The sequence below is a fragment of the Natrix helvetica genome (assembly GCF_964273705.1).
Source record: "Natrix helvetica genome assembly, chromosome: 3".
In the NCBI taxonomy this organism is placed as follows: domain Eukaryota; kingdom Metazoa; phylum Chordata; class Lepidosauria; order Squamata; family Natricidae; genus Natrix; species Natrix helvetica.
In genome coordinates this window covers 47057000-47121809 of record NC_138549.1, presented here as the reverse complement: position 1 = coordinate 47121809, position 64810 = coordinate 47057000, and the positions used below count along the sequence as shown (strand labels likewise).

The 64810-nt window shown below is 42.2% G+C and overlaps 1 protein-coding gene across 1 annotated transcript; it reads left to right on the top strand.

Annotated features, from left to right (window-relative positions):
- The first annotated feature begins 18433 nt into the window (after positions 1 to 18433).
- ASB9 (ankyrin repeat and SOCS box containing 9) lies at positions 18434 to 41995 on the top strand. Its single transcript, XM_081947339.1, has 7 exons — positions 18434 to 18761; positions 23459 to 23538; positions 34541 to 34648; positions 35261 to 35411; positions 38542 to 38676; positions 40646 to 40837; positions 41847 to 41995. Exons 1-7 carry the CDS (start codon positions 18668 to 18670, stop codon positions 41969 to 41971), a joined length of 885 nt encoding a protein of 294 aa, XP_081803465.1. The 5' UTR covers positions 18434 to 18667; the 3' UTR covers positions 41972 to 41995.
- The last annotated feature ends 22815 nt before the right edge of the window (positions 41996 to 64810 follow it).

Genomic DNA, 64810 nt, shown 5'->3' with positions numbered 1-64810 from the left:
CACAAACAATTGCCGCTCTAGGATGCTGCACTCACTCTCCTTAACAGGCCAGGCATTCCAGAGTTATGCTGGAACACACACACACAGACACACACACACACTCCAGGGGTGTCTTCCCCACCCCCAGATCAAACATAATTTCTAATGTTGGATTTTCACCCTTACCAGAGAGAGCTCCCTTGTGGAGTACTGTGAAGCCATTTTATGGCAGTACAGTAGAATCCATTGAAAGGCACAACATGCTGCAGCTTAACATAACATACACCCCAAGGGGTGTCAGGGCTGTCTTACCCCTACAGTATTTTTCTCCAGAAAGTAACATTTTACTACGTTTTAATCTGTTGTATTTTAATACGGACTGTACACCGCCCCGAGTCCCTTTCGGGAGAGGGGGCGGTATATAAACGCTAATAATAAAAATAAATAAATAAATAAATAAATAAATAAATAAATAAATAAATAAATAAATAAATAAATAAATAAATAAATAAACTCATCTGTGTACCAAGTTGGTTGAAATTGCTCGAGGTGTTCCAGAGTTATATATACATAGATACATATACACTTTTTTAATAGCACTTTTTTGGCAATGCTGCACACATCTTCAAAGGAGCAGGGTTTTGATTACAACACTACAACCGTCACCTTGTCTGTTGACCCCACCTATGTATGTCACCGAAAAAGAATTAAACTACTACTAAAGTATGATTGGTCATCATAGTGCATTTTTGGTATAGGTTTTGAAGAATATTTGACTTTACCAGCATGGGGATCTATGGCTCTTCCTGTACAGCTGACCCCGTAATTTCTGTTAGTCATAGCCAAAGAGCCAATAGGGAGATTGCTGGATATTATACTTCAATAACATCAGGAAGGCAGGTTTTCCTATTCCTGGCTTATATAAGCAATTTCCTTTGTTTTCTATGCATGGAAATAACTGCAGGAAGAGTTTAACTGTTCTGGTTGTATTTTTTTCTTTCTTTTTTCATTTCATACCAGGGAAACGTCCACTTTATATTCTATCCTGAAAAAGTTAGCTATAATCAATAATAATAGAGCAATTAACATGCTGTTAGTGTTCAACAGCATTACATATTTTAAGAATGGCAACAGAAATTTTCAACATCTTACTGAATTACACAATCTTATAATTGTGTAGATGCACATTTAAGTTGTAAATATAGTTTTTACATATCTTGGACCATAAGTGAAACCAGTGCCTATTTTAAAAAACCATGCTAAATATATGCCAGTAGGAAAAAAGCATTTTTGAGTAACAACAAAACTGTACATTAATTTGCATTGCAATCACACTCCAGAGTGAGATATTGATTATTTTGGAGCAGCCCTTTTTAGTACCCATAAAAACAATAACAAAGTATTGATCTATCAAATCAAATCCTTATCACAGGTAAAACCAGCAGAAACATTTTGTGGATTAAAATAATGAGAATTTAAAAATGCAGAGGTATTTTATATAGAGTTCATCTATATTTATATCAGCCATTCTAATATCCAGAGATCTTGTGTAACTTACAGTATTTAAATATTTAGTTTCTATTACATTTTTCAAAATTCCTATACATAATTATAATTCCAGTTACTTTCTCTGTGGCTTACCAGACCTCAGTGTATGCATCAGCTTCTTAAATGAATCTACATTTGGATCTGTTGGAAGAAATGTCCATCTGGATTCAGTTCCAAGTGGGGAGAAAGAAACTGGAAACATTCAGTTATAATAATAATACTTTATTTACAGTCACAGACCAAAGCACGACCACTACAAAAGAGGCACAGCAGCCAGTCACCAAAAGCCCAACTAAGAGAGGTTACAGCTCTCTCCTCTAATGGTCACAGCTCTCAAGAAAAACCTGGAAACCTGAGAGGTGATGTACGAGGAGACATCCCCAAGGCAATACACAAACAAATCACAGCCATCAGGTCTAGAAGGGACTATTTCAGGAAGAGACAGCAACTTAGATCTGTCCGCGCTATACATAGGGCAAGATAGAAGGACATGCTCCGCTGTTTCAACCTCGGCTCTGTCACAAGGGCACAGCCGCTCGTTAATCGGGAGCCTCTTGAAACGACCATCCAGAAGTGCTGAGGGCAAGACATTGAAGCGAGCTAGGGAAAAAGCTCTTCTATACTTGGGAATGGTTAGGGTATAAAAATAGGAAGCCATCCTCAATCCATAGTTATTAAGTTGGTTGAGAGTCAGGGGGGAGCAAGTTTTGTTGGCTCTGGCTCCTAGATATTGTAAATCAATGTCCACAAGCCGTTGGACTATCCTAAATTGGGCGTCCTTGAGGTCGTAGTTTCCCAAGGCATCCTCCATGAAACCTAGCAGATGAAGTTTCTTCAGCAGCTCTTTCTCCCAGCGAGAAATATGGGAGTCCGCGAACACCAGGGAGAGGTAGCTGCCAGGAACTGCCAGAAAGAGCACCCGAAACCACCATTTAAAGGTGTTAATCCAGGCCATACATTCCACTGATCGAATGCCCAGTTCCAGGTATATCAGGGCAAAACCAACACAAGGGGGAAGACCCAGAAGTTTTCTAAGAAAAGCAGCCTGGGTTCTTTCAATACAATCCTTGAAGCCCCATATCTATATGGGAATACCATAAAGAGCTTGGGCCAACGTTCTGGCCTTGTAAATACGTAGGGCATAAGGAATGAACTGGCCGCCCCAGGTATAAAAGAATCTTAAAATCTGCTGGTGACTACAGGAGGCAGAGTTCAGCACCTGGGTTCGGTGTCTAGTCCAGGCACTGGTGTTCTGAAATTGAATACCTAAATACTTAAAATGTAAAACCTGCTTAACAGCATTGCCACTGATATCCCAGTTATACAATTTCTGGGCTCTAGTAAACATTAATACTTTTGATTTATTATAATTAATAACCAAATGGTTTTCAACACAGTAAGACCCAAATGCAGAAAGTAATCTTTTCAGTCCTGGCCTTGTCAATAAAAGGAGAACCGCATCATCAGCATAAAGAAAAAATGGGATCTTTGTAGTTGTCAGCTTCGGGGCGTGGGACTCAATATGTCCGATGTATCCGGCTAGGTCAGATAAAAATATATTAAACAGAAGAGGAGCCAGAACACATCCCTGCCTTACTCCATTCTTAATCGGGATAGGATTAGAAAGTTCTCCCTGCAGACCACACCTGACCTGGCTGGAGATCTGATTGTACAAGGACCTAATTAAGAACAGCAAACGTTTGTCAATAGAACTTTTAAGCAGTTTTGACCACAACAAACCCCTAGGGACTGAGTCAAATGCTGACTTTAGGTCAATGAAAGCAGTGAAGAGTTTGCCACCTGGTATAGTAGTATATTTGTTGACCAGGTGCGCTAGGGCAAAGCAGTGATCCAGTGTGGCACAGCCCGCTTTAAACCCAATTTGTTCAGCACCAATGATATTGGATTCCTCAACCCAAGTGAGGAGTCTGCGATGGAGATATTTGGCATACAGTTTCCCAATAATGGAGAGCAGGCTTATGGGGTGATAGTCAGCTGGGTTGTTTCTATTTCCTCATTTAAAAACTGGCACAATAATTGCTAAGCTCCAGGAGGAAGGTACCCTGCCAGAGGAATTAATATATGTAAAGAGTCTTGCCAAAAGAGGAATCCACCATTCAGGGTTGGATTTTAGCAGATCAGGGGGAATAGCATCAGGGCCAGGAGCTTTGTCTGACTTGAGTTCGGAGATAAACTCGGTGATCTCAGCATGGGTCACAGGTTGCCAGTCAGGGGTTACAGGAGACAGCTGTGGGTCAGGCACGGTTGAACTTGCTGACGCCTGGTAAATTGCCAAGAAATGGTTTTCCCAGTCTCTGTTAGAGATGCAGGATAGAGGGAGTTCCTGATGGCCCAGCAAAGAGCTGGCAGCAGTTTGCCAAAATAATCAGGTGTCCTTCTGCTGGATAGAGAGGAGAAGTACATCCCACTTCTCTCTCTCTTTAGCTTTCGTTTTTTGGACAATTAATCCTTTGTACTCCCGCTTCAGGCAGTAGTAGTCCTCTGGTGGGCGTTTGTCCCCTCAGTTGCGGTAGAGCAGGTAAACCCGTTTAATCTGGTTCCTAAGCATCAAGCAATCTTTGCCAAACCAAGTATTACTTCGTGATTGATATAGACCACTCGTCCCACAGATGGCTCCAAGCTCCCTATAGACACTGTTAATTAGTGATTCAAAGGCCAAGACTATCTCCGAGCCACTGCTTGCTAGTACCTGATTATACAAGTTGAGACACTCCGGAGATGATAAAAAGGAGTGAAACTTTCTTTCAATACTGGGAGACCATTTGATCCTCCTTGTGTACGAGGCCACATAGGGATCTAATATCTGAGGGCCCCTAGGGAGATGTATATTTGAAAAAAGCTCAATGATTGTAACCAGGGGGTAGTGGTCGCTCTGCATAAGGCAGTCCACATAAAAAGCACGGACTGCCTCTCTTAAGGGTCGAGATACCAGTACAAAATCAATAACACTACTCCCACGTAAGGAACTAAAAGTAAATTCACCAGCCAGATCACCTAGGGTACTCCCATTAAGAATGATCTTGTTGTGTTGGGCTGCTAGAAGGGCTAACTGGATGCCAGCAAAATTTGTTAATTCATCCTTAGAATGTCTGGCTGAAGTCAGATGACCTATGGCCTGGAGGGTTTCTTAGGGGTAGAGTTTGTTCCCATGTTCCTGTTCCTGTGGAAGAAATGTATCCTATTGGTTGTCAGACTCTCAGGGGGCTATGTGGGGTCATAGCTAACTTTGTAGGCTGTCTGTGTCCCAGGCAATGAAGGGGCTTTAGCCAATTCCTATTATGGCTGAGGGCTAATCCTACCTTAGTTGGATCTTGGATAAGGGTATTTCCTTATTTATTTATTTATTTATTTATTTATTTATTTATTTATTTATTTATTTATTTATTTTATTGAACTTATTAGTCGCCCCCTCTCCCCACAGGGACTCGGGGCGACGTACAGAGCAATAATCAAGATAGCACCATATATCGTACAGAGGAGGTAAAAATAAGTCCATAAATAAGCATACTTACAAAATTTAAAACCCCAAAAATATTAAACTCTAAAAACTTTAAAAAACAAAATTTCCCGTTATAAAATGACCTGGGGTGGCAAGATTGTAACGTTATGCCAGGCCGGCTTGACAAAACAGGTAGGTCTTCAGCTTCATACGGAAGGAGCGAAGGTCGGTTGTTGTCCGGATGTCTGGGGGGAGGTCATTCCAAAGGGTAGGGCCCACCACAGAGAAGGCCCTACTCCTGGGCATCGCCCTCTGGCACTCTCTAGAGGACGGCACCCAGAGTAGCCCCTCTCTGTGTGAGCGAATGGGTCGCAGGGATGTATGGGGCAGGACGCGATCCCGCAGGTAACTGGGCCCTGTGCCATGGAGCGCTATGAAGATGGTAACCAGTACCTTGAAGCGCACCCGGTAGGCCACAGGAAGCCAGTGCAGCTCGCGCAGGATAGGTGTTATATGGGAGAATCTCAATCTCCCCATAATAACCCGCGCGGCTGCATTCTGGACCAACTGCAGTCTCCGGGCGCACCTCAAGGGGAGCCCCATGTAGAGAGCGTTACAGTAGTCCAGGCGGGACGTCACCAGCGCGTGAGTGACTGTGCGCAAGGCCTCCCGGTCCAAAAGGGGCCGCAACTGGCGCACCAGGCGAACCTGGTGGAACGCCCCCCTAGCCACGGCCGCCACGTGATCTTCTAAGGTCAGCCGATCATCAAGGAGGACGCCCAAGTTGCGCGCCCCTTCCACCGGGGCTAATTGCTCATCCCCGATGGTCAGCGATGGAGTATGCTGATTGAATCGGGAAGCCGGGAACCACAGCCACTCTGTCTTGGAGGGGTTGAGCCTGAGCCTGTTGTCATCCATCCAGACCCGTACGGCTTCCAGACACCGGGCCATCACTTCGACAGCCTCGTTGGGGTGGTTTGGGGTGGAAATGTACAACTGAGTATCATCAGCGTACAGATGGTAACTCACCCCAAAACCACGGATGATCTCGCCCAGCGGCCTCATATATATGTTGAACAGGAGAGGCGAGAGGATCGACCCCTGAGGGACCCCACAAATGAGGGGCCTTGCGGTCGACCTCTGCTCCCCCGTCAACACACATTGCGTCCGGCCAGAGAGGTAGGAGCGGAATCACCGTAGCACGGTGCCTCCAACCCCCAACCCCTCCAGCCGGCGCAATAGGATACCATGGTCGATGGTATCGAAGGCCGCCGAGAGATCTAATAGGACAAGGATGGAGGAACAACCCCCATCCTTTGCCCTCCAGAGATCATCCACCAACGCGACCAAGGCCGTCTCCGTGCTGTGACCGGGTCGGAAGCCGGACTGGCGCGGGTCTAGATAATCAGCTTCCTCCAGGTGGCGCGGAAACTGCTGAGCCACCACACTCTCAACAACCTTCGCTAAAAAAGGAAGGTTGGAGACAGGACGATAATTTGCTAGCTCCTTTGGGTCCAGAGAAGGCTTCTTGAGCAGGGGCCTGACCACCGCCTCTTTCAAGGCGGCCGGCATCAGGCCCTCCCCCAACGAAGCGTTCACCAGTCCCAGTAGCCAGCCTCGTGAGCCCTCCCAGGAGGCCAGCACCAACCAGGAGGGACACGGGTCCAGTAAACATGTGGTGGCCCGCAGTCGCCCGCGCAACCTGTCCAAATCTTCGATGACAACAGGGTCAAACTCCTCCCAGCATGGTCTCTCAAGACTAGTCTCGGACGTCCCCACTGGAGCACTGGAGTGGGTCCAACCTCTCCGGATATGATCGATTTTATCCTGCAGGAACTCTCCAAATTCCTCTGCCCTGCCCTGCAATGGGGGGTCCCGCTGCTCCTGTGACAGAAGGGAGCGGGTCACCCGAAACAGGGCGGCATGGCGGTTCTCTGCGGATGCTATAAGAGTGGCACAATACTGACGTTTGGCCACTCTTATTGCCACAAGGTAGGTCCTTATGTAGGCTCTTACCTGTGTTCGGTCAGCTTCGGAGCGGGAGGATCTCCACTTACTCTCCAGGCGTCTCCTAAGGCGTTTCATCGCCCTTAGCTCCCCGTTAAACCAGGGGGCCCGGGTCGATCGTGGCCGTCGGAGAGGCCGCAGAGGCGCCACCCGGTCCAAGGCACCGGCAGCCGCACTATTCCATGCGGCTACCAGGTCCTCAGCCCGGGGGCGGGACAGGTCAGCAGGAAGTGGCCCAAGCTCCGCCTGGAACCTATCCGGTTCCATCAGGCGCCTGGGGCGGAACCATCTGGGATAATCTGGTTCCGCCTCCCCACGGTGGGGAGTAGCGCCAGGGAAGTCCAGCTGGAGAAGTGAGTGATCTGACCATGACAGGGGCGTGATGACTAAATGCCCTCTTCCCAGATCACTCGTCCACTGGTCGGAGACAAACACAAGATCCAGAATGTGGCCTCGCTCGTGAGTGGGGTCCTGAATTACTTGAGTCAGACCCATGGCTGTCATGGAAGCCATGAATTCCCGGGCCACCTCGGATGCCTTTCCCGTTGACGGCAGGTTGAAATCCCCCATCACTAGTAGTTTGGGGGTCTCAACCGCCATCTCCGCGATCCGCTCGAGGAGCTCGGGCAGGGCCGTTGATGTATGGCGGGGAGCCAGGTATACTATCAACAGGCCCAACTGACTCCCTGGGCCCCACTTTACGCCCAGAGACTCACAACCAGATGTCTGCGACACAGTGAATTCTCTCGGTGCCAGGTCGTCCCGGATGATAATTGCTACTCCCCCACCCCTACCTTGGGCCCGTGGCTGGTGGAATACACGGTAACCTGGAGGGCACATTTCCCTGAGGGGCAACCCCCCCTCTGGGCCCAACCAGGTTTCCGCTATTCCTGCGAGGTCCGGCTCCCCCTCTGTGATCAAGTCACTGATGAGGGGGGCCTTGTTAACCACGGACCTCGCGTTACATAACATCAGCCTAAGGCCCAGGCTCTGCTGATCCTGTCCAATTCTTATGAATAGAATTAGCCATCTCTTTATCTCTTAAGTGCTGATATCTGCTATGGGCTATTGAGGAGGGTGGGAATTATTAAGAGTAAGTTGCTTCTGGCCTCAAAAAAACCCATGTTTCTCCTTTTCTCATCCAGGGAAATATAATATTCTGCCTTTTTAATATTTCTTAGAATATTTCATTCTTTTAGGAGATGGGTGGGTGCTAAATTTCTATAGATCTGAACAGCATTTCTGATTTTGTATTAACTCATTAACATGTTAATTTGCTTAAAAAAGCACAATTAGAGAAGTAAAATTACATAATCAATATTTGCAGTGATTTGGCCTTAATATTATGCACAGCGTGCAGTTCATGACAATTTTCAAATAACACTTGAACAAAATGAGTCATTTAGCACATTTTTAATGATATGGGCTATACCTTTTCCAGCTTTAAAGAAGAGGTTAACATATAAATATTTAAACTAGTACAGGCAGACTGCATGAAGTAAAATGCAGATTCACAGGAAACTACTATGATTATCTTCCATAAAGATAAATGGTGCAAATTTTTCCAAGTCTGATTCTAATGCTACTGAAGGTTCTTCTCTTCTCCTGTCACTAGAGAAGAATATTACTTGTGAAATATTCTATGTAATTTCTACTAAAAATACTTTTCTATGTAGAGCAGAAAACTCTAAAACAAGATGAAATTACTGATTGCTGTGTTAGGGATCTGTAAGTTAATAGGGATCTGTTTTTTTAAAAAAACTACTAGAACAGAAAACACTTTGTTAACCTATTTCAAACCCTACTATCTGGACTTCATTTGGATTCTGGTTTGTTTTTTTTAATCTGAAGCCCATGAGTTCTAGTCACTTTTTCTCAGACCTAGGAAGGAGGCAAATCATTTCTGAAAATACTTGCCAAAAATCTTCAGGGACTTGTTTAGGGAATCTCTGAATCGGACACAATTGAACAATAGGAAAAAAAGAAACAAACACACCGTAATAATATACCTATAATTTAGTATGTTTTCCCATTCCAATAATTGGTTTATAGCATTGCTTTTCAATATGTTGTATTAATAAAAGTTTTCATTCAAATAAGTATCAGTGATGTATTTCAGGAAAGGGGAATCTAACAACAAAAAGAGGAATAAATGAAATTCAGATTAATATTCTGTAATTTTGAAACCAACTTTTTTTATACTTTGGGAACCAAATGTTTCAAATTTAAGTATTATATCCCCATTTAAGTTACTAAAATTGCTGGGAGAGGCCCAAATAAACATTGGAAATGTGGTAAAGAAAAAGGCATGTATCATAGTCCTGTGAAATTGTACAAAGATTCTGGACGAAAGTGATTAGAGACATTAACGGCATGGATATTGGAAAATTTAGCTGTAGTTGGAAGATATGTTTACTGCCATTATTTAGTGAGACAGCTCACTAAAGTATAACTATTCAATTCATGGCGGTTGCTGTAAGGTTGACTGTAACACAATACTGTAAAAATACAGAGCCTCCATCATTAGATCTCTGGTATAAAAAATTATGAAAGAATGCTGTTTTGGAAAAATTGAGGTATAAAAGATGGGACATGCACTAGAAAAGTTACATTTAATTTTAATTAGAAGTTATCCTTTTCACAAAACATAATAAAATAGTTTTGTTTATCCCAGTGTAGGAAGTTATCACCCAGCCCTCTCCCAGAAAAATGAAATATCCTAGGAAATATTGATAAGGCAGAATATTATATTTTCCTGGATGTGAAAAAGGGAGAAACACATTTTAAACACTAAATTCCTGCAGCTTCCTGCCCATCCCCACTTTGTCAATGGGCCATTAAGAAGGCCAAGCTAGTCCACTTTACATAATAAAGAGTTCTCCTCTTCAGCTGTGATGGGATTAAGGCAGGATAATAAGCCTTTACTCAACTGACCACATGGCATCTGAACTCAGTCAAACCTGGATTCAAAACAGCCTAGAGGGTTGCCCTTGCATGGGCCCATGGGAGTCTGGCAACCAATCAGAATACATTTCTTACACAGGAACAGGAAACAGAGAGGTGGGGCAGAACAGATTATAAAAATCCCTGCAAGCCCTTCTTCAGCCCTTCTTCTTGTCTGCTCTTCTCCTTCTCTTCCCTTCTCTTCTTCTCCACCAACATTGAAGCATGTGATCACCTTTTCTGTTCAGGGCTCAAGCCATGTGGTCCTGTCCACCATTAAAACCATCTTTCCAAGCAGCCTCCATGTCTCCAGTGTCTTTTTCCCCACTTGGAGCCGAACCCAGAAGGACATTTCTTCCAACACCAGTACATACACAATTTTTGTTGGACTTTTGATTAGATCTTTTTAATGTTTGTTTATTCTGCTGTGATATTTTAAATTTTTAGCTGCTGTTTTTACTCTCTGTAATTGTTTTACTATATATTTTATGATCTATTGCCAAGTCATATGTCCCTCACTCTGTTATCTGTGATTTGATTTGTTTTCTAAGCAAAATAAATTTTAAATAATAAAATAAAAGTTCTTTCGTTCAATTGTAACATCTAATTGCTTGCTGAACCAATTCTGTCTAAAAATATAAACCATTCCAATGTAAGAAATAAGAACCTTTATGCACGTTCAGTAACCTAACTGCCATTAGGCAGACATTTGGAAAGATACATAAGAAATCAACAGGCACAGCCTTTTCTAAGTACTGATGTAAGTTCTCTTTCTTTACAAGTTCCAGTGTTATCATCTCAAAACAGGGAGAGAGGAAATGCTTCTGTGTCACATGGTTATTGTACAGTTTCTATAGATCCGTTTTCCTTTCCCTGCATGATTAAAAGAATCGACTGATCACGACAATAATACTACATAGTACTTACCCAGATTTAAGCATTTGAGCTACAGTCTTTCTTTCTCGTTGTTACTTCTGAGCAATGGGTAAGAACCCATGGGGTTTCTTCAGCTATAAAGTTTCTTTCAAGTGACCTTTCCACTGATCCTTAAGCAGTTTGTACTTTTTCAAAACTACATCTTTTCACAGTTCTGTAGAACTTAATCTTACTTTGTAGCTTTATGAAACTTTACTGTGTCACAGTGGGCTTACCACCATCAGTAGAAACAGTCCTTACTTTATTATGTATGACCAGTTGAAAAGAAAATGTATTCTAGCAAATAAATTAGTAGCCAAAATTAGTAGCCAAAATCAGCAGCTTCAAAATCAGAAAGTCATTGATAAACTTGAATCGGCAGCCTGTCTATAAATATGGGTAAGCATTATTTATTGATTATATTTTTATTTATTTACTTATTTTTCACATTTCTGTCCATCTACCTCTAAGAGGGACTCTGGGCAATGTATAAATAAAATGTTAAAATGTAAAACAGTTATATATAAAAGATAAAACTTTTAAAAGGATCCAGGGTGGAGAACAATGGCCCCTTTATGACCTGTGGACTTCAACTCCCAGAGTTCCTGAGCCATACTTCTGGAGGGAGAATATTCCACAGGGTGGGCAAATGGCAAAGAAGCTCTCTTATTGGACCCTACCAGTCAGAGTTCTTTCAATATACAGTAGCTTCCCAGCCTGACCAGGTGGGGTGGGCTGATATAATGGGAAGATTAGGTTGTATAGGTAGCCTGCCCAAGGCAATATATCCTTTTCTATATATAATTCAAGGTGTTGAACAAATTTATCTCCCACACCTAATTTCTCACAATGACAACCCAATGAGGTGAGGTCAGGGAGAAAGAGCGTAAGTGGCCCAAGTGATCCAGTCTATGGCTTTAAGCGGGTTGCAATGAACCACCCACTGAGACTCTGTGATATCAAGTCTCTTTCCATGCAAATCCTATTTGATGTATTTATTTATTTAACAATATTTATAACCTGTTCCAATACAAACAAAATGTGGGCAGGATTCAGATATAAAGAATGAAACAATCATCAGTATTAAACGGATTCACAATCACAATTACTACCATAATCACTCCATGCACATGCTAGTTTTTTTTCCTTTTTTCATTTCTGTTATAATTTTGCACCAGTGAGGTTAAAACCAATTTTGTTGTATTTAAGTACAATGACAATAAAGATTACACTTATACTTAATTCATTATTAATATGGAGGAGATATTTCCAGAGCAGGCAAAACTTCATAGAACTGAGGAAAGACATTGCAATTTCCAGTGATAAGGACAGAGACGTATTTGCAGATACGTTGTCTACACATGGGCAGTTTTCAATCACTAGGGAAAAAAGGGCAGGTGTAGTGGTGGGATGCTTGCTACCAAAGTTGTATGCCTACTAATTTTAGTATTTTAAGTCTTATAAAAACGAGTTGGTTTACAAAATGCTTGAGTGTCTCTGTTCGCTTTCTCTGAGTTAAAAATTCTTCAATCAATATACTGTGTTCCTTTCCTGCCTCCCATCTTTTCCTATTTCATACCCAATTTCAATTTGATACAGGTAGTCCTGGTTTAATTACCATAATTGGGTCTGAAATTTACATTGCTAAATCATGCAGTCATCAGGTGAAACCTCATATGAAAGCATGCTTACTGATGGCAGTTTCAGTAGTCCTGGTTCAGATTATTAGGCCAAGAGCACTCTATTAATAGGCAAGGACCTCACACTTCTCCTGCCCTGTTGTACTTGCCTCTGTTTCAACTCCCCCTCATCTCCCCCAATTTCTGTACTTTTGGCTGCCTGGCGCTCCCCACCATGCCACTTGGCTACCCTGTCCCCCCAGGTGACCTTCACCAATGTCTTCCTCAAAAGGCATGTCCAGCCTGTCCCTTTGTGAGGCAGCTGCTGGCCATGCAAGGCCTTCCTGTGTGACCTTCCCAGCCTTTGTCAGCAGGGAGATATTAGCAGCAGTATGTCAGCAGTCTTTATCAGCATCAGGAAAAAAAGATGGAGAAGGTCAGGAAACACTATGACTCTTCACATACTGGTTAGATTTCTTCATTGAAGCCCATACCTAGTGAACGTGACTGATCTAGGAGAAAAAACTAACAGGATCAAGCTTAGTTAATAATGGATTAGAGAATAAACTGAGCTGAATTCTTAATGGAAATACTAACAAGATTGTGGTCTGGCATGTACATGAAACTAAAGATATATATATATATATCTTGGGAAAAGAATCCGTCCATGTTCATTTTAAATTTATATTACTTGTACATTGTCTTTTAAAAGAACCTCCGGTTCCTGACTTGCTAAGCCAATTTCAAAACATGGTGTACATGGCTTCCGTTTTCATCAGCCACAATTTGAATAAAAATCTCAAATTCAGGCATAACAAGTGAGAATCAACTACATAAGAAAAAAGAATTCTTTCTATATGCTTGATTCTTTTCGAACTTGACCAGTCTCTATATTTTATGCTTATTCGTGGTTTATGATACATGTGAACATATCCTGTAAATCAGATCTGCTGACTGGAAATTATAATTCACAATACAGTCTTTTGAGGAGCTTTATTATGGCTGTCCAGGACAGGGACAAGCACATTTTAAAGCTGAGAGAGATGGTGACTAAGAATGCAATTAATAAGTTAAAAGTAAATAAGTTATCACATTTTCAAGGCAGAATTTATTTGTTTAATCACTTTATTGGAAGAAAAATCCAACTGATTCAGTTCCAAAATGGGAGAAAGGCACTGGAAACAAAATGGAGGCTGATTGAAAAGAAAGTAGAGTTGAGAATGGCTAGGTTTTTATACCTTCTGTGGGCCTTGTATTTGAGCTTCCTGTTCCTGTGCAAGAACATGTCCTTTAATAATCTACTGGCTGTTATCAGATTCCTGTGGGGTCATATAGAGGTTATGTAGGGGTCATAGCTGGCTCTATAGGCAAAAGAGGTGTTTGTCTGAGTTAATCTGGTCAACCTCTGACTTATTATTTATCTGAGCTCCCAGGTTTTTGTGACTTTGAAGTTTGGACTGCTCTGGGGGTGGTGCAACAGTGGTGGGTTCCGCGCAGTACACCCTGGTATGGGCATACTGGTGGCAGTTGGGAGCAGCAGCCACCGTACTGGAACGGTGTTTTAGAGGAATGTTCCTTACCTGTATTTAAACCAACCGGGCCATTTGCGCATGCGAGTGCAGCATACAGAACCTGTGTGACCTCCGCCGAGCAGCTGGAGCATCACAGGGCGGTGGGTGCACATGTGTATGCAGTGCATGTGCCCGAGGTGGACGTCCAGCCCCATCGCAGCATACCGGTTGCGACAGGATTCGGAACCCACCACTGTGGTGCAATGAAGGGGCTTGTGTTCTGAAAGGGTGTTGGGCAATTCCTATTGTGGCTAATGGCTTTCATCCTGTGTTGGATCTTGGGCGAGGGATTGCTTTCTAACCCTACCATTCTGCCAAAGAGTTTCAAAATATCCTGAATGAATTACCAAATCTGCATTTCTAAAAGCTGGCCTCCTCAGTTTCTACTTGGGGGCAGGGAGACTGGGGTTAGTTTCTGTCTCCCTCCATTTCTCATTTGGGGAAATAGAATATCCTGCCTTGTTAATATTTCTCAAAATGTTTCATTCTTCTAGGAGGGTGGGGAGGCTTCCCAGAATTTTATTACATTTTTGAGACCACATGATTCCAGATGACTCTGGGAATAGAGCAATTTAGAATATTGGAGAGGGAACCATATAAAACAGGCAGAAAGAACTGTGCAAGTCCAAAGAAAAACATACATTAAAACAAAACACAATGAAGAGAAGAGAGGCACTCCCATACAGCAAGGCCTGGGAGAACTGCCAAATCTTTAATTGAAGATACTGTTATTCATTCTGATTTTTTCCACTCTGAACAAGGCCATTGTATTCATTATCATCATCTTTTGCTCTTTTTCCCTCCCCAACTAATTCAGTTAACATACTCCTTTTGCATTTCCAAAGTTGCATTGTATAGATTAAGCTCATCCAACTTTTTTAAAAAAGTGAAGCACACTTTGATTGTTGATAAAGAGATTGAGAATACATAAATTAATTGTTACCTTGATTTTATTTATCTGTTAGTATGCTGTTTCCTACGTTCAAATAGGTTTACATAAAATTAAGCACCATTAAAAAAAACAAAATATTTTTCAAAAGTACAGTTGTTAGTAGCAACTCTTAATTAGTTGTGTGTGTAAAATATAATTGAGAGCTGCAGTGATTTTATATGCAGAGGATTAATAAAATAAACTATTTGCTGTCATCTAATACATTTTAACATTTAATTAGCAAACTTCGAATATGGTCTGTGTATTATGTGTATATGAATATAACCACAGGATTTTTTTCTACAAACACCTTCCCCATTTAATTAGGAGTGTCATAGCTGCTCTTCTCACTTTTATCTATTTTAAATATAATTTAAATAAGGCTCTTGATATCAGTAGAATAAAATCATCTTAAAACTCTCTCTGCATATTTTAAAGAAATTATTGTGACACACAGTTGCAATTTATATGTTAATGTATTCTATGGCCAATCACATGCCTTGGAGAAGTCCACAGAAAGAATCTTCTCATATTTGCCAGCAACTAATACCACATATTCACTCTGCCTCTGGACCTACAGGAAGTGCATGGCTATTTTATAGCTCTTAGTATACTTACACATTTGTTTCATCCATGAATTTGTCTTATCCTCATTGAAACCCAAATAAATAGGGGACCAATATCTTCTAGTAGGAAATTCATGAAAATCACCCCAGCATTGACTGTTTGTTCTAGTATGGATACTTATTTTAGTAACAGTGAAAACTTCTCATCCATAGCTACTCATAAGTTACATGTGTGGTTCTTTGGGACTGCATCAGGAAAGATTACCTTTCCTCTCTCTGTACTTTGCTATTCTGTGTGATTGCGCGGCTGACTGCCACGCGGCGACGACCTCGTCTGCTTTTGGGACCCTCGCAAGGGTGCGCCTGAGTTAGGCGGGTCTAGCTCTACTAAGAATACTCAGACACCATGGTGTGTTGGAACGCACTAACCAGCTCAGCGAGATGAAAGACCTCGACCGGCCGATTGAGGCGGTATTTATTGAGGCATACAAAAGGTTTCTGTTTTACAGCGTATTATTGCATGATTGGTTAAAATACTTGTTGCTGGGCAAGCTTGTTAACTTGTTACAGAAAGTTGTTACAGAGCAGAACCTTGAGCAGGCTTTGTGCAGGCTCAGCAAGAATGTGATATCTTTAATGCAGCTAGCAACTTTAAACATAATCGCTACAATTCTGTGTTGAAAAAAGCCGCCTTTTTTCTTGTTTATGCTAATTGTGGTTGTATGAGAGTATTTCACTTACTCGCCTCTTCAGATTGTCTGAATTTTCTTGAACACAGGGCTACCAGATCTGAGCTGAGAAAATCTGGACAATTTTCAGAGGGAAACAAAGAAACTAGGCACTATCTCTTTACTGCCATTTCACAATCTTTTGTCTGGTAGCACTAATTGTACAATAGAATGCTTTCTTATTTATTCCTTTAGCATATGCTGATTTTCTTATTTTCTTGTATTATTTTAAGATTGCATTTGTTATTAGGCAATTTCTCTATGCATGGCAGTGAAAAAGAAGAGGCTGGAAATGAAAATAAAGTATGGTCTGTATTTTCTAGTGTAGGAAGTTATCACCTAGCCCTCTCCCAGAAAAATGAAATATCCTAGGAAATATTGAAAAGGCAGAATATTATATTTTCCTGGATGTGAAAAAGGGAGAAACACATTTTAAACACTAAATTCCTGCAGCTTCCTGCCCATCCCCACTTTGTCAATGGGCCATTAAGAAGGCCAAGCTAGTCCACTTTACATAATAAAGAGTTCAGCTCCAGGGGGATGGGTGTAGAGTTCTGGCAGTGACAATGAAGGCATGATAATATAAGCCTTTATTCAACTGACCACATGGCAGCTGAACTCAATCAAACCTGAATTCAAAACAGCCTAGAGGGTTGCCCCTGCATGGGCCCATGTGAGTCTGACAACCAATCAGAATACATTTCTTACACAGGAACAGGAAACAGATAGGTGGGGCCGAACAGGTTATAAAAAGCCTAGCAAGCCCCTCCATCTTCCCTTCTCTTCCCTTCTCTTCTTCTCCACCAACATTGAAGCATGTGATCACCTTTTCTGTTCAGGGCTCAAGCCATGTGGTCCTGTCCACCATTAAAACCATCTTTCCAAGCAGCCCCCATGTCTCCAGTGTCTTTTTCCCCACTTGGAGCCGAACCCAGAAGGACATTTCTTCCTACACTAGTTTGGAGAAAATGCATGAATGTTTTGGGGATCTTGTCTCATATCAATCAACCTCTCAACAAGTCAACCAGGTAATCTAAGGTTATGTTTTCTTGTCATGGTTAAGAAATTGCCAGAGGTGTCTCCAAAATGCTCCACCAACTTAGTAAGACTACTAAACACTATTTGCTTCTTTTAGATACTATACTGTATATACTGTACTGATTACATAATGAATAAAATGGATAGATGTTTGGCTGAAGGGCAATATTACATGATCTATATAGACACATCACACTATATTCTTTAGGAACAGGCAACATTATTCAGAGTGCAGAAAAGGAGTTGGAAATATTAAGCTGTATAAATTAAAGACCTGCAATAAGAAAAAAGGCAACAACATTAAAAACTAACTTACATCTCTATATCTTGCCATTTCCCCCCAACCTTGCAAATTACCCTTGCATTGTCCATTCATCCCTTCATACATGAATTTTTGTTCTTTAAGCAATGTTACAATTAGCATGTGAATGGATGCATTGGTTCTAGTGGCATTTTTTCTGTCCTTATATTCCAATTAATTGAGAAATCTTTGTGAATATTCTGGATTTCTATTTTTTAATTAATTAAACTTTTTTGCACAAAATATAGGCTTCTCTACTCTGCCAACTTCCAAATGCATTTGCACTACAACTCCCATTAGCTTCCAATGGCACCCCTCCCCCAAAGAAGTGGGTAGGCATGGTGAGACTTTAGCCCAAATAACAACTAGAGGATGACAGGATCAGGAAAACTGTCAGAGGAATCATAACATTGAAAATTTAGTTTTTCAAATATAAGGCTTTAATATCGACTCCCTAATAGTGTCCATTTCTTTGTGAAAAAGGATAGTTTGCCATTTCTGTATTTGCTCATGTTATTTTTGAATGTCAGTGCTTCTATGTCTGAAAATAACATAATGTATGCTTTGTGATGAAAGCAGAATAGATGGTACTAAAATGTCTCTCTTTCCCTTCTTCTCCCCTTCCCCCCCTCCTTTCCCCTTTTTCTGTTACAAATTCCCTGAGGGCAGACTTAGCTGAACAAGTTAAACTAGTTCTTTCTGTCTTGTTTTGTTGGCAACTGAGAAGTTACTTTCTTATAAAAACAGAAGGGAGGCGTGCTGATTGGACATGGTACTAGAAAGGATATGACATCAGCCATATTCCTCACTTTGTTCTGTGTGTCTTAAATCTTCTTGTACTTTTTTATTCAGTCAATGAAGAGGTGTTCTGGAAATGTCTACATGTTTTGGTCACTGTTGACAGTAGCTGCAGAAATCCCTTAATAAATAACTCATGGAACTTGAATCTGGCTTGTTTTTGTTTTTGGTTGGTTGGTTTGTTTGTTTTAAAAGAGGCAAGTTGGAATTTGAACTCTCATGATCTCAACTGTGAAGTGGAATAACTGTAATCCAGTATTGCAATGGATGTGGAAGAAGAAATTAACGGGTTTTGCCTATTTCGAAGTTCAGGAAGGGTCATTCATTCACGTTATCTACTTAATCCACTGATGGGTGGTAAGTAAACACTCTGTTATCTGCAGTTTCATAGCCGAAGTGAAAAAGCCAGAGAAGTTGTGAGTTGGCAGTTAGCAGAATTTAATTCTTTAGAATAAATGTCTTTTCAGCAGAGAAAATAATCATTAAAAAGGATCAAATGCAGAAAATACAGAAGAGTATGCAACAAGATTTGCTAACATAGATATATATTTTTTAAGGCTAAGGATTTAGAAATGTAAATTGCATTATCTGTTTGACTTTTGCATTGCTTTATAGCATTACCATCAAATATGAAAACGTTGACTAGTTGGCATGATAATTTGAACAATATAATTCAGGGTCCTCTTCTTGTTACTGAATGTATGATATTTGAATAATATTAGAGTTTGTGTATCTTTTATAGCTAAAGGTATTTTTTTCAGTGCAATATTGGAATTGTAGCAGCAATGACCTTAGCATTCACCACATAATGTCTCAGTGATGACTTTCTGCTTGCAAACTTTAAATATTCTTTTTACTAAAAATGGCAGCATGCAATAATTGCTATGATATGTTTGTGATTTGCAGTTTTTGTTGAATTTCTATAGAACTTCAGTGCTCTCAGCAAACATACTGATTTTCTGCAACAGAAAATAGGTTACTCTTAGTAGTTATTTCTACTTATTCAGTATTCCATTTATATCAGTAATAGGTGTTTATCAACAATAGGTGTTTATATAAATTTAAAGCTGAGTCATATAATCTTAAATGCATTTTAATTCAAAAAGTTATATATTAAACAAGTTCCCAAAATAAAGCAAAAAAATTAAAACTTGGAGAGAAAAAATCTGAATTGTGACACTTTTACAGATCTAGAAACTTGTATGGAAAATAGTTTCTTTATGTTCAGTAGTCAGAAAGGTTTAATCCACCACCACCCTTCACTCCCTGAAGATTGTAACTTCTGAGAAACATAAGAAGTTCAGAGTAGAGATATGAGATGGAGGATTTTTTTTAAAAACGAGAAACAGGGTTCCATTCTTCATTCTCAGAATTTTTCTGAGAAAAATTAGAGAAAAATATTCATATATTTCTGCTATCTTTTAATCTTTTAAATAATTTCTAAAAAATATAGGAAATTATTGGAAGAAAAAGTATGTAAAATGTGTGTATGTACACAAATCATATACCTAGTAGACAAACACAATGGTAAGCTGAATTTGTGGTATGGACACAAATAATTGCACGGGAGCAGTTTATAAGTACCATATATATGTGGTTCAACCCTTACAATATTGTCAAAATTGGTGATCTGGTAATTAATAAAATATCAGCCCTTAAAAAATATAAATTTTAAACTACATATTATTTAACTTGGGCATCTCGTAGATACCAACTGATAATTCTCACATGTTGTATGATGCTCACTGATGATGCTTTATATTTTTGGTATGAATGCCATTGAGCTAAAAGCTGTTTTATAGCACACATAAAATGAAAAGATTGGAAACCAACCAATATAATCAATTCGTAAATATAAGTACAAGAATATCCTGGAAATATTTTACATCAATATGAAATTTAGCTGCCCTCAGTGTAAAACGTCCTACAACACAATACAAAACTTCCTGCCAACGACCATCTATTGATTTTGAAGAATTATAACGTTGATATTTAGTACATTTTTGTTAATTTATTCATATAGAGAATTTCTCATGTAAGGAAATTTCAGATATATATTAGAGGACCTTCATTGACATTTGAAATATGACATTACTATCTTAACAGCAATTATTCAATTCAATGGTTCTTGCACAGTAACATTTACTCTTGACAGCAATTTTTCCCAAAGTGTCTGACAGTTATTTTTCTATCAACACTACCCTGCTGTTTCAATTGAAATGTCAGGAATTGAACAAAGACTATCTTGTAAATTGAATTTAAGTATATACATATGTTATACGTAAGAATAGTCAAATTATAAAAGTTTATACCCCTATAGAAAGTAGCTGCCTTTTAAAATTTCTTAAGACCCAGGTTCTTGCTTCTTTTTTTTACCAAAAGTAAATGCTAAAACTTATCTCTAATAAATACTTCCAGTACAGATCACACCCAAATAAATCATTTTTGTAAATTTTGCCTTGTGGCAGAAATCCTTCAAAGCAACTATTTTTTCTTACATTTTTCCTGTTATTTTAATGGTAAGTCTGTAGTTTGGATACGCTGATGGAATCAGCCCAGGGTATTATTGGGCTAAAGTGAGGATATAAAAATTAAGTGCTGACTTTGCATCTTTAACAAGAGACATGTTGTGGGGGCATGCCTGGATTTATTAACACTTAATCTTTTTGCCTATGCAAATGATAGCCGCAGAATACAAAGCTGTTTCACCAAATTCAGTGCCCTTTTTGAAAGGATATTTTGATTCATTTATTTTGACTATTGGCACAATGCCTGTTACTTTTAGCCAGGAGCAAGACTAATTTTGTAGCTGTGTTTAATTATTGAAACTTTTGAATAGTTTAACTCAGCACACACTTATTTGAAAAGCTTTCTCTGTGAAATCAACTATGCTATTAACCTTATAACTCCCCTACTTTAACTAACATAGTATATGATTCTCTTCATGTTTAGGGACTTTGTTTTCTGGAAGTTAACTATGTATAAAAGGTAAATGATGATAGCTCAGACCTAACTACTACTACCACTGACATTTAGTCTCACATTTATGCATTTAGAGCTATTATATACCCTCACTGAAGATCAGTACACTCCTGGGATGGTTGGCGTCTTCCATCAAGTGCACATCTTTGTGGGGGGGGGGGGGAGATGCACATGGAGTGGTAAGGGGACACCCATCTAGCCAACCAGATTAGCCAAATCAACCCTGGTGATAATGGAGTGACAGCATTGCAGCCAACTTGCCCTCACATGCAAATCAAGCCCTGTACTTATAGTTTATATGGCAGTTGGGAGTGATGGGAATTGAAATCCAACATATACAGTATGTGGGGCATCAAGTCATCTATCATTGTGATAACTGATATTCTTTCAACAATACTGCATTTGTGTGTGAATTACTACTATTAATAACTAATTAATAATATAATTATATGTTATAATTATTATATTACTAATATAATAATATACTAGTGATAAAATATTGACATTAGAAAGGCCACAAATCTGAAAGAAAATTGAATTGAATGGGGTCATCTTATCATTTAATTCACTTAACCAAAAGCAAGAACATTCATGAACATTTTATTCTTAAAAAATGAAGCCATACTGTCTAAATTCATGCTTAAAGTAAAAGACCATTTAAAATGTTTGAAGAAATATAAAATGGAAATATCCTTTTAATTCTTTTTCATGTAAATAAGAGGGACAACGTTTTTGCTGATCTGCATTTCTTGTTAGCCTTTGTTGCTGAATTGTGTTATCTGACACAATGTGAAAATGAAGTGTCAGATAGGAAATGCAGTTTTTCATTTTTATCATCAAACTGTGCAGAAACGTAGTTAGTACTAACTGCTAGACATTTTTTGGAAAAATTTACAATAACTTTTTGATATGTTGTATTAATACTATACTGCCATTAAATCTGTTACTTTAGAACCAAATAGTACACAGAATTTTACTGACCCATACACCAAGGAACTTAGATTCTAAATTTTGACATCAATGAAAAGAAGAAAAATGAAAGAAAGGAAAGTAGAGCTTATAAATTAACTACTGTGTTTTATGTAAAAAGTACTTAATGTTAGTTGTAGGCTGAGTTCATGTGCAGTGTAGCAACTCAGGCACTGTGTTAAGCCCTTGTAGAGGAGGCAATCTTAGAAGTAGCATTTAGATGATAGAGGAGAGATGGTGTTATTTAACTCTCTGGTGAGCAGGTTAGCCGTATAAGATAGCAAGAGAAAAATAGTGAAGTTGTTAAAGTTCTTTAGGTATCACTGTAGGAGCAAAGTCACAATTAGATATTTTGTGATATAAGTGGAAATAGAAAACATGGGTCATGGATCTAACACATTGGATGCAGAAATGGAAAAGAATCCAGAACATAAGACCCGAAGTTGTGGAATCAGAGCTATTCTTAATATAAATAAATTTGATGGGCAAATGTTTGACAAGTCCAACTCTACCTCCCTGCCCATGTTTATATATGAAATAGAGTGTGTGAATGGGGTCTACTCATTGAAATTGATATGCCCCAAATGCTGTTCACATTCAGAATTCTTGATATGATACACAGAAGCAGACTTTGAAACTCATTCCTGTCTTATATCATGTGCATAACTCCCGCATTAAGGTCATGCATGAAATCTGCTATAGTTAAGGAGTTTTACATTCTTTTACTTTTATTGGAGATAAAAAAGCTTTTTTGTAAATTGTTTTTTCCCACAGGAAGCAACCAAATAAAATGAGCAGCATAGCAAAAGGCACAGAGATAGCAGCAGTCATCTTGATGACTGGCTTTTTTATCTGTTTCACTAAGGGTGATATTTTGGTTTTTTCCCTGTGTTATATGGGACTTAAGATAAGAATAACCTGTCAGACAATAAAATATAATTGCTTTTGCTTCTTGAAGTAGTATGAAGTATTTAATCACATTGAAACCCATAGATGTGTATAATCTTAGAAAATCCCTTGGGAGCTTTATTAAGATATTATCCAAATTCAAGTATAGAGATATACTAATTAAATTATATTCTTTTTCTCTTATCTTCATACAGATTTTGTCTCTGACTGGTCTCCTTTACATGAAGCATCCCTTCATGGGAGACTACTTGCTCTAAAGAAACTGATCAATCAGGTATGGTGATAGAAAGGAAATCAATATTTGCTTATCCTGATCATTAAATCCTTTTCTGAAGACAGGCTGTACTTCACACAATAAGGATATAAGGTTGACTGTGCTTTGACTTTAAGGACTATATTGCAGAAATTTCTCTCTCTCTCTCTCTCTCTCTCTCTCTCTCTCTCTCTCTCTCCCTCTCCCTCTCTCCCTCTCTCCCTCTCTCCCTCTCTCCCTCTCTCCCCAATATTTACAGCTAATTTTCTCATTTTTATTTACACACATACATGCACATCATTAAAAACGCTAGTATATCAAAAGTGCCATTGACAATCTGAGGGCCAGAAATCTGCTGAACAGATTTTTGCTGAACAAATCCTCCTCACAAAGTAATTGCAGAGTTAAAACCACCCTTAGCTTAGAGGAGGAGACTGTTCCATAAAATGGGGGCTACTACTGAAGTCTGTTATATGATCCACACCATCCATCCATTACAGGTTGGAGGGAATGGACCCGCAACTGGTGTTCACTAAATGACTGTGTAGGTGGCACATTCACATTTAGCAAGATATTTCCAGATATCTCCCAGTGCTCTGCTGTAAAAAACCTACCCATTATAACCAGCACTTTGAATTGGACCTAGTAGGCTTTTGGTAACCAATGATATGACTTTGGAATAGGAATATAGGTAGTCCTCAGTTTATGATCAGTTGCTTAGTGGCCTTTAAAAATTACAATGGACACCCATCCCAAACGTTCTTATGACTCAGTTCTGAAGTTCTGATGGCCACCTCCCTTGTAGTCATGTAACTGCATGTCAGGTGCTCCACAACCAGCTCAATTTTGTGGCTGTTTGGTGTTCTGCAGTCATATATTTTACGGTATTTTTGTCCAAACTAGCATTTACTTCAGGTGTTTGGCAAAATGTGCCAGAGCTAACAATTTTTCACTTTATCACCACTACATTCACTTTATGTCTGCTATGTTTATGATCACCTCATTTTTAATTTGAGCTTGTTTGGCCCCAACTAAATCCTTACGGTCTTCAGACACTCATTCAGGAATTCCATGGTATCTCTGGTTCAGCTTATATGTTATTGTATAAGTGGGTACGTATTAGAGGTGGGTTTCTGCCAGCATTACTGTTGGCTCCATGTGCGTGCACAGTTGCCCATAAATAGGTCTGTGCATGCGCAGAACATTAAAAAATGGGGGGGGGGAATGCTGTGCTGACCGGGGAACCGGTTTGGAGGTGTGGCAGGCCTGGGTTGCTGCTGGTTCTGGTGACCCAGGCTGTCAAACCACTACCTGTTCGGCTGAACCGGTCCAAACCGATAGGAACAAACTTCTGGTACATATGGTCCTCAATTTATAACAATTTGTTTAATAACTGTCCAAAGTTATGGCACTGCTAAAAAAGTGACTTACAACTAGTCCTTGTGGCCACATGATGAGAATTCAGAAGCTGGCATATATTTATGATAATTTAATAATGATATAGAGGTTAGTTAAAAAATATATAATAAAAGGTCATGTTAAGATTCTATCAAGAGGTGGATCAGGCCGAAGACGTTTTGATCCAATAATCTTTTTTTTTGTCAGAAAATTTTATTAGGTTATAAAATAAGATACAAAATACAAAAGAAAATACAAAAGAAAATAGGAAAACAGTGAGAGGAAAAGGAGGAAATAGAATTGAGGAAAGGCTGGGGAAAAGAAAAAAAAAGTGTTGATTTCCTTTGTTGCAGTAAAATAAAGCATTAACATCAAACCACAATATTTTGCTTTTCCATAGTAATATAAACTAGCCTGTCAGGCATGCCTCCTTCAATATCCAAGAAAGAAAAACCTCAACTCCATGTTAATAGAGATAAAGTACTTTTACTTGAAAGCAGCTAAAAGGAAAACAAGATCTGAGCCAGAAAGACGGGAACATAAACATATCAAACATTTATCCAGTACCCTCCCCCCAATTCCCCAACCCAGTGTCCAGTCTGCAACTCCCTAAGGTGTCATGTGGGGTGCATCTTCAAACAGCCTCATCAAGTTGGTATGTGAAACAGTTGGCCTTGACCAAGTCCAAACATCAGCCACCAGCATGTGCAGAAGATGGTGAGAACAGGACTCCTCCAGTACAATATAATTCCCTTCCCAAATACCATGCCCCCCCTGTTCGTATGGCAGCCGATAGTAAGCAAGCTTGGCAAAGCAGCCGTAAGCAAGAAAGCAAAACAGAGGCTGACATTCGGCCCTCCTTCAGAAAGAGATATCATCCTTGCAGAAAAAGAGAGAGGAAAAAAACAATACAAAATAACAATCTAGTATATACATCTATCATTAAATCAAGGATTATCAGGCTAATTGGTGTAGAATTTCCGCAAAAGTCTGGGAGCTCTAACATGAGATTTGTCAACCCATTCAGCCTGGGAAGGGGGTAAATGTTTCCAGGAGACCAAATACTGAATGCGACCCCCATGTTTTCTGGAGTCCTCAAAATGTTGCTCTCTCTCAAAAAGAAGTGGGGCCGGAGGTGAAGATAGAGGTAGACGAAAGGAAGAAGTATGCTCTGGTTTCAACAGGTTCACATGAAACACAAGATAAATTCTGCTAAGGTTTTTCGGCAGGTCCAATTTCACCAATACCGGATTTATGAGTTTTACAATGGGGAAGGGACCTACATACTTTGGCCCCAACTTCTTCAACTTTTGGGTGGTTTGCAAAAACTTGGTGGACAAAAATACTCTATCCCCAACTTGGTACTCTTTCGGCATAACCCTTCCCTTATCCGCTTGTCGTTTGTGAGCCTGGTGGACCGCATCTAACGCATTGAGGATCATGGGCCAAAACTGCTGAAGTTGATCACTCCACTCAGACAAGGATAAAATTTGCGGTTTCTCTTGAGGCAGTTCAGGAATTGGCACAAAGCCCTGACCAAACACAACTTTAAAGGGGTCATGCCAGTACTGCTGTGTACAGAATTATTGTACTCCACCTCTGCATGTGGTAACAGTTCAGCCCAATTATCCTGTTGATAATTTATGAAACATCGGAGATACTGCTGCAAAATCAAGTTAGTCCGTTCACAAGCTGCATTAGTCTGAGGATGGTGGGCGGAGCTTAACCCCTGGGCAGAGCCAATCAATTTCAGGAACTCCTTCGAAAAGAGAGAGGTGAATTGGACCCCCCCATCCAAAATAATGCATTCAGGCACTCCATGTAACCTATATGCATGTAAAATAAACAATTTAGCCAACGACTTCGATGACTTGACAAAATAGTCCATTGATATCTCCTTCCATGGGGCCCCAGGACGGACAACCCTTTGGAGGAGACCTTGGGCTTCCCCGGTGGTCTTTTTGCGGCCGCACAGACGGGACAACTGGCTATATAGGACTCAATATCTTTTTCCAATAAAGGCCACTAAAATTGCCTCTTAATCAAATGCAAAGTCTTTACAAATCCAAAATGGCCTGCCATTATCGAATCGTGGGCCCATTGAAGAACAACAGGTTTCAGGTTAGCAGGAACATACAGTTTAGCTCCTACCCAAGCCACTCCTACCTTCATGGTGCATTCATCAGAATGTTCCTTGAACCAGTCATCAGATTCAAGGCCCTCTTTGAGTTTGTTCAGTAGGTCCGTAGTCATATCCAAGTCCACTGGGCCTTGACTCCTAGTAACCATTGGGTCTGCCAGATTTTTAGTTGGGATGACTGGATGAACCACGCTCAACCTAGAACTGTTGTACTGGGGAAGCCTGGACAAGGCATCAGCCATAAAATCCCCCCCCCCACAGCACAACGCACTTGTTTAGGTGACAGCTTATGCAGGGTTTTCAACACTTCTAAATTCTTATGATCAGTCCATACTTCAAAAGGGTGTTTTGCTCCCTCTAGGAAGTGTCACCAGGTCATCAAAGCCCATCTGACAGCAAAAGCTTCCTTTTCCCATATGGCCCATCTCCTTTCTGTCTCTGTAAGCTTACGTGAGGTGTAAGCACATGGTTGCAATTTACCCTCATTGTTTAAAGTAATACTGCCCCCACCATCACGTTACTGGCATCAGCTTGTACCACGAATGGCGCATCCATATTATTTATTTATTTATTTATTTATTTTATCAGACTTATTAGTCGCCCCCTCTCCCCACAGGGACTCGGGGCGACGTACACAAGCAACGGTCTACGGACTACAAAGGAGGAGGTAAAAATAAATAAATACAATAATCAGAGAAGTTAAAACCCCAATAAGAATAAAAGTTTAAAAGCTAACATTGACAATTAAAATTAACCAAGGGGTGGAACAGTTGTCGAGATTATGCCAGGCCGGCTAGCCGAAACAGGTGGGTCTTCAGTTTACTGCGGAAGGAGCAGAGATCGGTTGTTGTCCTGATGTCTGGGGGGAGGTCGTTCCAAAGGGTGGGACCCGCCACAGAGAAGGACCTACTCCTGGGCACCGCCCTCTGACAGTCTCTAGAGGATGGCACCCGGAGAAGGCCCTCTCTGTGTGAGCGAATGGGCCGCAGGGATGTATGGGGCAGGACACGATCCCGCAGATAACTAGGCCCTATGCCATGGAGCGCTTTAAAGATGGTGACTAACAACTTGAAGCGCACCCGGTAGGCCACAGGAAGCCAGTGCAGCTCGCGCAGGAGAGGTGTTATATGGGAGAACCTCGATCTCCCCATGATTACCCGCGCAGCTGCATTCTGGACCAACTGCAGTCTCCGGGTGCACCTCAAGGGGAGCCCCATGTAGAGAGCATTACAGTAGTCCAGACGAGACGTCACCAGCGCATGAGTGACTGTGCGCAGGGCCCCCCGGTCCAAAAGGGGACGCAACTGGCGCACCAGGCGAACCTGGTGGAACGTCCCCCTCGCCACGGCTGCCACATGATCTTCTATAGTCAGCCGGGCATCAAGGAGGACGCCCAAATTGCGTGCCCGTTCCACCGGGGCTAATTGTTCATCCCCGATGGCCAGCGATGGAATGTGCTGGTTGTATCGGGGAGCCGGGAGCCACAGCCACTCTGTCTTGGAGGGGTTGAGCCTGAGCCTGTTGTCACCCATCCAGACCCGCACGGCTTCCAGACAACGGGACATCCCTTCGACGGCCTCGTTGGGGTGGTTTGGGGTGGAAATGTACAGCTGGGTATCATCAGCGTACAGGTGGTATCCCACCCCAAAACCACGGATGATCTCGCCCAGCGGTTTCATATATGTGTTGAACAGGAGAGGTGAGAGGATCGACCCCTGAGGGACCCCACAAGTAAGGGGTCTCGGGGTCGACCTCTGCTCCCCTGCCAACACACATTGCGTCTGGCCAGAGAGGTAGGAGCGGAACCACCGCAATACGGTGCCTCCGATCCCCAACCCCTCCAGACGGCGCAATAGGATACCATGGTCGATGGTATCGAAAGCCGCCGAGAGATCTAATAGGACAAGGATGGAGGAACAACCCCCATCCTTTGCCCTCCAGAGATCATCCACCAACGCGACCAAGGCCGTCTCAGTACTGTGACCGGGCCGGAAGCCGGACTGGCGCGGGTCTAGATAATCATCTTCCTCCAGGTGACGCGGGAACTGTTGAGCCACCACACTCTCAACAACCTTCGCTAGAAAAGGAAGGTTGGAGACAGGACGATAATTTGCTAGCTCCTCTGGGTCCAGGGAAGGCTTCTTGAGCAGGGGTCTCACCACCGCCTCTTTCAAGGCGGTTGGTAAAAGGCCCTCACCCAACGAAGCGTTCACCAGCCCCAGTAGCCAGCCTCGTGTACCCTCCCAGGAAGCCAGTACCAACCAGGAGGGACACGGGTCCAATAAACATGTGGTGGCTCGCAGTCACCCGCGCAACCTGTCCAAATCTTCGGTGACACCAGGGTCAAACTCCTCCCAGCGTGGAATCTCAAGACTAGCCTCGGACGCCCCCTCTGGAACACTGGGGTGGGTCCACTCCCTCCGGATCCGATCAATTTTATCCTGCAGGTATTCCCCAAACTCCTCTGCCCTGCCCTGCAACGGGGGATCCCGCTGTCCCTGCGACAGCATGGAGCGGGTCACCCGAAACAGGGCGGCAGGGCGGTTCTCTGCGGACGCTATAAGGGTGGCACAATACTGACGCTTGGCCACCCTTATTGCCACAAGGTAGGTCCTTAAGTAGGCTCTTACCTGTGTTCGATCGGATTCGGAGCGGGAGGATCTCCACTTGCTCTCTAGGCGTCTCCTATGGCGTTTCATCGCCCTTAGCTCCCCATTAAACCAGGGGGCCCGGGTCGATCGTTGCCATCGGAGAGGCTGCAAAGGCGCAACCCGGTCCAAGGCACTATTCCACGCGGCCACCAGGTCCTCTGCCTGGGAGTGGGACAGGTCTGCAGGAGGTGGCCCAAGCTCCGCCTGGAACCTATCTGGTTCCATCAGACGCCTGGGGCAGAACCATCTGGGACAATCTGGTTCCGCCTCCCCGCGGCGGGGAGTAGCGCCAGGGAAGTCCAGTTGGAGAAGTGAGTGATCTGACCATGACAGGGGCGTGATGACTAAATTCCCTATACCCAGATTACTCGTCCACTGGTCGGAGACAAACACAAGATCCAGTATGTGGCCTCTTTCGTGTGTGGGGTCCCGAACTACTTGAGTCAGATCCATGGCTGTCATGGAAGCCATGAATTCCCGGGCTACCTCGGATGCCTCTCCCGTCGACGGCAGATTGAAATCCCCCATCACTAGTAGCTTGGGGGTCTCAACCGCCATCTCCGCGATCAGCTCGAGGAGTCTGGGCAGGGCCGTTGATGTATGGCGGGGAGCCAGGTATACTATCAACAGACCCAACTGTCTCCCTGGGCCCCATTTCACGCCCAGAGACTCACAACCGGATGTCTGCGACACAGTGAATTCTCTCGGAGTCAAATCTTCCCGGATGATTATCGCTACCCCACTGCCCCTACCCTGGGCCCGTGGCTGATGGAACACCCGGTAACCTGGAGGGCACATTTCACCGAGGGGCAACCCCCCCTCCGGGCCCAACCAGGTTTCCGTTATTCCTGCGAGGTCCGGCTCCCCCTCTGAGATCAAGTCCCTGATGAGGGGGGCCTTATTAACCACGGACCTCGCATTACATAACATCAGCCTAAGGCCCAGGCTCTGCCGATCCTGTCCACCTAGACTGCGGGGGTTGGTACAAGCGACCGGGCGTGTCCAACAGCCCCGGTCTCCCAACCGACTATGTGTTCTTCTGGTGTCCTCGCGCCCGCCCCTCCCTACGACCGTCGTTATCGGATTCCCCCCCATAGGAATGCTGTAACCTTTCACCTCCCCCACTCCGCTCCCCTCCATCCTGAACCCACCTGTTGACCTGGCTATATCCATACCCCCAGGTTGAGTAACCCTCCCCCCCTCCCTGGAACCCCTTAAAAATTTTAAAAAACATTTTACTAAAAAACCCCTGATCCCCCGCTTCCTCCACCTCTCTGGGTCAATAAACCCTTCATCGAGGTGTGCCCTCACCAGGGCGGGGGGGCATACCTGTGACAGGGGGGACCCTCGCAGTTGTAAAATATCAGCCCTTGAGTAGATTATGATGATGATAACTATGGCTATGGCAGGTCCAGGATGTAAATACATGTGAAAAGGCCAAGATGTAAATGGATAAATAAAAGGAGAGAGGAAGCCTACAACGCCGAACCATGATAGTCAATAGACCTCCATCGAGGCCCAGAGGCAGTTCTTAGAGTTCTTAAAGTGCTTAAATCGGAAATAGTCCTCCATCGAGGCCCAGAGGCAGTTCTTAAAGTTCTTAAAGTGCTTAAAGAGACAGTTCTTAAAGTTCTTAAAGTTCTTAAAATTCTTAAAGTGCTTAAATCGGAAATCCATGGGGTGCCAAGTGCCAAGGCCAGTTTCATGGCTTGTTGATCTTCTGGGGTCGCCCAAAGCCTCCGGCAGCCCCCCCTGGCTTGCTTCTTAAATCCCCACAGCTCCTTTCCGGCCCCTCGGCCTCCTGAATAGGCAGCTCACCGCGGTTAGAGAGATGGAAGGAAATATGGCACCCGATGTTTCAATGCCATCTCCGCCGGTGCCGCCATCATCGCCGTCGCCGGCTGGGCCCACACCGCCCCCGAACAGTTTGTTCTCCTCCTCACCGACTCGCTCCCTCATGGAAACGCTCCTCCGCTCTTCCGTTCCTCTGTTTCTCAGCTGTCTCGCCATCCTGGCAGCCATGCAAGTCACATTTCCGGTTTTTCCGCTGCCGTGGCTCAGCCTCAGCGTTCTCGCAATCCTCCATCTCCTGTCCATCTGGCTGTCTGATTTTCCCGGGTCTCAGCTATTCCCCCCGGGTCACAGTTGGTTCTCAAAGACGGCCAGGGTTACCACTGACCCCCTCACGGCCCCCAAAATGACCGGTGGGGGCCGAAAGCGCCCGCTATCCCTGCCAGGGAGCCCCATCATTACGGAGCTCTAGGAAGGTCCCTCCATTGCCCCGGAAGCTCCTCCTCCTTCAATATTAGGGTGTTTCAAAGCCGATTCCGCTGCAAAGAGTCACTTTAATTTCTCGAAAACGGCTTGATACTCCATAGTCCAGTTCAAAGGCTTGCCCGGCCTAGGTTTGGCTTCTGCCTTTGATTTTAGGAGATTTGTAATGGGCAGTGCAATGCTAGCGAACGAGGAAATAAATTGACGATAAAAATTTGCAAATCCCAGAAGACTTTGCAGTGGCTTGCGGGTGCGAGGAGGTATCCAATCAGTGACAGCTTGGACTTTTGCTGGGTCCATCTCGATGCCTTTGTGGGAGATGCAGTATCCTAGGTATAAAGTTCAGCGGCCTGGAGTTTTTTGAAGACTGAGCGCACCAAAGTCACGTGTTCATCACGTGTTTTCGTGTAAATAAGGATGTCGTCAAGGTAGACTAACATGCCCTTGTCCAGTCTGCAACTCCCTAAGGTGTCATGTGGGGTGCATCTTCAAACAGCCTCATCAAGTTGGTGTGCGAAACGGTTGGCCTTCACCAAGTCCAAACATCAGCCACCAGCATGCGCAGAAGATGGTGAGAACAAGACTCCTCCAGTACAATATAATTCCCTTCCCAAATACCTTGTCCCCCCCCTCCATTCCTATGACAGCTGATAGTAAGCAAGCATAGGAAAGCAGCCATAAGCAAGAAAGCAAACAGAGGCTGACCCTAGACATTTCTAGAATCCCGTGATGGCAAACCTATGGCATGTGTGCCACAGGTGGCACGTGGAGCCATTTGTTAGGGGCTGCGAGGCGTTGCCCTGTCAGCTGACTTCGGCCTTCTTTTGAGGCCCATTTTTGCTCATTTCTGCCCTCCCCAGCCCCCAGGAGCACTCTACAAGCCTCTTAAAAGCTCTGTATGGCCATTTTGGTGAAGAGGGCAGGGTTTTGGAAGACAAGAAATGCTGTATTCAGTGTATAAGACACACCCAGTTTTTCAGCCACTTTTAAGGTGCGTCTTAATACTCTGAAAAATACGGTAAGTTAACAGCAGCATGACTATGCACAAAAATGGAAGGACATTTTGATTCCCACCATGGACTGAAAGGCTACAAAAGCTGATGGAGTTGGCAGAAACGGCTAAATTGACCATTTTGATTAAAGAAAAGACCTTAAGTACCTTTGTTTCCACATGGAGACCGCTTCTGAAATTTGTGCTTGAGGTAGAAAAAAATGAAACTTTGATTTTGGGTTTTGCCGATTAGACCAGGGATGGCTAACCCTTTTTGGTTCCTGGGCCAAAAGTGGGGCGAGCGCAAGGGGGGGTTGGAACCTGGAAATTTGCGAATGGTGACTTCTGGTTTGTCCGGAAGCCTCAAGACTCTGGAGGTCAAAAAACGGCCCTACGGACAAACCAGAAGTCACCATTCCTGAACTTCTGGTTTGCCCCTATGACCATTTTTGCCCTCTGGAGGCTTCAGGAAAGCTCCTGAAGTCTCCGGAGAGCTTCTGGGGGGGGGATGCGAGGGGTCTGTTTTCGCCCTCCCCAAGATTCTACAAAGCCTCTGTAGCCTGGGGAGGACGAAAAAACCATGGCAAAAGCTGGGAGAGGATCACTGGGTCCCGCACATAGTATTATGGGTGTGGCATGACCATGCACCCCCCCGAAGCACGCTACAAGCCTTCTAAAGCCAGCTAAAGCTGGCCAGCTGAGTTCAGCCTTTTTTAAAGCCATTTTTCACCGTCCCCAGGCTCCAGAGACTTTATAGGAGCCTGGGGAGGACAAAAAGAGCCAAAAAAGGTTCGCCATCCTAAAGGCTATTCATGCCCTTTTTTTGAACAAAAAAACGGGCCCGTTTTTGCAAAAAATGGGCCATTTTGGGAGGTCTGCAGAATGCAAGACCTTTTTTTTCATTTGCCTCTTCAAAATCTTGGTGCATCTTATACTCTGGAAAATACGGTATATAAGATCAACATTCCGATTTTTTTCTCCAAATCTTTTTCCATTATGCCCAAGAGTTTCTGGTTTCATCTTTACCTTTATCGTTTTAAGAAATGTATTAAAATATGAATCTTACTCCTAAATTTCTTTGCTTTAACACGCGTTCACCATAAATGATAAAAATTATTTTCTTTACGTTTTCACTTCCTTTTGAACCAATATTCAAGTTATAGTATGATCATTTCAGTAGTAGAAAATTTGGGACCATGATCTGAGTCCAACAGCATCCTTCCATTAGGATTTTCATTGAGACTTGACATTTGCAAAGCCAATAGTTTCCCATATATTTCTGCCATAGTATTTAAGATATACTGTAACAGTATTGGAAAAAAGACTGCATTCAGTAGAGATAGTATTGCTTAGGAAAATTAACACATTTTAAGTTGCGGAATGAGCTTTGAGTAGTTCAAAGATATTATAGTTGCCAAATTACAATGAGCTGATGTTACTTAAAACCCAAATAATGGGTTAATCTGTTGGTGGAAACATTAGATCCAATCTTCAGCAATATGAATTAGCTTAGATTTGTAAAGAACATCTGGAATCCCTCTCTAACTATGATTTTTGTTATTGTACCAGGGAGCTAGTGTGAATTTTAGAACATCAGATTGTGTGTCTCCTCTCCATGAAGCTTGCTTAGGAGGACATGCTGCATGTGTCAGTGTCTTATTAAAACATGGGGCCAATGTAAGTACTCAAAGATCTAGAGTTATAGTGCATGCAAAAAAGAGAAATAATTTGCTGGAGACTGCCTTGGTAGCTTAACTACCAAATGTAAACTCTGCCAGTGATTTCCTTGTACATTTTTTCAACAAAGTAACCCAACTAATATTGGGGGAAAATAATCTGATTCCTAATATTATTATTCCTAATAAACCCAAATCAGAATTAATGTGCTAGAAGTGGTTTTGCTATCTGTTTGTTGCTACTAATTAACAGTATCTTCCTTTTGTGAAGAAAGGTGAACAAGGAGATTAAAATGTTATTGATAGAAATGTCCTCTCATTTGAACTATGTTGGAACAAGGTGAGAAATGTACTTTCTGCCAACGCTCAGAAACTCATTTACTATCCACACAAGCACACCCACCCACCCACGGCTGACAATGTTTAAAAGAGCCCAGATCCTATCTTGTCTTCAATCCACTTAGTGACATATATTTATTTTGTATTAAAGTGTATTTATGGAGCTACTATGATAATAAAATATCATTGCAAAACACTTTTTCTATAGCATTTTATAAATTTTTTCAACATGTTTTATAAATAAAACATTACAATACCAGGTTTTTGCCTTTAGGTAAATGCCACTACTATTGACTGGAATACACCCCTGTTCAATGCTTGTGTCAGTGGTAGCGTTGACTGCTTGAACCTGTTACTGCAACACAGAGCCAGCCCACATCCAGTTTGTGACCTGGCATCCCCCATCCATGAAGCTGCTAAAAGAGGTAAATTTGTCAGCATATGTACCTCTATACCAGGGGTATCAAACTACGTTTCATTGAGGACCGCATTAGAGTTGTCTTTCTCCCCAGGAAACCAGAACGAGCATGGCCAGGGTGGGTGTGTCCAACTCGCCTTCATTTGTATCGGGGCGCCGGTGGTGGCCCAAGCACATTCACAGTGAAAACAGGTTCCCAGGCTAATTTCCAGCTGCGATGGCCTCCTGCAACCCTCTGCCAGCAAAAATGAAAACTAGCTCCATTTTCGCTGTCAGAGGCACTGTGGGACAGTCCTTAGCTTTTTCCAGGGCAGCCCTGCGGGCCAGATCTAAACATCCCGTGGTCTGGATCCGGCCCACAGGCCTTGAGTTTGACACCCTGCTATATATCATGGTAACAAGATGGGTACAACTTTGTGAAGTGATATATTCATTGTTTCATTCCACACAAATTCTATACAAATCCACAAATGTTGTCTGTTTGTTATATGAATATTGTATAATCAAATGTTAGCTATCTGTTGTTTGTATTATAAAACAAATACCTAGGTGTGTTACAAATAATATCACGGCTGGACAATCTGTGGCCCCTCAAATAGTGCAAAGTAGCCATTCCCAGCAACCTCAACCTCAAGAGCAATGCTGAAGAACATGGAACATTGCAATTCATCTGGAAAGCCCATCACTTTCTCATCCTTCAGTTATAGCATTAGAATTTCCTCTTTGATCAGATCATTTTGACATCATTCAGGAGGGACACTCTCCTCCAGAGAGTGTCAGAGGGCGGTGCCCAGGAGTAGGGCCTTCTCTGTGGTTGGCCCTACCCTTTGGAATGACCTCCCCCCAGACATTAGGACAACAACTGACCTCCGCTCCTTCCGTATGAAATTGAAGACCCACCTGTTTCGACTAGCCGGCCTGGCATAACTCTACAGCTTCTCCACCCCTTGGTCATTTTTTAACTGTTAATTTTAGTTTTTAAATTTTTACTGTTATTGGGGTTTTAACTTTTTCTAAGCACTGTAATTTATTTATTTATTTTTACCTCCTCTATATGATACTGTTTTGATTGTTGCTTTTGTACATCGCCCCGAGTCCCTATGGGGAGAGGGGGCGACTAACAAGTTCAAATAAATAAATAAATAAATAAACATCATTTCCATTTTAATATCTCCACCTATCACAGGTTTGAAATGCTGAAAAATATCAAGCTAAAATCAGTGCTCTTGCTCTGCCTTTAACTGCTGCAAATCCCTTAGCAACAAAAATTTCTATATTTTCACTCTGCACAAAACAAAAGGGAAAAACAAACTCAGCAGCAGTCTGGCCTTTTTCAGGCTGGTTCATCCAATGTTAAAGAGAATGGGGAAAGGAGACAAAATTATTTACCTTGCCTGTTTATCTGAGCTACAGAAGAGGATTTGAAATTGCTCTGTAGCAGGCATGTCCAAACTTGGCAACTCAAGACTTGTGGACTTCAACTTCCAGAATTCCCCAGCCAGCTCTGCTGGCTGGGGAATTCTTGGAGTTGAAGTCCACAAGTCTTAAAGTTGCCAAGTTTGGACACCCCTGCTCTATAGGATCTCTGTTCTTTATTGAATTCCAAAACTTGCTGCTGAGCTGGAAATAAATATTCCCTGCTTCCTAACACTGTTGACTTAGCACTGTTGACTCCAGATGGGATCTGGATCTCTTTCAACTGGCATAAATCCTTGTCTGGAAGCCCATGCTGCTCTTCCCCCCAAATATTGGTTACAATTTCTTATCTTTGGTAAGACTATAATTAAATGTTGTTATTGCTATGCAGGTACTCCTCAACTTACGACCACAATTGAGCCCAAAATGTATGTTGCTAAGTGAGAAACCTGTTGAGTTTTGCCTCTTTTTATATCTTTTCTTGCCAAATTTGTTAAGTGAATCACTGCAGCTGTTAAATTAGTAACATGGTTGTTAAGTAAATCTGGTTTCCCCATTGACTTTGCTTGTCAGAAGGTCTCAAAAGGGGATCAGATTGACCTCAGGACACTGCAACCATCATAAATCTGAGCCACTTGTCAAATTGAGGGCTACCTGTACTGCCAAACAAGACGTGAAATTGTTTTTGGTATGTTGACAAGGATTTCTGGCTCCACAGCCTAGCTGTCTAAGTAGGCTTGAATGTAAAGCTTGTCTTAATATGTTGAAAAGTATGTTGATATAAAAACTGCCCTCACAGCCGACTTTACAATTCTTCACCAGTGAAGCTGGTCTCTGTTGCCGTCTTATCCCTCCACTGATACTTTTAAGACAATGATTGAGGGTCTCCTGGCCAGCATTTCCTTTCCTTTTTGGTGTCACCAGTTGTTGGAAAAAACAATCCCCAATTGCTGTCCTTAAAGTGCAGATGGGGCAGGTTGAAGGCTCAAACTGTCTTTTTATACAGTGTAGGTATTTTGTATTTATTTATAATGTTTTATTAACCTTGGAAATTAAAGAGATTAGGGGACAGGAGAGGAATAGGTTCTGAGAAATGCATAAAGGGAATCTGACCATCACTAGTAGATTTCTGAGATGCCTTTTCTTCATCAAAGCAAGATGTGTCTTATTGTTCAATCTGGAAATCAGGAGAATAATTCTGCCTGGATAATAGGGAAATGTGAAAGGAAGAAGCTCATGCTTCTGATACTCTATCCCGAGGCCCTGCAATCAATAGACTTTGTTCTCTCTTGGTTCTTAGCTGGAAAAGCCTCATCCCTTGACACTGATAGGATTCAATTGGAGGGCAAAACTGTTACTCTGCTAAGATGAGACTGCTGCTCAACAAAGCCTGCATTGCTACTCTGATGCTGTTGGAATTTTTGTCCTGTGGTGGTGGTCACCATTTTTGGCCAGTTGGGGAACTACACATTAACTACCATTTAGGGGCACTGTTCTCTGGTTCAGCCACTTCTGCCTAGATGGCGTGGGCTGTGAAGGACCTGAGTATGAACCCGTAACTATAATGGAAGAAAGTTGGCCAGAGAAAAAAATTGGAAAAGTTTTGAAGTTCCAGTTATTTATAAAAACCAGTGAGTCTTTGTTCACCTTTCATGTGTAAACAGCTGGGGTCTAGTTTTGGGGTTTGAATTTAAGTTTTAATTCCCTTTGATCCTTTGAAGGTCATACCAAATGTGTGGAAACTCTTCTTTCCAATGGAGCCAATATTGACCATAACATAAAGCATCTTGGAACTCCACTGTACGTTGCTTGTGAGAATCAACAGTTGAAATGTGCCAAAAAGTTACTTGAGTCAGGTAATTCATTAAAAGATGTATAATGTCAACAACATCATTTTGCATACCTGAAAATGTCTATGGGTAGAGGACAGAGGCATTAATGGGAATAGTTCTGGGAGGTCAGTAGTATTTGTAGATTGTGACTAGGACAGTACAGCACTACGACATTCCTGTGTCTGTCTTCAAGTTGTCCACGCAGATACTTTCCCTCTTAATTTAGTAATATAAGCAGTGATGTGCGGTGAGCTTTACGGCTGGTGAGGCTGGTGACATCATCAGCGTGAGCCGCGGTCCCCTTCATGTTGACTCAGGAAGGAGGGGAATGGGACCACGTCAGCCTCCCTCCTGCGCACGTCCCATTCCCCGCCTTCCTGACTCCTGAGTCAACATGAAGGGGACCGCGGCTCACGCTCCATGGTCCCCTTCATGTTGACTTAGGAAGGCGGGGAATGGGACGTGCGCAGGAGGGAGACTGAGGCTAGAGGAGCCTCCTGCACACGTCCCATTCTCCTCCTTCCTGACTCCTGAGTCAACATGAAGGGGACCATGGAGCGCACTCCGCGGGACCGCGGCTCACGCTCCGCGGTCCCCTTCATGTTGACTTAGGAAGGCGGGGAATGGGACGTGTGCAGGAGGGAGGCTGAGGCTAGAGGAGCCTCCTGCACACGTGGTCCCATTCCCCTCCTTCCTGACTCCTGAGTCAACATGAAGGGGACCATGGAGCGCTCCCATTCCCGACCACGTGTGCAGAAGGCTCCTCAGCGCCTTTTCCCTTTTCCCTTTTAAAAACAATTTTCATGATGAGAGCGGTGCGGCTCTGCCTCCCCTGCCTCCCCTGACCGCACGTCCCTGAATATAAGCCATGCTTGAGGAGAAGATGGGCCATTCTTGGATCAGACTAAAGCTTCAATTCATTCAGCCTTCTTCCATAGTCGCCAACCACAGGTACTTAGGGGAAGCTTAGGAGCTGGAAGAATGCAGCAAGAGGGAATGCATCTCTCTTACTCAGGTTTCTCAGAATACTGCTCTTTGGTATTAGAAGTAATAGTCATGTTGGCTAATATTTATTAGCTGCCTTCATTTTCATGAATATGTATAACCTTCTTTTAAAAACATTTTATTAGTGACTAATTTCCTTTGTTCCTCATATTGATTTGGGTAGAATTAACTAATTTAAAGCTACAATGAACATATGCACAATGAATTCATGGTGAGGTAGCAGATTCCTATAGAGTTATCAAGAAGCTTAACCAAATATAATTGCCAAAACACAGTGGCTTCTAGTTGTTTTGATTTCCTCAGTTTGGCTGGAAACCCCGACACAGTAAAATTCCTGCAGAGTAATTAATTTTCCCTTTGTAGATTTATTTACAAAAACCTATTTACTGCCTACTCAGTAGATTGTCTACATCAGGGATGTCATACTGGCAGCCTGTGGGCCAGATGCATCATGCGCAGGCCATGCCCACCTCAGCTCCGCAAAGGGAAAAACATCACGAAACGTCACGTGATGGCAATGTGACACCGCGAGTTTGACACCCGTTGTATAAAACATAACTTCTCAGGGCCTTTTCTTCAGCAATTGTGTCAGGGTTGAAGAATTTGGTTAGTTAATTTTTCATTGCAACTTTTTCCTGAAACCCACAGCCTTGGGGAACACATGCATTGTAAACAGAAACCAGTTTGAAATTATTTAAAAATGAATGAACTGTCAGTTTCCTGCAAAAAAAACTCACACTGCTGTGTTGCATTAAGGATACTGAGCATTCTTAATGTCCCATTTCAGATCAATACAATTGTTACATTACTTTGGCAGTAGATCTCAGGATTTATACAGTTTGAAGCTATTTCAAATTAAGAAATAATTATTTATGAGGCCTTATGCTCCTTTGACAATCTATATAACTGGAAATTATTTAGATGGGTCTGAGATAGCAAAAGAAATAAGTTACTGTTTGTTTAACAGTTCTGTCTCATTTTGTTTTAGGTGCAAGTGCAAATAGCGGAAAAGGCCTGGATTCTCCTCTCCACATAGCTGCTCAAACCTCCAATGTTGACATGGTCCATTTGCTCATTGACTTTGGAGCAAATACCAGGGCTGTTAATGCAGAAGGCAAAAAGCCAATAGAGCTGGTTCCAGCCAACAGTGCACTAATGCAGATATTTCTGCAGAGAGAAGGTGCCCATTAACCTTTGTTTCTTTCACACACAGAGTACATTATGTAAAGAACCTGACGCAAGCTTTGAATGGACATATCTGTATCATATTATTTACTCTTACCAATATGCCAGAATGTGCTCTTATCACATCCAATATTGCTAATATTTCCTCTTTCGACCACTAATGCCATAATGTGGGTGCTACCTTATAATAATGAAAGGGAATGCACATGGAGATAGATCCAATTTCTTCCTGTGAAACACAGATCAGACAGTGGGAAGAATGATTTTTTTCCAAACCTGAAATTTCAGTTTTGATATTGTTACGATCATGGTTCACATCGTAGATTTTTATAAAGACATCGAGTTCAACAGGAAAGTGCAAAAAAGAAGGAAAATTTTGTAGCTAGAATGTGTTTGTGTTCCATATGAATATTTTGCTGGATATATCTCCAGCAGGAAACTGGTTCATAATATATTTCTAGCTAGAATACTTTTATTATCAGTAAATAAGTATCCATGCATGATTGTACACATTATTATATATGGCATTTTTCAAAACTAAGACAGAAAATGACCCAAGATTTGTAAAACATTTGTTCTGCTATAGTAAATTGTTTTGACTGGTACTGTAACAGGATTGTTTAATTCCAAATTAAAGCTAAAATTATTATATGATACCTTCTGCATTCTGTAAGGTATTATATTTCTGTGACTGCTTTAAAGGTCACAAACATGAATCTCACCATCGACAGAGATTTAAAAGCTATTAGTTATCTATTTTAAACTGCTTTTTGTTACTGATTAACTTTAATCTTCAACAGTTGTCCTAGATTAGGATGAACAAACTAACAATAATTGTGTATGTTATAGTTTGGAATGTTCCACTTCTTATAGCCAGTTGAGAAGTATATGTTTTCATTAAATATTGTTATTCAGGATTACAAGGAACTAAAACTAGTTTGAATCCTTTAGAAAACAGATTTTAAGATTATTCTTGTGTGTTTTTTTGGCATTTTTTTCTTTAGGGCCATTCTCCTTGATGCAGTTATGTCGCCTGTGCATCCGGAGTTACTTGGGAGTCAAAAAGAAAAAGAGAATTAGTGAACTTATGTTACCAGATGAGCTAAAGAAGTTTCTTTTATATCTATAAAAAGTGTTATATTCCTTGCTGATACATACTGTGCAAGTTTTACTTCCTAGCAAAATTGTTTGTACAATTTACATTCCCAAATATCCGTTCAGGATTTTCAATAAGGCTAGTTTGTTTACCCCTGCATATTTTAATTGTTAGTTCCTATTTGGACATTAACTAAATTTGAGAACTAAATTAAAAAGAAGTAAAGATCTTGTAACAGAATTTCAATTCCATATATAGTAGCTGATTATCTAAGGTGTGTTATAAATGCTTCTATAGTAAATAGAAGATGCCAAGCACATACAATACTGTGTTCTGTTATTATTATTATTTTTATTGTCCAAATTTTATTGATTTTAAAAGTTTTACAGGGAAAAGGGGATTAAGAGGTTATAGAACATTTTGACAGCTACATCGTGCGGGGGGGGAGAAGCCCCCCCAGGTCTCGCAATTTTTACAAAAAAAAGATAGAGAGTTATCAACATTTACATAGATATTAGCAGTTTTAGGTTTAACACAAAATCATCAATATGTTTCAATCATTTTGGTTTTTATCACTTCCATAAAGGTGCATTGTAACATTAGCAAAGATGTTTCAAATCACTTTTGTGATCTGAGTCTTCTAGTTGTCGCATCCTCCCTCCCGTCCACTGGCAGAGCCTCAGCCCCTCCCTCCTTTGTTTCTTGTGTAACATCCCCCATGTCGCCTAAGAGAGCAGTATGTTTTTTAATGAAAGCCTCTGCTTCCGCAACTGTATTAATTCTAATTCTACTGCCCTCCCAAAAAATCAACATGCCTTCTGATAACAACCACCTATAATTTTTTTTGCTAAGAAGGAATATTTCCTTCTTTTATCTCTTACTTTCTTTGGGATCTTTTTAAGAATGGTTATTTCCTTATCCTTATATTTTAATGGTCCTCCCCTTTGAGCTCCTAGAACCTCATCTCTTGTAGTTTTTCTAAGAAATTTAACATGAACTTCCCTTGGAACATTGTGTGTTCTTGCATAGGCTGAATTAATCCTATAGATCAGGTCAATATCCCACCCAAGCTGTTGTTTGTCTCTATTAATATATTCTGCTAACATTGTGGTCATAATCTCCTTAAGATCTTCGTTCTCAGCTTCTGGCAAATTTTGGAACCTAAGGAAAAAAGACATCCTTTCAAATTCCATTTTTATCACATGATTCTCAAATTCTACATTCCCCCTTTGGATTGTCTTCAGGTCGTCTCTCATCCCAACCGCACCCTCCTCTAGTACACTTATCCTCTGCTCATTCCGTGTGGTTTGTTGTTGCGTCCCTCTGAGCTGATCATTTAAGTCCTGCAGTTGTTTTTTCATTTCGTCCTGTCCCTTTAAGATGGCTTGAAGCATCTGTTGAATAGACAAGTCCTTTGAACTCTCTTCAGGAGCTTTAGGTTGTAAAAAAGTTCCCAGTTGTGACTGGTGAGCAATGGGGCTGGACGTAGAAGATGTCGGGGCCGATGAGGCCTTTCCAGGCGGTAATTTCCTAGGACCCATCATGAAGCTCAGAGAAAGTTATTGTTCTGCACAGAGAAATGGTGTCCGTGGGAAAGCATAGCCGGTAGAGGCCATCAGACAGACAGGTCCAAAGGAGAATAAATCATTTAATACAAAGCTAAAGCAGATAGGTGGGTCAAAATATTCCAAATCCAGGGGAAAAACCTATTTGAAGAGGCTCCTGGAGGTCTCTGGGGTGGAAATTAGTTCAAAGCCACAAAGTTTTTCAAGGGAGGAGTTTCATGCACAAAGACATAGAAGAAGGAGGAAGATAGCCATATTGGCTCAGCCAGTACAGGTGGTCAGGAAACAACAAAATCAAAGTTCCCATGCATAGTTTAGAGAGGAATCAGCTCAACCGTCCTTTTTCTCACAGTTGTGATCAGAAAAGAAAAAAGAGATTCCCCCCCCCCATTATTTAAGGGAAGTGAAAGCAGATTTTAGACTTTCTCTCTCTCCCTTACAAGGGAGAGATTTTATAAGTGCCGCTTTTCCAAGGGGGGTGGAGATTTCCCCCCCCCCTCCAATCTTAACTCCTCCAAGGATTGAAACAAAGTCCCCCCCCCAAAAAAACCTGCAGATCAGTTGATAGAATAATAAGCTGTAAAAGACCTGGAGAGGCCCCTCACCTCACCGCGCTTCAGCTGTTGCGTTCAGATTAATCATTTCCTCCCAGGCTGCGTTCGGCGAAGCGCGCGGTGGCATTCTGTGCGCTCCCTACACTCTCCGACTCCTGGGCAAAGCTGGAAGCCCCCCTGTGGCCGTGGGTGCTGCAGGGGGTCCCAGCAAGCCGCCCCTACGGCAGGGCGCCACTCCAAGGCACCCTGTGCTCCCCCTAGGATTCAGGGGAGCCCACCGAAACAGCGAGAAGGCGGACGCACGCGACCGTCGCCTTCGGCTCTCGGAAGTCGTCTCCCCTGTGTTCTGTTATTATTAACAATTTTCCGTGATATGGTACCACAACTAATCAACAAAGTATTGTTGTTGTTATTATCATTTAACAGTTTTCAGGAAATTATATTGTTTAACAAAGACTGTGATGTTCCTAAGAACTGGTATGGGCACAAACACTTTCCATGGCATGTTTGGATTTCTTGAGTTTAAAATGCATAAAAAGGGAAAGTTGGGTAAGTTTCATTTAGTTTGGGTCATTGACTTGTAATTTAAACAATTGAAAAGAAATTTAGTCTGCTATAAGACAACAGACTATAGGATCATCTTTGTTTATAAGAAAGCTATGCACAGACATTTTTAGAAAATAATGTCTAGCTCAGTTCTTTATTTAAACTTATTCCCATCCACTCATTAAAGAACTACAAAAATAAATATGGGATGAGGCAGAACAGTAGGGAGAACTAGAGATGGTTGCTTCAAAAGATTTCATTGGTTTACCATGTGGCAAATGGGTGTTTTATGTCCACATAAACCATTTTGTAAAGAATACATGAAATGTGTTCTGTAGATGCAAATATCCAATCAGACTCTTATAAAAGCAACTGCTAGAACATTGACCAGTGGAATTCTATCAACATTCTCTTGAGGGAATTCTTGAGGAAAATATAATGAAATAACTATAAACTGCAATCCAGTGCTCAGAAAAACTTTGTTCTTCTGCATCAAGAAGATTCAGATTACCACCACCACCCCTTTACATCAATAACAGAAAAGATTACTTAGACTCTGTCAAGTGCTGGGAATGAATGCTGCCTATTGGTGTTCTGAATCTCAAACTGTTTATTTCAAGGGTGTCACAGATAATGAGGTTAAAAGGTGGGTGGATTCACGGGTTGTGTTTAAGGTACAATTGGAATTATTAGCAAATTGAACAGAAAATGGAGTGGTAGTCAGACAAGGCAACTTATATATCAAATTGCCAAGCTGTTAAACTATGTGAAACGATGTTGACATCAAACCTAATGACTGATTTAAAAAACTGTTAGAAAACTGTCAGATGCAAGTCTTTTATGTTGAACTATGAGGGTATCAAGAATAGGTCTTGTAAATGTGGGGCAAATTAAGGAGTTTTCTGAACATTCAGTATTTCTGAAATAAGAATTCCTCAGGAGCAACTGATAAGGAGGTCTACTTAAAGATCTGTTTTTTGTCAGCATACAAACACAAAAATCAGAAATTGGTTGGCCATAGTGTAATGGGTGAAAGAATCACTCATATTTTTTTCTAGATTTTATTAATTAATTTGATTAAAGGAATTATAAAGAGCCACATGGGAGGCAAGGGAATCCAATGCACTGAAAAGGTACTAATCCCTTAAAGGAAAAACCCTCAAGAGGTGGTCATTCTCATTGATCCCTCAAAATTGAAAGCAATGTGGCTTATGTACAGCTCAATTACTGAACTTCTGTTGAGGTAGTGATTGAGAGAACACAAAAACCGAAGACGAATGGGATGAAACATGAAAGTGGACCTACTGTTTGAATTATGAGGAATACTTGGGGAACTAAATGGCTAAAAAAATCTGTATTTATATTTACAGTTGCATTAAACAAACTGAATTGGTAATACTGTCTACTGGGCAATAGATTGTCATGTTCAATATGAAACATTTGTTTCAATAAATTTATATTTTTGCCTACTTCGTAACAGTAATTTTGGGCAGCTAAGATGCTTTTAAAGTCTTTTATCTCTATTATGAATTAAAATCCTACTTTCTACATGCATTTACTGAAAAATATTCCAAATTATAACCACAAGGTGGCAATCTTCCACCAGCTTTGCTGCAGACACAATCCATGTGTCAAGTAATATTGCACTCAGGTTAAATAAAATGCTTTCAGAAGTGATAATGTAAACTTTTCTGCTTTGGTGATCATCAGACTTCTAGTTCAAGTACAAGTGGAAAAATACCAGTGAAAGTGAAAGCTTGTTCAACAGAATATACTAGTAAGTCTACTCAGAAAAAAAATTATACTGAATTCAGTGGATTTACTCTAATGAACAGGCCAAGAACTGGAAAATGAAGACTGGAGTTTGACATTTTAATTAACTAACCAATGATAAAAAAAACCTATGCTTTTAAAATCAAGAATACTGCAATTCTAGCCTTAGTTCTATATTCTTAAAATGTAAATCATACTATTGCAGATGACTGTCACAGGCCACAGAAACATTAAAATGTCTAGTATAGATAGGTGCAAATTTAGCAAAGTGGGAGAGGAACATAATTAACCAGAAATGGGTAGGTGGGAAAGACAACAATAACAGGAAAATGCTATCAGGAAAATATAAGAATATTGCTGAACGTGCTGAAATCAATTTTCTTCACATTTATAGTATATTCCTTTTTGTTATCCGTGGTCATTACTACCAGCAGCTACCATTTTACATCATTTCACAGAATAATATAGATTAGTTGATTTTCTGAATGATTACATCACTATCCACTGCAATATGTGCAATGCACTTGACATCTACACATGTGCTTTGATTTTATTACCAAATGAAAACTAGGAGCTTAATTGTTTGCATAATTGGCTGTTAGCTTGGAATAAATAATGTTGGTTAAATGGCATGTATACCTTGCATCAAGACTGTTTTGCTGCCTACACAAAAATGCAGGAAGTCTTCCTTGTTGCTATCTTTATCTTATTCAAATATCTGCCTTGAGATGTATGCACTGTACAGGTAATTTTGGTTATTCAGGTCTTTGGTTATAAATAAAAAAATGTAATTATGATTATATAACTTGGGGTGGGGGACTGAGAAAATCACTGAAAGGAGCAATAATAGGAATAACAAGAGAATGAAAAAGAAAGGAATCATCTCAAAGAAAAATGCAACTTGACTTGACTATTTTGGATACTATTTATAGATATTTCTGTAGCAAGGCTACCTTTTTTTTATTTATTTATACCATGCTTCTAGACCGCCCCCTCTCCCAAAAGGGACTTGGGGCGGTGTACAGTCCATGCAAAATATATCAAAATACAATAAAAAATTGAATATGTACAGTTGGAATGGAGGAGGTTAAAAATGGAATTAAAAGAACTGTACAAAGCAGTATATATAAATATAGGTTTTTAAACCCCTAAAACACACACAATAAATTAAACAATACCCCTAAAATAACCAGTAATAGTACATTTGCCAGGAGGGACAGTTGTAATTATGCCAGGCCTGCTAATCGGAACAGGTGAGTCTTCAATTTTTGCCGGAAGGAGCGGAGGTCAGTAGTGGTTCTAATGTCGGGGGGGAGGTCATTCCAGAGGGTTGGGCCCATCACAGAGAAGGCCCTACTCCTTGGTGTTGCCCGTTGGCATTGCCTAGTGGACGGCACCAGGAGAAGTCCCTCTCTGTGTGAGCGAATTGGCCACAGGGATGTATGTGGGAGGATGCGATCCCGCAAGTAACTAGGTCCCGTGCCATGGAGCGCTTTAAAGATGGTAATCGGCACCTTGAAACGCACCCGAAAAACCACAGGCAGCCAGTGCAGCTCGCGCAGGAGAGGTGTTACATGGGAGTACCTCGTACTCCCTATCACAGCCCGCGCGGCTGCGTTCTGAACTAACTGCAGTCTCCGGGCGCGTCCCAAGGGCAGCCCCATGTAGAGAGCGTTGCAGTAATCCAGGCGGGACGTCACCAGCGCATGAGTGACCGTGCGTAGGGCATCCCGGTCCAGTAGGGGGCGCAATTGGCGCACCAGGCGAACCTGGTGGAACGCCCCCCTTGCCACGGCTGCCATATGGTCATCCATTGACAGCCAGGCATCAAGGAGGACGCCCAAATTGCGCGCCCTTTCCACAGGGGGCAATTGTTCGCCCCCTATGGCCAGCGATGGAATCAGCTGGCTGAACCGAGGTGCCGGTAGCCACAGCCACTCAGTCTTGGAGGGGTTGAGTTTAAGTCTGTTGTCCCCCATCCAGACCCCGACGGCTTCCAAACACCGGGACATCACTTCGACAGCCTCGTTGGGGTGGTTTGGGGTTGAAATATACAGCTGAGTATCATCAGCGTAGAAGTGACACTCAACCCCAAAACCACGGATGATCTCACCCAGCGGCTTCACATATGTGTTGAATAGGAGAGGCGAGAGGACCGACCCCTGTGGCACTCCACAAGTGAGTGGCCTCGGGGTCGACCTCTGTCCCCCTGTCAACACACATTGCTTCCGGTCGGAGAGGTAGGAGCCGAACCACCGCAGAACGGTACCTCCGACTCCTATCCCCTCCAACCGGCGCAATAGGATACCATGGTCGATGGTATCAAAAGCCGCCGAGAGGTCTAATAGGACCAGGATAGAGGAACAACCTCTATCTCTGGCCCTCCAGAGATCATCGACCAACGCGACCAAGGCTGTCTCCGTGCTGTGCCCAGGTCGGAAGCCGGACTGGCGTGAGTCTAGATAATCGGATTCGTCAAGGTGTCGTGGAAACTGCTGCGCCACCACATTCTCGACAACCTTCGCTAGAAAGGGAAGGTTGGAGGCTGGACGGTAATTAGCTAGCTCCGTTGGGTCAAGTGAAGGCCTCTTAAGTAAGGGCCTCACCACCGCCTCCTTCAAGGCGGTTGGTAAGGATCCCTCACCCAATGAGGCATTCACCAGGCCCAGAAGCCAGCCTTGGGTCACCTCCCAAGATGCCAGTACCAACCAGGAGGGACACGGGTCTATTAAGCATGTGGTGGGTCGCAGCCGTCCACGCAACCTATCCAAATCCTCGGGGGCAACAGAATCAAACTCCTCCCAGGATGGTCTCACAAGACTCACTGTTGGCGGCCCATCCGGTCCACTGAGGGGGGCCCATCCGCTCCGGATCTGAGCGACTTTGTCCTGCAGATATTCCCCAAACTCCTCTGCTCTGCCCTGCAAGGGTGCCCCCTGCGTCCTCTGTGACAAGAGGGAGCGGGTCACCCTAAACAGGGCGGCAGGGCGGTTATCCGTGGACGCAATAAGAGCGGCGCAATATCTACGTTTGGCCGCCCTTAATGCCACAAGGTAGGTCCGTAAATAGGCTCTTACCTGTGTTCGATCAGATTCGGAGCGTGAGGACCTCCACCTGCTCTCTAGACGTCTCCTATGGCGCTTCATTACCCTCAGCTCCTCGGTATACCAAGGAGCCCGGGTGGGTCGCTGCCGCAGGAGAGGTCGCAAAGGCGCAACCCGGTCCAAGGCCCCAGCCGCCGCCCTATTCCAGGCGGCCGCTAGGTCCTCTGACCGAGCGCGGGTCAGGGCTACAGGTAATGGCCCAAGCTCTGTCTGGAACCTATCCGGTTCCATCAGGTGCTTGGGGCGGTACCAGCTTGGACCGTCTGGTCCCGCCTCCTCGCGGTGGGGGGTAGCGCCAGGGAAGTCCAGCCGGAGACATGAGTGATCTGACCATGACAGGGGTGTAACAACTAAGTCCCCTATACCCAGATCACTCGTCCACTGCTCAGATACAAAAACAAGGTCCAGTGTGTGGCCGCCTTCATGTGTGGGGCCCTGAATTAATTGGGTCAGGCCCATGGCTGTCATGGAAGCCATGAACTCCCGAGCCACCTCAGATGCTGCTCCCGTCGACGGCAGGTTGAAATCCCCCATAACCACAAGCTTGGGGATCTCAACCGCCGTCTCCGAGATCAGCTCGAGGAGCTCGGGCAGGGCCGCTGATGTATAGCGAGGAGCCAAGTATACAATCAGCAAACCCAACTGCCTCCCTGGGCCCCATTTCACACCAAGGGACTCACACCCGGATATCTGAGGAACAGTGAACTCCCTCGGCTCTAGAACTTCCCGTATAACTATCGCCACCCCACCACCCTTACCCAGGGCCCGAGGCTGATGGAATGCACGGAAACCTGGTGGGCACATTTCCACGAGGGGTAAACCACCCTCGTGGCCCAACCAGGTCTCCGTTATCCCTGCAAGGTCCAGCTCCCCCTCAGAGATCAACTCATTAATGAGGGGGGCCTTGTTGGTTACGGACCTTGCATTGCAAAGCATCAGCCGCAGGCCCTGGCTCTGTAGTTCCTGGCCACCTAGGTTGCGGGGGTTGGTACAAACGACCGGGCGTAGCCAGCAGCCACGGTCTCCCAACCGACCTTGTGATCTTCTCTTGTCCTCGCATCCCCCCTCCCCGCGACCGTTGTAATCAAACAACCCCCTGTTTACCTAGTTAACTGAATTGAAAAATGAGACTATCAGTGGCTGTTAGCAATGATAACTATCTGTTAGCAATGATAACTACCTGGAATTGCAGACTGAAACTATTACTTCCCACAGCTAGAGAGAAACAGAGGGCAGCCATCAAGCTCAAGTTGTTTCTATTGGCCAGTTTGGGAAATAAGACTGCTAGTTTTAATGTAACTAAGTCCATATGTTCTTGTAAGGCCAGGTCAGAGGATAGAGAATTTGGGGAAGTGATGTAATTAGAAAGTGGGGGGGAACCCCTTTCTTCCCAGCTTGGGTAATTCCAAAACTGTAATAACACTTAATTTTTTTAAAAAAAGTATATATTATTGAACATAAAATCCTCACTCCTTTTTTTCTAGCAAGGGTGATCTATTTACATGCCAAGGGTGCTCACACATGGCCAACATTTAAGTCAATGGGTAAGACTTGGTGCCCAATAATTTGAGTAGGATTTTATAGCTCCAATTTACTAATCCACTGTTTTTATTTTCAGTTACTTTTTAAAAGATATGATCACCCATCCTATCCATGTAGATTTAGCTGTTGCTATTGCTATTGCTGTTGCTATTCACTATTGCTAAATGTAACAGTAAAGGTTCCCCTTCCACATATGTGCTAGTCATTCCTGACTCTAGATGGTGGTGCTCATCTCCGTTTCAAAGTCAAAGAGCCAGCGCTGTCCAAAGACGTCTCCTTGGTCATGTGGCTGGCATGACTAAATGCCAAAGGTGCACGGAATGCTGTTACCTTTCCGCCAAAGTGGTCTCTATTTTTCTACTTGCATTTTTACATGCTTTTGAACTGTTAGGTTGGTAGAAGATGGGACAAGTAATGGGAGCTCACTCTGTTATGCGGCATTAAAGATTCAAACCACCAAACTGCTGACCTGATGGACAAGCTAAATGTACTAAATGTACATTTAAACAATTTTTAAACAAGCTAAATTGCTAAATGTATAATAGCTCATTTTCAATTACTTTTGAATTTAGCAGCTATATCCTCCTTCCAGTGGTGAGATTTTAGGTTGATTAACATGGGAATTTTCACTCTAAATGACATAATGACTACATGTTCTAGCATGCATTATCATTGGAAAAGAGTGCACAGTATACCAAAACTGTTTTGTGGTGCTCAATTGCAGAACATGAAACCCAACTTTCACATCAAACCTCTCTGGGTCCTTGATGTTATTCATGGACTTAATAAAGCAAGTTAACTTTTTATTGGGGTGATGATACTCCAACATGTGAATATGGGTATTTTCTAGAAAATTGTTCTATTGTTTTAAGAGATGTGTTTATGTGATAATCAAATTTGAAAAGCAATAATGTTGTTATTCTAAGAGGAGATACCTGCAGAATAATTCCCATTCATCATTTTTACAAGCTTTGGAATGACATCCAAACCATTCATCTATTTCACTTAGAGGAGAAATTAAATTGCAAGAAGGCTTAAAAGTTATATGTAGTCTAATCAAAATTCACAGCAACCCCTTTATTTGTATATGAGCAAGATAAAATACACTTCTATAATTCCACTTCTTCATAGATCATATTTGAAAAGAAAACAATGATTAAAGCAAATCCATCTGTTCTGTATTATTTGACATTCTCCTTGACAATAATTGGGCAGGGTGTATTCTTTTTTTCAATCTGCAGAATTATTTTAACGAAGGCTGAGAAGAAACACATGGTCCAGGACAACCATATCCTAGTCCTAACAGACAACACCACGACCAAGGCACACATACAGGCAGGGGGGGAACACATTTCTGGCCCCTAATGCAGGAGTCCACCCTGTTGTGTCGGTGGGTGGAATCTCACCTGTAATATCTCAGGGCAGAGCAATCTCAGGGGCCTCCAACGTCCAGACAGACTGGCTGAACTGGACCAGGATAGATCAGGCGGAGTGGAGTGTCCATCCGAACCTCTTCCATCAACTGATGCTTCAATTTGGCCTGCTGGTCCTAGACCTGTTTGCAACGGCAGAAACAATCAGGTACCCAGATATTATTCTCGGTTCGTGGATCCCATGGCAGAAGGAGTAGATGCCCTCAGGTGCCATTGGCCCAAAGGTCTCCTGTATGCGTTTCCGCCCCTCCCGCTCATCCAGAGGGTGATTCGGAAAATGTTGGAGCAAGAGGCAGACCTCTTACTGCTGGTGCCCAATTGGCCATGTCGGCCTTGGTATGCTGATCTAGTGACTCTGTCAATCTCCAGTCCATGGCACATTCCACGGTCATTCCTGTCTCTACACAGTTTGTCACCCCGACCCCCAGTGGCTGCAATGAACCACATGGAGATTGAGCGGCAAGCCTTAATAGCTGATAACATCTACCTCAACGTCATTGCTACCATTCAAGCATCACGCAAAAGCTCTACTAACCGCATTTACGATGCCACCTGGCAGGCATTTGCACTTTGGTGCTCCAACATGTCTATTAGCCCACTCAAAGCGTCCATTCCTCAGGTACTTGACTTTTTACAGAGGGGTCTTGATCAGGGCCTTACCATAAAATGTTACGCCGACAGGTGGCTGCTTTGGCTTCTATCTTAGACGGTCTTTCCTCCAACATCTATTTACTCATCCATTGATCCGGAGATTTCTCCGTGGAGCCTCCAATCTCCGGCCCCCGGTCATCCACAGGTACTCAACTTGGGATTTATTTCGGGTCCTGGAGGCCCTAACTTCCTTGCCTTTCGAACCTCAGAGATCCACTTCTTTGAAACTGTTGTCCTTTAAGACTTTGTTTTTGGTGGCAATAACATCTGCCAGATGCATTTCTGATTTGGCTGCTCTTTCAGTAAGACATGACCTGTGCATGTTCCACCCAGACCAAGTTGTCTTAAGACTGGACCAGACATTCATACCGAAGGTCAATAGTTGCTTCCACAGTGGTCAAGAATTAGCCTTACCTGATTTCTGTCCGTCTCCTCGTCATGAGAAGGAATATAAGTGGCACACTCTTGATGTACGCCAAGCCCTCAAGATCTACATTGACCAGCACTTCTGGTTCCGGCTGTGGATCGCGACGGGCATGTTTTGCTCGCCCCACGCGCTCTTGGTGGGCTTCCCCTTGATCGGGGGCACAGGAAGCCCCATAGAGGCTCCTGCCGAGGGGGCAGCTTAACAGGGGACACCCTGTGTCGGCGGCGGCCGGGGGGGCTCCTTGCATCACCCTAGGCACTGGGAGGCAAAAGGGGAGGCGCTTCTGCGTCTTCGCATTGAGGCAGCTGGGTGAGACTGACGATTTGAAGGACACAGCTACAATGCGGTGAGATGGAAATTCCCCCCGTTCCCTCTTATGACTGAAGGAAAAACAAAAAGACTGTCAGCTCTTTAGAAAAAACTTTCAACCCGTTCCTGGGAAGTGTGACTGGAAGGAGGGGGATTTCCCCCCCCCCTTGGATAAGCGGCTCTAAACTGCTCTCTGCCCCCAGAGGAGGAGGAGAGGGGTGAGCTCTGGAATGAAGTCACGCTCATAGCAAACAGCAGATTTATTTTACTGCGATTGTGAAAATGAGGTGATGATCTGTTGTTGTTTTTTTTGAAAACTTTGAAAACTTTTGGTTTGCTGCCTTCTGATCCCGGAGCTGGCAGGGCAAGATGGCACACTTCCGTTGTCTTCATGTACTTTGAAACTTGACTCCACTCACAGAAACTGCTGGCATTTTGTCTTTTTCTCTGTGACACTCAGAGATATCTCTTGTTACACTTTATCCTGGACTTGGAACAATGGATTTTATTGCTTGGACTTAGAATTTAGAAAAGGTCTTTATTTGTCTGGACTGCCTGCCTCGCGATCTCTCTCGGCTATCCACCTTTACAACTGTTTCTTCCCTGTATTGACACAGTCACCTCTGAGCTCTTCTTACTACAATGCCACCCAAAAGACCACCACCGGGGAAACTGGGTTTTGCTGGCTCTGCCCCAGCATCTTCAACGTCCAACCCCAGTGGACAACAGACACTAACATCTTTTCTCCAGCCTAAACCCTTGGAGGTGGACTTCCAACAGATGTTTCAACAACTCTTAAAGGGGCAGGAGGACTTGAAAAATCAATTGAAAGAAATGAATGAACAGCTCAGAGAGAACCAAAACCGAACGGTCCAAAATTCACAGAGACTGGAACTTTTGGAGGAGGGGATGGCTGAGATGAGGGGGGAGGTGAAGGGGGTTCAGAGAGGAAATCAAGAACTTGAGAACCATCAGATAAAAATGGAATTTGAAAGGATGTCTTTTTTTCCTTAGATTTCAAAATGTAATTGAGGCTGATGATGAAGACCTGAGGGATATTATGACAAATCTACTGGCTGAATACATCCAAAAAGACAGACAACAGTTGGGGTGGGATATTGACCTGGTCTATAGAGTAAACTCAGCATATGCCAGAACACATAACGTTCCAAGGGAGATCCACATTAAATTTCTCAGAAAGACTACAAGAGATGAGATTCTGAGTGCACAAAGGGGGCAAGTATTAAAATACAAGGATAGAGAAATAGCCATTCTGAAACAAATCCCAAAGAAAGTTAGAGATAAAAGAAAAAATTATTCGCCTCCCCCCGTCAAAACTTTTCGCCACCATTTCAGTGGGCGTGGCTTGGTGAGGGGGGGTCATGTGACTGAATGTGCATGAGTGACATCATGTTGACCACACCCACTCAGTCACATGCCCTGCCATCTAGCCACATCCACTGAACCGGTAGTAAAAAAATTTATTCCCTCCCCTCTGTGTGTGTGTGTGTGTGACACACACACACATACACAAACACACGGAGTGTAGCTTGATATTAAGAAAACAATGTTAAGAGAAGATAGATGCATAATTTGTTGTTGTGCCAAAGCTCTTATAAATGGTTGCTGATGAACCAGACGCTAAGGAACAATATTAATACTACTGTAGGAGTCTGTTCTTGGCCTAATCTTGTTCATTATCAGAAATGTCTTAGTCATTGAAATAGAAAGCTCATTAAATCATGTCACAAATTCAGGAGAAGTAGTTGATATTTTAGAATGCATGAAAGATGAAAGAGCCCACTTGTCTGTTAAACTGAACCATGTTTCAAATTTGTGGTTGAAAACAACATAGTCACAAGATTTCTGCAAATATAGTGTGATTTTTCAATACTTCCTTTATTCATAGCAAAGAAGCAGTTTTAGTGCTGGTTAAGAAAGAGATTTGAGTACATCATATATGTTATATATTCCTTGTGTTTTGAGTAAAAGATCCAGCAAATGCTCCTCAAGAAAAGCAGTACATTAGAATCAAAAGTATTCAGTGCTATCCTTAGTCCCCCAGACTTTCAGATTTTCAATATAAGTTTACAATGAATAGGCAATATTTATTTTTATCTTGTTGGTACATTTGCAATTCTTAGACTAAATTTTAGGGATAGGAATTATCCCTTGAAGTGTGTTTTACTGTATATGTGAAATTATAACTACAGTAACTCATCACAGAATTTGTATGTCATAACAGAATAACAGAGTTGGACAGGATCTTGCAGGTCTTCTAATCCAACTCTCTGCTCAAGCCTGACACACCCTACACCATTTTTGACAAATGGTTGTCCAGTCACTTCTTAAAAACCTCAAGTGGTAGTGCCTCTACAACTTCTGAAGGCAAGTTATTCCACTGGTTGATTGATACAGCTCAAATTTAATTTAATTATTACATTTAGCTCAAATTATTAATATGACACTCCTAGGAAATACACATTCTTTATTAAAATCAAGAATACTATATATGTTCTTATATCAGGGCTATTTTTTTTCCTGCTTTTCATCAGCTTTCTGTCAAGCAAAAAATAATTTTAATCAGTCATTTCATATCCAATTCAGGAATTTTCATATAGTTTTAAACACTCTGTGTCCCATGTAATTTACAAACTGTCACCAACTGCTATAACTATCCTATGCTGGGGGGGGGGGGGGAGGCAGTTATATAATAAGTTCTTGAATTTTAGTGAATTCGTTGGTCAACCCCTAACCATTGATAAGTATAAAATGTAAGACGTTTTTTTAGTTTGTACTTTGAGATTATAATTTTTAATTTCCTTTTTTATATAGCACTTAGCACTTAGACTTATAAACTGCTTCTTAGTGCTTTACAGCCTTCTCTAAGTGGTTTACAGAGTTGACATATTGCCCCCAACAATCTGAGTTCTAATTTTACCAACCTTGAAAGACTGAGTCAACCTTGAGCCAGTGAAAATTGAAGTGCTGGCAGTTGGCAGAATTAGCCTGCAATACTGCATTTTATAGCACGGCTCTTTGTAAGATTTTTATATTAAGATTAAATATTATTTTATTACAAAAATAAAGATGAACCCTCTTTTTAAAATTTTGCTACAAAATTGGCTTAATTCTGTAAATTGTCTTTAAATTGTCTTGAACAAGAGAAGCAGTCTGGGTTATTGCCATTTCACCTAAAGATGTGATAAATTCTGAACACATCAAAGGCTCCTCTCTCTCTCTCTCTCTCTCTCTCTCTCTCTCTCTCTCTCTCTCTACCTCCCTCCCTCCCTCCCTCCCCCCTCTCTCTCTCTCTCACACACACAATCTAAATCCTACACAGTGCTACAGTTAGAAGAAAAATACAAAGTTTGATGCAATGTTTGAGTGAATCAAGTTAATACATAACTGAACTAAATTAGTTATATAGAGCTGATGTGATATCAGTCATGATATGGATATATGGTTCAGTATGATCACTCAAAACCACTTTCTTGTAATTGTTTTAATGAGATAGATTACTCTTTTAAAAAAAGAGACCATTTTTAAAAAGTTGCATTCACCAATAAATTGCATGGGACATTATTGGAAATATTGCGAGCAGTTTCATCTGTTTCATGAACATGTATACTTAGACAATTAAATCTTGGTTGAATAATTATCATGCAGATCTCATATGAGTACAAGATTTACAAGATACATGATGTATAAGATGAGGTGACATCTTAGCTGCCCTGTCCTTAAGATTCCAAGTATTTAATATAATTTAATAAAGATTAAACTACTCAAAGAGTACCTGGAAGTTAAAAGAAAATTTGAATAAAAACACTAAATAAATCATTACAATCACAGAAATAACTGAATTTGAGTTGACAAATGGAACTCCAATTTATGACTGTCTTTAAAAACACAGTCTTGCTGGATTTTAATGGTGGTGTGATACTAGGAGAAGAAAACAGCAAAACATATGTTTATGGCATTAAATTCATCAATCTCATAATTAGCAGTTTGAATATCACAGAACGAATGTAACCTAGTTACACCTACGGCCTTCTTTAGACAATTAGATAAGAAGACAATTGTTGCATAATCTAAGATTTTGAGTTATCTTAGTAAACAGATGGAGCACATAAAAGTGCAATGATTTCTTAGTTTATATTTGAGTAAAAATATTTACTTAGTTGTTTCTTTTAGCTTCCATGGCAGCAAGGGAAATTGTTAACGTTTATAATTGAGTCTTTCAGAGCACAATAAATCCAGCAGATCAAATAGTGAGCATCCTGGTGTCCTGGTGCTGTTCAACAGACACATTGATCTGGATGATAACACAAGGCAACATACTAGTGGTGGATTTCAAAATTTTTAGAACCTCTTCTGTAGGTGTGGCCTGCTTTGTGGGAGTGGCTTGCCGGCCATGTGACTGGGTGGGAGTGGCTTGTCAGCCATTTGACTGGGTGGGAGTGGCTTGCCAGCCATGTGACCGAGTGGGAGTGGCTTGGCAGTCATGTGACTGGGTGGGTGTGGCCAACTTGTAAAATATGGTGAAACTCACTTAACAACGCTCTTGCTTAGCAACCAAAATGTTGGCTCAAAAACTCTGGCATTTGAAGCACGCAAGTCTTAAAGTTACAAGACCCTTGCACCCCTAACCCTCGAGGAAAAAAACCCCAGGGGTGTTCAAACTTGACAGCTTTAAGACTTGTGGACTTCAACTCCCAGAATTCCTCCTCTCGCTCTTCATCTTGATGATGTGCAGACGGGCGGGGGGAGGGAGCTGGAACCGGTTCTAAACGGCACTGTAGATTTGTGGAACCTCTTCTATAGAAGAGGTTAGAACTGGCAGGAACCCACCTCTGCACCTCTGCCTTGCATTTGGGTTCTAAAGACTATTTTGTATCACTTGTTTGGCTGCAAAGATGTTTGTAAATATATGTACATGCCAAATTCTTATTTGTTTATGATTTTATCACTAGTACTAATATTTTTACTTAAAAATAATTCATCAGCTCACCTCTTCCTCCATCATCATCATCATCATCATCTGAAGCTTCATAAATGGGTCAATGTATTGAAGAATTTGGAGACTATTGTCATAGAAAATCAACATTTTAAAAAAAGTTTTGGCTGCAGGTTATAATAACTTGCACATGCTTTATTTTTACAGACGGGGAGTAATACAGCAAGGATAATAGATGCCTGCAAAGTTACAAACAGATGGTTTAAAGCAAAAAAAGGAGAAAATATTAATTTGTATTTGTTTTAAGGCAGATTCAATTGATGAGGAAAGAGTTTCCAAGTGACACAGCAAAAAGGCTCTGGAATCTGGGGCACAGCTATCACATCTGGGTTGCAAGAGGCCTGCTAATCACTAGAGATTAGTTTAAGAGTATTCTCTTGTTTTCCATCTAGAAGTTGTCCAAATTTGTGCAGCACAAAGAAGATAGGGTTAAACTGTGCTGAACCAATATGGAACTTCAGAGAGTGGGTGGACCGGTTTTGTTTGCCCTGCTGTACACACTTTCATTTGCTATGCTGATCAGCACCACGACAGATTTTCTAGGGCAGTCATTGCCAAGGCTTCTACATCTGGGATTGCTGGACAATGCTTCTACATCCTCAGAAAGGAGTGCAGTGTCAGCATTCATGAAAGAGGTAACATCAAGTAGACTCAAAGAACCTGCTTCATCATACTAAAGGACCAGTGGTGGGTTGCCAATTTTCTTACTACCATTTTGGGCACATTTGCGCATGTGCACAACACATCTGCACATGCGTAGAAGTGTTCAGGTGGGTGGAACCTCCCACCACTGTTACTACCGGTTCACCCAATCTGGGCCAAACTGGGAGCAACCCACCTCTGTAAAGGATCTAAAGATAGGGTTTTTTGCCAATCTCTGAGTTACCTCAACTATATGACTTCATTTATTTTTTTATATATCAAATGTATGCAGCTATCCATCTCACAATAAGTGACTCTGGGTTGTGTACAACAAAGATATGAAACAATAAAATATATATAAAAAACATTATTTAACAGTTTAAAACACATAGAAGAAGACATTAAATTAACAAGGAAATGATAGCAAGATCTATAACAGTCTATAATTTATATTCTGATAAAGTTTTTCATAAGGCCAAGTGAAATGTCACACAGGACTAAACAAATTTTCAAGTTGTCTAGAACTGTTCTGAGATGAGATGAGAAACAAAATGAAAAGATATTAGGTTTTACATTTCCCAACTTTGTCAGTTGTGCAATACCCAAATTGTTATTTGTTTGTTTGTTTTGTCACAGCAGAATCCAATGTAACTAGCACCATCTATTATCTTTCATGCACTTCATTTTAAAGATGTTAGAAATGACAGATTCTGAGCTTCATTATCACATCTTTCCCTTCCAGTCACTGGAAGAAGCAGTGAGGTTGGAAGATGAGATCTGTTGGAATTTAATCGGGAATTTAACTGTGTTCTTCTTAAAGTTGTGGACCGAGAACTGTGGAGTATGCTTGTAGCCCAATGTGCTTAACACATTGATACCTTCCTAAAGTATCCACCATTGCTCTGAGATAAAACATTGAGTTTGGGGAAGGAGTTTGTCATTCTGTGGAGGAGGAAGATGCCAATAGATGTCAACAAAATGTCATTGCTGCAGATACTTTGCAAAATATTTGAAGAAGGGAGGAGGTAATATAAGATTTCTTTTATACCACTGGTTTTTCTAATCCCCCAAAACAGTGTGAAGCCAATCATCAGTTATTTTCACTGCTGGCAAACTTGCAACATGGAGAGCCCTGTGATGGTAAGCAAAAAATATGTGAGAGAGGGTAAAATGAAAACTCTTGCCAAAGGGAAAGAGATTACCAGATGTTAGAAAGCTGCAGTACCTAAAGAAAAACAAGTAAGGTTGCTGTGATTTTATACCAGTGTAGAAGGCCATCCACAGATTAATTAAGTCCCTGAATGTAATCATTGTCATAAAAGTTTGAATGATTGAATGGCAGGACCCTTGCCCATATAATCAACATTATGCTAAGGGTGAAAGGAAGGCCTCACAACTGCATACTGAACAGATCAGTTAGACTTACTTCTCTATTCCTTCCTCTTCCTATGAATAATATGGGTAGAATACCAAGAGTTAAGTTGGTAGCTTCAGTGAATGGTGTATGGCACAAAAGCTCCGGAGTCTGGATATTGTATATTATCTAGCCAGATTGGCAAAAGATGCTGTTGTGGAATCAGCAGTATGACATTTGTCAACACTGATGAGATGAAGCAGTATAACAGTCTTGGGAGCTAAATTTGGAACTACAGGTTGAAATATGGGAGGGCTTCTTTTGATACCTTTCCTAACACAGGGAGATACTTAGGTATCATATTATGTGTAAGACTGGGACATTCCACTTCGATGGAAGAGGGGGAGGAGGTTATCAGGGCTGCATTCTCCCCATGCTCTCAACAATCCGAGTTCTGGGCCTAAACCAGCAGTAAGACATCATGCATTTAGAGGCTTATTGGATTTAATGAGTCTGACTCTGGCATGCAATGAGTTCCAAAAGCACAAAGCAAAAGTAGCAAGGATGTAAAGTCAGCGCTGGGAGCTTCTGCCTCCCAGTGCATTTTATTTAGCTGAGCCACACCCTTCTGCCAGCGCAGTCCTTGCCCATCCCTCTCAACTGTTCATCAGCAATGCTTGCCAGATGCCATCTGGCCAATCTGTGAGCCCACCGAACAGCTGATCATTGACTCCTCATTGTTGCCTCAAATCCTGGCAGGCCGCTGACCTCACGGTGCCCCACCTCCCTGCTGAACAGCTGATCCGCAGCTTACTCCCCCACAGAACAGCTGGTCCACGGCTTTCTTCATGGCACAGATGCATGCCTCTATAGCCTCCGGACTCCCACCACCCATCACCAGTGTAGGGCTCCTTTCCCCCCAGGTATGGCAGACCCCAGGGATTCAGAGTTTGACAGGCTGCTCCCCTCTACCAGGGCCGCACCTGGAAGACAGTAAGCATAAGCAGTGAGTACATACAGTATGTCAGCAGACCATTACACCCGACCTCCCGAATCCTCCCCCCTGGTTTGTGGGGATGCTCTTTGGGGAACTTCTTAAACAGTCAAGCTGCCCTTATTTCTCTACTCACTACCCAAGAGGCCTCTGTGATGCGATATCCTTTCCATCAGACCAGGTATTGCAGCCAACACCTATGTAATTGGGAATACAATACCTGATCAATTTTGTAATGGGTCTGTCTCCCCCATCTCCATAGGGCTGGGTAATGGCAGCAGTCACAGCTGAGTGGAGGCCTCCTCTCCATGTTTTAGTAGACTCCTGTGGAACACAGGGTGTACTTTCCCCAACAGTTGGGTAGTTTCAGCTCCACCATCATAGGATTAATTACCCACACAATGGGGAATGGGCCAAGAAAGTTCAGACCCAGTTTCTGACAGGGGACCTTTAATTTCAGGTATTTGGTCAACAGGTACAACCTCTTCCCCCACCTGGCATGGCTTCTGTGGAGCCCGTTTCCTGTTGTTTTCTTCTTTCTGGATTTCTGCTGCTTTCCTCAAGGCCATTTTCACAGCTACCCACACCCCCTGCAAGGTTTCTATCCACTCCTTTGGGATAACATGGGAAAGGGCTTCCTGAGGGTGTTCAGGTATGGGAACAAAGCCTACCACCATAAAGGGAGTAAACCCCATACTGCTGTGGACAGCATTGTAATATGCCACCTCTGCAAATGGCAGGAGTTCTGCCCAATTGGTTTGCTGGTAGGTGACAAAGCACCTAAGATATATTTCTACTATGGCATTGATTCTCTCTGATGCCCCATTAGTACTCAGGTGAAATGCTGAGCTTAAGCTCTGGGAAGACCCTAACATCCTGATGAACTCTCGCCAGAACCTGGCAGTGAACTGTAACACCCCCCCTGATCCGAAATTATGCTCTGTGGCAAGCTGTGGAGGCAATAGATGTCTGTGAGGAACAGTTTAGCCAATTTCTGCGCCAATGGCAAACTGGGGCATGATACAAAATGGGCCTGTTTTGAAAACAAATTGATGACCGTCCATATGATGGTCTGGCCATTGCTCTCCAGAAGCTCCACAATGAAGTCCATAGCTGGATTGGGTTGGCTATGGACTGTAAGAGGCCAAGGGGTTTCCCTGTTTGGGGTTTCGTGGTCACACAGACCAGACAGCTTTTGACATAGTCCTCTATTTCATGTTGCATCCAGGGCCACCAGAATTGCCTCTTAACTAAATGCAGGGTTTTAAAGAACCTAAAGTGTCCTGCCAGTTTAACATCATGGTAGCTCCATAGCACCTATGGCTTCAGGGTGTGTGACATGTATAATTTACTGCCTTTCCACACCAACCTGTCCTATTGGGTGAGCAATTGCCGGTGCTATAGGAAGCAGGGGTCTGTCAGTAGTTTGGTCTTTAAGTGATGGGTTAGCTCATCTGCACTTATGGCAGGCTGCCGGGCTGAAATCTGCGCAGCTGGTTGTGGAGAAGAGAAAATGATGGTGTGCACCACCTCCTCCCGGTGACTGTTGTATTGAGGCATCCTTGACAAAGGGTCCGCAAGGATGTTTCTCCCCACAGGTATGTACTTCAAGGTAAACCGGAAGCATTGGAAATACTGCACCCACCGCACCTGTTTTGGGCGACAATTGTCACAGTGCCTGATTAATCCTGTTAGTGTAGAGTTAGACCTGCTTAAGTCGTAAGGTCCACCTCATCTTTCTTTGTAGTCTGTTGAAACCCGAAGTATCCTTTCCCTTGAGGTGAGCTCCTCCCCCTTTTCCTGAACCATTTATGGTGGAAGACGAACAACATTTTGAAGTTGAGGGACCCTCCAATACCTGGTGTGTGGAAAGAGTTTCCTGCTGCCCAAAGCAAATGGGTTAATCACTGCCATATTAGAGCCCCCAAATTAATCAAACAGTTTCATAATCAATACTCTTATAAACTTAATGAGACTAAATATTTTTTTTCTTTCCTATTTATTATATTATGTGCTGCAGGTATGTCATCCATTTTGGGGGGAGGGCAGATGTTAGGTCCCCTGCTGGAATGCTGCACTTCTGATGGAGGGGGGGTATTGGGGTTGCATTCTTTGCATGCTTTCTCTTTTGCTGTAACCACATGGGATTTAGGGAGAGGGGCTAGCTTGAAGACAGATGAGCTTCCTCCCAGCCAATTCTAACCTGACACCAAGGTTGCTGCATTCTGGGGATGAACTGCTATCAAGCTAATGCCTCAGAATTCTCAAAACACCTATGTGGAATTGTATTGGCTACCAGTTGACTGACGAAGGGGTGGGGTGGTGGGGTTTGAATTTGGAAGAATAGCTTAATGCTTTGTGCAGGAATTTCAGATTCCACCTGATTTCTCTGCAATCACTTTCTTTTAGTAAAAGTCCTTTGGATAACAAATTGTTTCAAGAATCATGCTTTCCTAAGAGAGTAGTTGAGGCCGATCCTTACAGGTATCATATTATATGTAAAGCTTTCTTCCTGCAATAATGGGTTGCTGAAACTTAAAACACATTTTATTATGTGATGTTACTCTAAGTATAGTTAATTCTGTTATGTCAAAAGTTAAATGAGCACCAAATTGGTTTATAAGTTAACTATATAATTTGTACCTATATGTAATATGTTAGTTTTCATATTTTATTGTGTACTAGTCTTTGACCACAATAACAAAAGTATTAAAAACCTATTTAGCATGTTCCCTCCACCGTGTACATTTTACTCTCCTTTGAAGCCCTTCCAGAAATCCCACTTTCTAAAATAAGCCATCAATTTATGTTCTACTCCTCCAGAAATTCTTGGCAGCTGCTCTACATATAAGTTCCATTACGTCAATGGGCTAAATAGATGGAATTGTTCATGGAAATTCAGCTTTGTATGTTTGGAATAGCTCCGATAGAATTTATCATTATCAGGTAAAAATAACATTG

Excerpts from the sequence above, each read along its gene's own strand:
- ASB9 (XM_081947339.1), top strand. The coding sequence starts at position 18,668 with ATGGATGTGGAAGAAGAAATTAACGGGTTTTGCCTATTTCGAAGTTCA. Across the intron at positions 34,649-35,260 it reads TATTAAAACATGGGGCCAAT|GTAAATGCCACTACTATTGA; the intron begins GTAAGTACTCAA and ends TTTTGCCTTTAG. Across the intron at positions 40,838-41,846 it reads GATATTTCTGCAGAGAGAAG|GGCCATTCTCCTTGATGCAG; the intron begins GTGCCCATTAAC and ends TTTTTTCTTTAG.